At 37.5% G+C, this 72,089-nt stretch overlaps 3 protein-coding genes and 1 long non-coding RNA gene across 8 annotated transcripts in view; all 4 read right to left on the bottom strand.

Annotated features, from left to right (window-relative positions):
* The window catches only part of LOC145804769 (uncharacterized), a 19,184-nt gene extending 2,082 nt beyond the window's left edge, over nt 1–17,102 (bottom strand). The window contains exon 1 of the long non-coding RNA XR_014347151.1: nt 16,549–17,102. This is a non-coding gene — a long non-coding RNA (uncharacterized LOC145804769). The remainder of the gene's footprint in view (nt 1–16,548) is intronic.
* A 7,684-nt stretch (nt 17,103–24,786) lies between these two features.
* Nucleotides 24,787–27,573, bottom strand: LOC114302330 (ETHYLENE INSENSITIVE 3-like 3 protein). 2 transcript variants are annotated; one of them, XM_028247345.2, is made up of 2 exons: nt 27,363–27,573; nt 24,787–26,761 (listed from the first exon to the last, which is right to left on the bottom strand). In XM_028247345.2, exons 1-2 carry the CDS (start codon nt 27,395–27,397, stop codon nt 25,012–25,014), a joined length of 1,785 nt encoding a protein of 594 aa, XP_028103146.2. In that variant the 5' UTR covers nt 27,398–27,573; the 3' UTR covers nt 24,787–25,011. The 2 variants fall into 2 exon arrangements, with proteins under 2 accessions (XP_028103146.2, XP_028103145.2); XM_028247344.2 differs by having other exon boundaries at nt 24,787–26,825; nt 27,363–27,543.
* Nucleotides 27,574–28,872: 1,299 nt separating this feature from the next.
* Nucleotides 28,873–33,036, bottom strand: LOC114302327 (FT-interacting protein 3). 3 transcript variants are annotated; one of them, XM_028247338.2, is made up of 3 exons: nt 32,862–33,036; nt 32,301–32,371; nt 28,873–31,473 (listed from the first exon to the last, which is right to left on the bottom strand). In XM_028247338.2, exon 3 carries the CDS (start codon nt 31,382–31,384, stop codon nt 29,075–29,077), a length of 2,310 nt encoding a protein of 769 aa, XP_028103139.1. In that variant the 5' UTR covers nt 31,385–31,473; nt 32,301–32,371; nt 32,862–33,036; the 3' UTR covers nt 28,873–29,074. The 3 variants fall into 3 exon arrangements, with proteins under 3 accessions (XP_028103139.1, XP_028103140.1, XP_028103141.1); XM_028247339.2 differs by lacking the exon at nt 32,862–33,036 and adding an exon at nt 32,522–32,859; XM_028247340.2 differs by lacking the exon at nt 32,862–33,036 and adding an exon at nt 32,625–32,825.
* A 17,287-nt stretch (nt 33,037–50,323) lies between these two features.
* TOP6B (topoisomerase 6 subunit B) lies at nt 50,324–57,896 on the bottom strand. 2 transcript variants are annotated; one of them, XM_028247342.2, is made up of 19 exons: nt 57,526–57,896; nt 57,372–57,424; nt 56,552–56,649; nt 56,285–56,390; nt 55,496–55,633; nt 55,257–55,308; nt 55,001–55,065; nt 54,680–54,786; nt 54,432–54,534; nt 54,164–54,249; nt 53,870–54,066; nt 53,229–53,344; nt 53,002–53,087; nt 52,814–52,886; nt 51,902–51,993; nt 51,624–51,762; nt 51,456–51,550; nt 51,183–51,357; nt 50,324–50,723 (listed from the first exon to the last, which is right to left on the bottom strand). In XM_028247342.2, exons 1-19 carry the CDS (start codon nt 57,605–57,607, stop codon nt 50,577–50,579), a joined length of 2,010 nt encoding a protein of 669 aa, XP_028103143.2. In that variant the 5' UTR covers nt 57,608–57,896; the 3' UTR covers nt 50,324–50,576. The 2 variants fall into 2 exon arrangements, with proteins under 2 accessions (XP_028103143.2, XP_028103144.2); XM_028247343.2 differs by having other exon boundaries at nt 56,552–56,645; nt 57,526–57,719.
* Between the last annotated feature and the right edge of the window lie 14,193 nt (nt 57,897–72,089).

Here is a 72,089-nt window from a genome sequence, read left to right as displayed (position 1 = left end):
AACAGAATACCAAGGTCACATCCCCCGTCAAGCCGACAACACCATTCTCAATGGAGTTGGATAGGTTTGAGGCCCCAAAAAGGTTCCATATGCCGAGGTTCCAGATTTATGACGGTAAGTCCGACCCGAAGTTTCATGTCGATTTATATCTGAATTCAATGGCTTTGTATACCGGGAATGAACAGTTGTTGTGCAAGGTGTTCCCCTCATCCTTTGGGAAAATCACATCAAATTGGTTTCACAAGTTGCTGAAAGGAATTATGAAGAGTTGGGAAGGCCTGACTGAGATGTTTGTGGCCAGGTTTGTGACAAACAAGTTGCACCCACTAAGGGTAAACTCCCTGATGGCTCAAAAAATTAGTGAGGGTGAAAGCCTTAGGGCTTATGCCAAAAGGTATTATGAGGTGTTTAACCAAATACCAGGATGCAACCAGAAGTTGGCGGTCGTTTCTTTAAAGAATGACCTGGAGGATGAATGCCCACTTCGAAAGTCATTGGCAAAAACTCTACCAAAAATTATAGAGGAGCTCATGGCACGGATTAAGAAATATGCCAGAGCAGAAAAGGATACACCGGGACGAAGGCGCCGAAGCAAGAGAAAAGAAATGGCTTGCCGAAGCGAGGCCGACATAATATTGGTTTTAACAGGCAAGAAACAGGGTTGAGGGCCGCCCAGACAGTCACCATAGTGTTCCAGATCCCGATTTATAATGTTCTAGAAAGGATCAGGAACCAGCCGTATTATAAAATGCTGGAGAAGGTTCCTGGTGAGTTCATGGGAAGGAGCCTTGGGAAGTACTACGCTTACCACAATGAGGATGGACACCTGACTCAGGGGTGCAGAGCCTTGAATATGCACTTGGAAAATCTGGTCAGACAGGGTCACTTGAGAGACCTAGCAGACGAGACCAAAACAAGAGAAAAGCATGCAAGGCTTCCCCTGGCACCAGCGGCACCGGTACCACCACCGCCACAACCACACCAAGTAGAACCTCGAGTGATCAACGTGGTTCATTCGAAGGTTAATGAGAATGATATGCGATGAGAGACCCAAAAGGTGAGGCACTTACAGCATGTGTATCAAGTCCAGTAAAAGAGGCCAAGGACAAACAAGTGCCAGGGACCCATGGTGTCCTTTACTAAGGCAGGCCTAGACATGGTGTAGCATCCATAAAACGATGCTCTGGTAGTGACCCTCAAGATTGAAGAATGCCAGGTAAGGCGCTAACTGATTGACTAAGGCAGCTCTTGTGACATCATATATGTCAGATGTTACAAAGAGCTTGGCCTTAATCGAGATGATTTGGAGTAGTCCGACAGCCGAATGGTTGGGTTCAATGGAATGCTAACATGGCCTCTGGGAGTAATAAATTTGGGGGTGTAGGCAAGCACCAGGAATGTTAACACAGAATTTACCGTAATTGATACCCTCTCCCCTTACAATGCTATATTGGGAAGACCGTGGCTGCACACAATGAGGGTTGTTCCCTCAACGCTGCACTAGTTGTTATGATTTCCAACTGAATAGAGGATTGAAGAAGTCAGAGAGGATCAAGTGCTGGCAAAGAATTGCACCATGGCAGCAATGAGGCAGAAAAAGTGGAAATCGAAGATGAGGACATGAAAGTCCTAGATGATGTTGGCAAAGAACTAGCCGAGAAGAGCGAGGAAGCCTTGAAAAAGATTCTAGTCCAAGAAGGAGGTGAAGAGCCCTTCTTCCTTCTCAGCTTAGGCTTGGCCGAGGAAGAGGAAAGGGAGTTAGAGGCTTTCTTACGGGCCAACATAGAAGTATTTTCCTGGACACTATATGAGAGCAAGGCATTGACCCTGAGGTCACATGCCATATGCTCAATGTAGACAGGTCGCCTAAACCTATCATCCAGCGAGCAAGGAGGCCGACATTAGTGCATGTTGAGGAAGTTGAGGAGAAAGTGGACAAGCTTTTAGAAGCCAGGCATTCGGGAAGTGAACTACCCATCCTGACTGTCCAACATAATTGTTGTAAAAAAAGAAGAACGGCAAGTGGAGGATCTGCGTGGACTTCACCAACCTGAATAAGGCTTGTCCCAAAGACAACTTCCCTCTGCCTAAAATTGATCGGCTGGTGGATACCACTTCAGGGCATGAGAGGATGAGCTTTCTAGATGCTTACAGGGGATACCACCTGATAGCGATGTATCCCCCTGACGAAGAGAAGACTGCTTTCATCACCCCAAAAAAGTTATACTGCTACAGAGTGATGCCTTTCGAGTTGAAGAATGCAGGAGCAACCTATCAAAGGCTAGTGACCAAGATGTTCAAACATCTGATTGGGAAGACAATTGAGGTGTACATTGAAGACCAAAGAGCATGGGAATCACTTGGCCGACTTACAGGCAGTTTTTGATATCCTAAAAGGATATCGGCTTCAGCTCAATGCCTCTAAATGTGCATTTGGAGTCGGATCCGGTAAGTTTTGGGGGTACTTGGTCACCAGAAGGAGCATCGAGGTATGCCCAGATCAGATAAGGCCATACTTGATTTAAAGAGCCCAACATCAGCAAAACAAGTGCAGATGTTGACTGGAAGGGCTGCAGCCCTGAACAGGTTTATAAGCTAAAGTTCCAACAAGTGTAAACCATTTTTTAATTTGTTAAAGAAGGCCATAGATTTCTTGTGGGCAGAGGAGTACAAAGTCGCCTTGGCCGACTTGAAAAAATACCTGACAACTACTCCAGTTTTGTCAAACCCAACACCTAGAGAAGAACTATTCTTATACTTGGCTGTTTTAGAACACGCAGTGAGTGCAGTGGTAATCAGAGAAGATAATGGAGAACAAAGGGCAGTATACTATGTGAGTAAAACCCTAGTAAGTGCAGAGACCAGGTACTTACCCCTGGAGGAATTTACATTAGCCCTGGTGATGGCTTCGAAAAAACTGAATCACTATTTCCAAGCCCACAAGATTGGTACTGACTGAGCATCCTTTGAAGTCCTTATTGTAGCAAGGAGACCTAACAAGAAGGGTAGCCAGATGGACAGTAGTGTTGGGCCAATATGACTTGGAGTTTAGGCCCAGAACAGCAATTAAGGGCCAGGTTCTGGCTAACTTTTTGGCCGAGTTCACCCCTGATGCCATCCCGTGTTGGACTTCGGTGAGCCACTGCTTGGGATGCCCAGGGGAGCAGGAAGAAACCTAACCGGGGCCCAAGAACCCAACTCTAGCAAAACAGAAGAAAGAAGAGAAACCAAAGCCCTGCGATATCTACATTAGTTACTCCTTCTACCTGTTTATTGATGAAAGTTCAAACCGTCAGAGAGTTAGAGCAGGAGTAATATTAGTATCGCCGAATGGGCGAATGATAGAGCAATCTATTTGTTTGGGATTCAATACCTCAAATAATGAAGTAAAGTATGAGGCACTGATTGTAGGGTTAAAATTGGCAGCAGCAATGGAGACCGATGAAGTGGTAGTCTTTTGTGACTTCTAACTTATTGTGAAGCAGGTAATAAGCGAGTATGTAGCCCAAGATGAATGAATGATAGCCTATGTTAAAAAGGTTGTCAAATTGCTTTCCTTGTTCCAAGATTTCCGGCTACAGCAAGTTGGCCGAGATAACAATAGTCACGCCGACACCTTGGCCAACCTAGCTAGTGCAATAAAGTCGGGGCAGCCAAGAACAATCATAATTGATTACTTGACAGGACCAAGTGTGGAACCTCTAATAACAGAATATAAGGCAATATGTGTGAAGATGGGTCCAAATTGGATGGATGCAATAGTGATGTTCCTTAAGGATAGTAAGCTGCCGGATGACCAAAAAGAGGCACACAAGACCAGATTGAAGTCGGCCAGGTTCAGCCTAACTGCAGATGGCCATCTCTATAGGAGATCCTTCACTGGACCCCTTTTGAAATGCGTGCATCCCTTCCAGGTTGAAGACTTTCTGTATGAGATTCATGAAGAAGTCTGTAGAAGCCATGCTGGGGGCAAATCACTTGCTCATAGGGCCATCACTTAGGGGTACTGGTGGCCCTACATGCAGAAGGATGTTGAAGCCTACGTTAGAAAGTGCGAGAAGTGTCAAAGGTTTACACCTTTGATACATTAACCAGCAGAAGATTTGAACCTAGTATCCAGCCTTTGGCCATTTGCCCAGTAGGGCATGGATTTCGTTGGACAACTGCCCCAAGCAACTGGGCAAAGGAAGTTTCTGCTGGTAGCAACTGACCACTTTACAAAGTGGGTAGAGGTTGAACCCCTTACGAAGATTCGAGATATTGATGTAAAGAACTTCATATGAAAGAACATCATCACCAGGTTTGGGATCCTAAGGGCAATAATAACAGATAATGGTACACAGTTTGATAGTAAACTAATCAAAAGCTTCTGTGCAAAGTACAGAATTTAAAACTACTACTCCACTCCAAGTTTCCTTCAGAGCAATGGCCAGGCATAAGCATCCAATAAGACTATCTTGGATGGGATCAAGAAGAGGCTGGAAGCAGTAAAAAGAAAGTGGGTGGAAGAGCTGCCCAATGTGCTCTGGGAATATCAGACTACGCCGAGAAAATCAACTAGGGAGTCTCTTTTTGCCATGGCTTATGGCACTGAAACAATTGTCCCACTGGAAGTCAGCATCCCTGGAATTATAACCCAGGGAGTAGAGAATGAGACTAACGAGGCATTCCTGGCCTAAGATCTAGACCTACTAGAGGAGAGAAGAGAAAGAGCAGCAATTCGGCTGGGGGCATACCAGCAGTAGCTTGCTAGGTCTTACAACAAGAAGGTCAACCCCAAGAGAGTTCAAAGTTAGGGACCTTGTCCTAAGGAAAGTTGTCAGCAACAAAAAGGATTCTAAAGAGGGCAAGCTTGGCCCAAAATCGGAGAGGCCTTATAGAATCATCTCAGCTACTGGCAATGGGACATATTGGCTTGAAGACGCTAATGGCAAGGAGTTGCCAAAACCCTGGAACGCTTGCAATTTGAAATTTTTTTATCATTAATTTTTTGTTTCTCGAAGTTTATGTCATAATTTTATTAGCCGAAGTAATAATAAAATGCTAGTTTGATTTTTGTGAATTCAACATTTGTGCAATAGGACTGACCAGTCCTATGATGATGTTTCTAAATGAGACATGATGACTAACTTAGACTTATTATATGATAGAGTTGAATTATACTTGCATATAATAGAGTTGAACTAAGTTGGCGATATTTCTGAATGAAATATGACGAATAACTTAGACTTATTATATGGAAGAGTTGAATTATACTTGCATATAATAAAGTTAAACTAAATTGGCGATGGTTCTAAATGAAACATGACTTAGACTTATTATATGGCAAAGTTGAATTACACTTGCATATGATAGAGTTGAATTAACTTAGACTTGCCACGGTGGCAGAGTCGAACTAAGTCCAAACTGGTTGGATTGACAGAGATATTGAGGTAGAGGACCTCGACTAAAAACTGTTGGATTCAGACTGGGGCAAAAGTCAAAGATGCATGCTTAATGTGAACATAAGTGATACTTAGGTTCACATTAGGGGGGCAGGGAGCAGGAATGATAAATAAACTTGAGAGCTTGGCACTTTGTCATGACCCAAACCCGCCCCCATGGATTAAGGTCATAACCGGCAAGTAATCGAGAGATTACCTACGGCCTCAAACCATATTAGATATATTTCAACAGAGTTAAGGGGCCAAAACGGAAGCAAACTTAAAACTTTTGTTCATAGAGTTATGCTTACATGACACATCATAACATTTCACATATATTCATTAATAACCCACATCAAAGGGAGTTAACATATAAGCTTTACACAACAGGATCATTCAAGGCATAGTCAACCAAACCAAAAGCTTATGCACAAAGGTGATCCAAAGTTTTCGCCAACATAGCAAAAATATAACAAAAGATCAAAAGGGCGAAAACAAGTCTCGTGCGTGAGACGTATGGGCTGACTCCTCAAAACTTTGACTGTTTCTCACATACTTCACTGGGGCTGGGTTTGGACATCTCTTGGCTCACCTACAGACACATGAATAAGAGTGAGCGAAACCCCAGTGAATAATATCAAATAAAGAAGATACATGAATGAAATTTGAAATAGATGCATCGGACAGCCCTGGGCCTAATTCATGTCTCTATCTAGTGTATAAAACGACTACAAATCCAAACGTATCGAACGGCCTCGAGCCCAATTCATTCATATCAAACGGCCTTTGGCCCATTCATTCATATCAAACAGCCTTTGGCCCAATCACTCATGTCTGACGGCCTTTGGCCCAATCATTCATGTCAAATGGCCTTTGGCCCAATCATTCATATCCAACGGCTTTTGGCCCAATCATTCATATCCAACGGCCTTTGGCCTAATCATTCATGTCCAACAGCCTTTGGCCCAATCATTTATGTTCGACGGCCTTTGGCCCATTCGTTCATGTCAAACAGCCTTTGGCCTAATCATTTGGCATAACGAATAATTGTCCATAACTCAAATTAACAGACTTATGAAATTCAAATAAAAGTGAGTAATTGGACAAATAGCATACTTCAAAATATCTTTACTAAGATATTACTCACAGTGTTCTGCCGGTGGATTCGTCCTTGTGCTCGACCCTACATAATACATAACATTTATCGGGTCACAAACGATTCAATCCATTCTCAACTCATGCATTCCTCTTAGGCCTCTTTCTTATCCTCTTAGGCCATTTACAATGCTCAATGTATGCCTAAGAGTGCTTAGGAGTAAAAGAGAATGGAAACAAAACATAAAATCGTCTTTACAAAATTTCTGAAACAGGGTTCCCCGCTCGAGCGAACCCCTTTGGTCTGCAAAAGTGCTGGTTGCCTTATTTTTACGCTCGGGCGTAACCTTGGACCCTTGAGCTGAGAGTCGAAACATGTGACTGATGCTCGAGCGTGATTCTCTCCGCTCGAGCGGACAATAATGTCTGCAAAAGTTCTGAGAGCTAGAAATTCACGCTCGAGCGGCGATTTCCCCACTCGAGTGGACAGGTCGAATTTTGGGTATTCCAGAACTCTTATTAAACTTCAAACTCAACCTCAAAGGCTCCAAAACTCATATTTTTGATGCAAAAGCATGGAAGGACATCATATAGCACAAGGACATAATTAATTTGGAACCAATTGACTAAAGTCATGGTTCATTTCTCAAATCACTTCAAATTCTTCTTATTGGTTCAAAAACTCAAATAATCAAGCTCCTTAATTACATGAATCTTGCTCCTTAATTACATGAATCTTGCATGCATGTCAAATGCTAACTTAATTCCATTTCACATGGCACAAGTGGTGTTCAAAATCATGAAGCTACACAAAAGTCTTCATGCATGGAAAGTTTGGTGCTCAATTCTTCATATTCAACATGCTTCATGCTTGAGTGTGTAAAACTATAATAATTCTATACATGCAGGTGCATATTGACTTCAAACTCATCAAATTCACCACAATTCACATTCTTGATTACAATATGACTTGAATTCATAAAATTATTATAGTTTTAATCATGAATCTACTCACCTAGGAGCCCCAATTCTTCCAAAATATAGTTAATTCTTGAGTTAAACTCCAAGATCTTCAAGCTTCTTGAGCAACTCTCCAACTTGAGCTCCCTATCTCTCTCTAACCGGCACACTCTCTCTCTCTCTAGAGTGTAATCTCAACAAAGATGAGTTCAAAAGAGAGGAATTGAGTGTACATAAGCCTATTTATAGGCTTGGCTAATTAAATTGATTAAGGCTAAGTAATTGAGCTTAATTTAATCGTTCTGAGTCTAATTATTTTGACTCGAATTAATTTCTAATTAATTTTCACCATAGGCTTTAAAAATTATGCCAATCACAATAATATAGTCAATTTCAGTTTCTGTGGCCGATATGACTTTCAATTTTCAATTTATAACAGTAAGTTGAATAGATTTTCCTACGGTGAACAGATAGAAATTCAAAACCATATATAATCATATATATGGCACTCAAAATTATATTAAACACATAATCACAATCATAATTACGGTCAATTAGCATAATACGGAACAGGGTTATTACACACTTGTTGAAATTTTCAAAAAAATTTACAAATTAGAATGGGCTTGACACTTATTGAAATTTCAGAATAATTTACAAGTTGAAGTTAGCCGAGGTAATGGGAAAAGATGTGTCTGAGGTACATATTACTCGAGATGACCAACCAGGTTGTCAAGCTTGGAATGGTTTGAAGGGTGAAGTCTTGATAGAAGATAACAAGTGGAAGTAAAGAAGCAATACTTAACTGAATAAATTTAAGAAACAACACTTGTAAAAATATTTCGAAATATTTTTAAGTGTTAGCCGAGGTATTTCAATTGTTGGCTGAGACAAACAGTCAAGGTTTATATCCGAGGTACTCTACTCCGAAGTGATTACACAGTTAAGGTGTACTTGGAAGAAATCGCAATAATATTCTAAATGTGGAAACGTGCAAGAAATGGAAAGCAAAAAATTAAGAGGACATTCAAAAGAAAGGAAGGCATGCATTCAAAGAAAACTTGTTCATTTACAAAGACAAAAGAAGGCACGTCGGCCAATGAAAACCAACATTGTTCAAAACAAGACAGAAGATTACATTGTTTATGACAGTTCAAAATAACAAGTAAAGGAAAAAATTCTGAATGCTAGGATCATTGGGGATTCTCTATAGACTGCCCTGCCTCGCCGATTGATGGTATCTCAACCTCGGCACACAGCTAAGTAGTCTTCTCGGCTGCCTTTTCAGCCTGGATCTCAATATCGATCTTAAGAAGAGTCTCGTCAAGGCTCTTCTCGGCAATCTCAACCTCAGCTTCAGAAGTGGTCTTGGGAACCTCGTCATCGTCATCCTAGGTCAAGTCCAGGACTTAATCATTTAGAGTTGGGGACTTGGCCCTAGCAGCTTCAACCTTTTGAGCAACATCGACAACTGTGTCCTTGTCGGCCTCAACTTCTTCTTCCTCCTCAGCCTCATCCTCGAATTGGCTTGGAGTGGATGGAAATGGAAGAGTAAGTCGGCTAGCATCGCAGAGAGGCGAGTTGTTGGGGATGGCCAATTCCTTCAATGCAGACATCCATCCAAGGGTGAAACCCTTGTTGCATGCCTTGTTGACTTGTTTCTTACATGCATCAAGGACGTCGGCCACCCCTTCGGCGTACGCCTTCTCGTCGGCCGCCTTTATTTCGGCCGCTTTGGTGGCAAGTGCCATTTGGAGCTCAGTTTAGGCTTGAGACTCCTTCTCTTTAGCTTCTTTTACCTCAGCCTTGGCAACCTTGGCGACATTTTCAATGGCTTCGGTGTGATCCTCGGCTTTGCTTTGGGCCAGTTGGCAACTTTCGCCTGGTCCTGCAAGCCTCGAATGCGAGCCTCGGCCTTCTTTAGTGAAGACAGGAACTTGGTTGCCTTCTTTGTCTTGTTGGTCAATTTTTTCTTAAACTCCTCGACTTTGACTGCGAATGAGTGGCCCTGCTGGATAGCCTGCAAGAATGGAAAGAAAATTCGTTAAGTATAAGAACCAGAGCTGAAATTAAACAAAAAGTTACAAGTGCTGAAATTTACCAAAACGCAGTACTGCATCATCAATGCATAGTTTTCATACTCAGAGAGCTCAGCCATCCGATTGATGTCGGTCGGAAGGAGAACGGTGGTGGAAAGGGCGGCACCAACTTTCACACTATCGAGCGCACTGTCCCCAGCTAGAAGAGGTCGGTCTTTGACCTTGACAAATGGGGTCCAGGGCTTGTCAGCAAGAAAAACACTGGGCTCAGAAGCGTTCTCGGACCTCGGCTTCTTGGATCACAGCTGATCAAACGTCTCTGCCTCGGCAGGCCTCTTTTCAGCGGCAATAAAGCTCTTCTATATTTCAGCCAATTTAGAAATTGGCACTGCATCTTCTGACTCAACTTCTATGGCTGCACTTTGGCCTTAGCCTTTTTTACCCTCTTTGCCTTAGGCTTTGGTTGGGATTGGGATGGGGAAAAAGAATGAATCGATACCACGCCAGGGATGTCGGCTAGCAGGTTGTCGGGAACAATTTTTGCTCTTTGACCTTGACAAATGGGGTCCAGGGCTTGTCGGCAAGAAAAACACTGGGCTCAGAAGCGTTCTCGGACCTCGGCTTCTTGGATCACAGCTGATCAAACGTCTCTGCCTCGGCAGGCCTCTTTTCAGCGGCAATAAAGCTCTTCTCTATTTCAGCCAATTTAGAAATTGGCACTGCATCTTCTGACTCAACTTCTATGGCTGCACTTTGGCCTTAGCCTTTTTTACCCTCTTTGCCTTAGGCTTTGGTTGGGATTGGGATGGGGAAAAAGAATGAACCGATACCACGCCAGGGATGTCGGCTAGCAGGTTGTCGGGAACAATTTTTGCGCGATCCATTTCGTCGGCAATAACGACAATGGTAACTCTGGGACCAAAATGAATGGCTGGCAAGGCAATTGGAGGGTCGGTCTCTGAGAAGTCAAGACCTCAGCGTCTTCTACTTCTAGTTCTGCTGGCAGGGACGTTTGGTACAGCTCGATGTCGACGTCGGCGTCGACGTCAGTGTCGACGTCGGCACTGAGATGATGGGATTAGTTAAGCTAGAGTAGAAATAGATGGTTGCTCTACTGGGTCTGATGAAGAGGCCTAGTTTGGCCTTGGCAATGAAGCGACTGTTGGAGTTGTTACTGATGGGAAAGTCTTGCTTCGGCGAGGAACGTCAGGCAAAGTAGACTTGTAGGTCGGGATATAATTAAGCAGCAAAGGGGCTTTGTGCTTATAAATATTCAAACCTAGAAGCCTTTTTAGATCGGGGGCTACTGAAGAAAGTTTGTCAGAAATACTTTGCTGGCTGGGGAAGAGCTGCAAAAGAGACCAAGAAGAAAAATATTCAAAAACAGATATACGAGTTAACAAGTCCTAGCAGAAATAGGATTAAGAGGATGACTCAGTTCTTACCATTACCCTCTTTAAACACCGATCAGCGTAAAGGGAAGAGATGAAGATCATCATCAGGAACAAACTTCTAGTTGCCCGAGACGATCAGGTAATCATCTCCAGCACCCTTGTTAGAGTCTGGGAGGTCAGCCATGATTTTGTAGGCAGTGGATTTGGGCTTAAGGTAATAAATGTAGCATTTTTCAGACTTTAGGCCACACATGGTATAACAAAATTGGATGTCGGCTAATATTATCCTAGCTTTTTCTCGTCAAGCTAGGGCGATTATACCATTGATAACCCTATAGGAATTGATGGCTAGCTGTATAGGGTTGAGTTTGTAGTAGTGGAGGACTTCCCTAAAGATAATGTCTAAAGGAAACCGAAGTCCACACTCAATGAATGCAACAACGGAGAAGGGCATGGAGTCTCTATCAGGCATGATAGAGTCCTCCTCCCCAGCTAACCTAATCTAAACGTCAGCTAGAATAAAGAACTCTCTCCTAAAGTACTCAAGTTTTTCTGGGGAGTCTACCTTCTACCTAAACATACCCATGGTGTCGGCTTAAATTAAGACTGGTGCAAGATTTCAGAAAAGAATGATTGGTATCGGTTTAAAAATCTCGGCTAAACCCTAAACAGGCACTAAAGCTAGGGTTTTTGCAGATCTAAGGGGAATTTGTCTAAATTTTTCCTAAGTATTTGATTTCTGGGCAAATCCCAAACCTAATAACTAAGCACGAAAACAGGCTTGCAAGGATAAGATCTGGAAATAAGCAAGAAAAACAAAAAGAAGATCTGGTTATCATTGAGTCATTTCTGGTTTCTTGAATCTTCGTTGTGCTTTGAACCTCATGCTTGTCTGTGATTTGGGCTGTTCAATTTATCCTTGTGTCTACACACACTGTTTATGATTCTGAATCAAGAAGGCAACAGGAATTCAAGAAACACTGAGTAGGTGTGTGCAGATGTGCAAAAGTCAAGAGCAGTGACAAATTGTTAAAGCGTCAAATTTATGAACACAACGTACGTGTGTGCAAGAACCATAAACAGTGTGTATAGACACAAGGATAAATTGAACAGCCCAAATCACAGACAAGCATGAGGTTCAAAGCACAACGAAGATTCAAGAAACCAGAAATGACTCAATGATAACCACAATATGAGAATAGACGAAAAACAAAAAAACATATTCAATGGCGACATATGGGGCATGTAAACAGACACAATGAAAAACCATATGGCTAAAAACAGTACAAGTTATTCAAAAGTATGAACAGAGGTACGAATAGAAATCAGGGACTTACCGATTAGAGCCGAAGAAGATGACACTAGAGTGAGGTACGTCGGAATCAGATGACTCAAACGATCAGAGTCGAATGATGAAAGATGTGTCGGCGGAGACGGAAGAGGTAGTTGCAAAACTTCAAAGGTATGAAAATGGCGGTTTGGGAAATCTTTAGAGAGAGAAACTCTAAAAGTCAAAGGAAATCGATTTTGCAAAGATGAAGAGACGAAGAGAAAGAGAGAGAGAGAGAGAGAGAGAGAAGAAAAAGTTTTGTCAAAACAGAAAAGGCAGCAAAATGAAATGAATAGGCCTTAGATGACGTGCCTGTCAGGCGGCGTGAGACAGACCAACATGGCTTAATGACGTGTGACCGGTACGAGCCAGTAGGGGCATGACACGTGGAGGAAACGGTTGAAGAAACTGTGCGTGACAACTCATGCACATTTAGAACTCTTGAAATTCTTGAAGTAATAAGGCGAGGACCTCGGCTACAGGAGCAATCCTGACTGAGATGCTTAAAAAATAGGGTTCTTGGTTCTTGATCCTTGATGGAAGTGGATAGTTGAGTCCTGGGTACATGACGCCAACGAGAAATGATCTCGGTCGGGGAGAAGGAATGAAATTTTAGCTGATGTTCTATATGAAGAAGCAATGTAGGTTCCATCACCTCAGGTTGCCGAGGTAATAGAACCTAGGGGGCAAATGTGGGGAAGTATTTTATGGATAACAGCACGTGGCTAAGGTGACGCCAAAGTGTCAGCCGAAGTGCCGCATGGCCTAGTCATGTTGCCAAGATGATCTCTGCTAGGCCGAGGTAATCTGTGGAGATACCGGAATCCGAGATAAACAGATAAGGGAAAAAAGTCCTAGAACAAGGGAGGGCCTTATTTTGGATAAAGATAAGGCTCAATAAGAGTTTATCTCAATCAAAATGAAGGTCTAGGATGAGCATTGAGCCTGAGTCCACTGTAGTGGGACTTTTGATGGGACCAGGTCACTGTTGGTTATAAAAGTAAGGCGCCCTCGTGGGTCAAAGGGATGTTTTTTCTTGTGAGTTAAACATTATTTGCTATCTGTGAAAGATATTTGAGTACTGACTTAATCGTCGGAGTGCCCCCAGGTGAACGAACCACCGTCGAATTCCTACTTTCTTATTACAATTTGTTTGGACTTAATCTATTCTACCGGTGCTCTCCAACTGAGTTTCCTGTTTGGTTGTGTAGTCAAAAATCAACACCCACATCAACCTTGCTAACCTTCCGCTTCGTACATGGACGGCCTCTTCGACGAGCAACCAAAGGATTGAGTACCTTGCGAGTTCTGCTTGTTTTAGTATTGAGACTAGTTAAACTTTTCGGTGAAGTTTGGAAAGGTGGTACAATACTAGTAGAAGGTGGTATAGTACTAGTACATGGCACATTACTCGCAGTACCCGATTCAATTGTTCGATCCTTGATTTCCCTCAACCCAAGTTGAATCACTTTGTGTTTACCATTATCATTGGTGGCAAGTTCTAGGATCTCATCCAACGTCTTATGATAGGTATCATGCAACTTTGTATTTATAGCAACCCCAAAGTTAGTATATGTTGTTGGAATGCATGTATATCCTCTTTCCAATCTTTTCTCCGTCGCAAAACAATGTATTTATTTGGTACCTCATATATGGACCTCTCAATGAGCACACTAAGTGAATGGGCACACATAATACCTCTAAACTCAAACAACCGACACATACATTGGAGCTCACATTCAGTTGAATTACAATACACAATAAATTCCACTTTCTTCGTACCGTCACCTAGAAGAATAGCCTCCCTCACATGATAGGTACAAATTGATCCCTTCTCTTTCATAAGATTCGGACAACAGTACACTAGACGCTTCATTTCGACTTGAACTTCTTTAAATTTTGAATTTGTGTACGCTACACGAAATTGCTTCTCAAGATGATACACCGTTAAGCAATCATACAATTGGTTACGAGATTTAAAATCTGCTTTTGTCTCCTTCTCCACCTTACTTCTCAAGGCATTGTCATATTGCTCAACAAATTGCTTTAAGGTAGTCTTCGAGTTCACATATCTATCAAAAAATACATTCATGCTCTCACTTCTACCGGTAGTTGACATGCCAGCCCAAAATATGTCTTTAACATAGGCATGAATCCTCCTATGTCGCTCACGGTATAATACCCTCAACCACTCATTTTCATTCAGATTGAATTTTGCAACCATTGCAAGCCAATATTCCTCAAATTCATCTTTTGTAAATGAATCACAAACTGCATTTTGCAAAGCAACCTTAATGGATTCATATTGCGAATATCCTCTTAGTTTCTTCAAAATTTTCTTCATTACATGCCATAAGCACCAACGACGTCGAGCCTGTGGGAAAACAATTTCTATGGCATTTTACATAACTCTACACTAGTCAGTTATTATAACTTTTGGGAGAGCATCTGACATGCAACTTAACCATTTTTTGAATAGCCAAACAAATGTCTCAATGTTCTCATTAGATAACAACCCACAACCAAACAAAATTGAGTGTCCATGATGATTAACTCCTACAAACGGAACAAACGACATATCATATATGTTTGTCAAATGAGACAACATTGCCAAATGCTTTATAAGCAGCCCTACTCCTTGCATCTGCCCAAAACAAGTTTTGCAGGCGACCATCTTCATCAAGGTCAATTGCCAAATAGAAGTTTAAATTTTGTTGTTGCATTTTATAGAAATAAAGTGTAACTGATTTGGCATCTCTTATCCCAAGTCTCAATCTTCTAGTATTCCCAATATAATTCCTTGCATCTCATTCATCAACCGTCAATATCTCATATCCCCCCTGCTTCAACAACTATGGAATTAGAATTCCTCCTCACCTCAATCCCTGCTGCATCGTTCACTTCTAGTCTCCTCTTCACCGGAGTAAGAATCCTCTTATTCATTGCAAAATGTCGTGAGTTAGTAGGAATCAAATCATGAGTGTGCTCAAGCACAACTATGGTTAACTTATATTTTCCATCATTTTGTAGACTGGCTCTTACCCTTGCTTTACAATCAATTTTTGATAACAAAGATGGTTCTAAGGGATTTACTTCTGATCTTTTTGTTTGGATCCGCGCCCGAGTACATTCAATTCCAAAGTACTTTACTTCCCCATCACTTGTTAGATTTTGTGATTTAAAAGTTATAGCAAATCCACAGTGTTTCGCATTTTTTGCATGAAATGTGTACACTTCTTGTTTTGAGGTAAAATGCATCCCCTTCTTAGATTCTTCAACTTCCTCACTCTCGTTAAATGAAAGATTATTATCCTGTTCTTTAACTTCCTCACTCCCATTAAATAAATTATTATTTGAATCAATATTCATTGTAGCTTCAAAGTTAAATAGAATACTGTTAAATACTGTTAAAATGATTAAAATGTTAACATATTGCGAAAATGATTAAAATTGCTATTATACTATTAAGGTATCTGTGGAATGATTAACTTGATCAAATTTTGCTCACACAATGAATCTGAGCAAATGCATGTGAATCTTAGACAATGAATCTCAGACCATGCACGTGAAACAATAAATAAATTCATTTTTTTTTAATAATAGTAGACAATGAATTTGAAATAAATCCTCAAGTAACAGAGCAATGGAAGAGCAGCCATGACAGCCACAAATAAATTCAATATACTAATTTTTTAATCGGGGGTACGTCTGATTAAATTGATCAAATTTTGCTCTGACAAAAATGCTATTATGCATGTGAAACAATAAATAAATCCAATTTTTTTTTAAAAAAAAAATAATAATAGACAATGAATTTGAAAAAAAATCCTCAACTAATAGAGCAATGGAAGAGCAGCCATGGCAGCCATAAATAAATCCAATCTGCTAATTTTTTGGGGGTACTTCTGATTAAATTAATCAAATTTTGCTCAGACAAAAATGTTATTATGCATGTGAAACAATAAATAAATCCAATTTATTTATTTATTTATTTATTAATAATAATAGACAATGAATCGAATCGGAAAAAAAAAAAAAAAAAAAAAAAAAAAAAAAATCTTCAACTAATAGTGCAATGGAAGAGCAGCCATGGCAGCCACAAATAAATCCAATCCACTAATTTTTGGGGGGTACCTCTTATTTTCATAATCATCTTAACAATATTGTTATTTTCACAATCATCTTAACAATAATCTTATGATAGAGCAATGGAAGAGCAATCATGGCAGCCATAATCATCTTAACTAGCAGCCATGGCATCCACAATGACAAAGTAGATTACAGAGCAATGTTTGAAGGGGAAATACCTTATTCACAACTCAAGCACAACTCCGATTGCTCTGCGGCACACAAACTTCCTCCTTTTCCACTCCGATGAAACAGCAGCAGTGGCGGCACAGCCTAGACGGTGCTTCTCTCTCTCTACTCTGTTCTTTTCTTCTTCTTCTTCTTTTTCTTTTTTTTATTTTTTTTTTGGAAACGAAATGCAAGGTGGGTGTTTCTGTATACACAACTACAGCAGCACCAAGTTGAGTAAAACATACTTTGAAGCTGTTTGAGCCAAAGACTTTCGAGCTATGTAACAAAATCAAAAATTAAAATAATTTATTAAAATAGTCAACTTTACGAACATGGCGAATATATGAAAAGATTATAATTTAAGATGATATCATTGTGCCACACCACCTTACGCCCGCCCTCGTGTTGTTCCAGTGCCATCCATCCTAACCCATTCATTTCCCTTTTCTAGTCACCTTACTCTTTTCCAATTTTAAAAAATTATATATAACATTTCTCTATCTTTAATTTGACCATTAACTATTTTGTATTATTCTTATGTTTTAACCATTTGTATTTATTTTTCCAATCTCTTTTGTCAAATTTTAAATTAAAAAAACAATCATATAATAAGATTTCCTTTCACCTTAACAAAAATTTTAGGGTGAATTACACTAACAGTCCCTATAGTTTGGGACTCATATCACTTTGAACCCTAATTTTTTAATTGGGATACATTTGACCCTGAATTTTGAATTTTGTTTCAAATAAGGACAATTGAAAATACAATTGCTTAATTTCAAGAGCAAAATCATCAATTTGATAAATATAAACTAATTTGGCAAAAATAAATGTCAAAAAAATATTTTTTAATTTTTAAAAATTATTTCTACCCACCAAAGTAAAATTATATAAAATTAATAAATTATTTAGACATTTATTTTATTTTTTTTACCAAATTAATTTTTATTATGTGTTTAAATGATGATCATGTAATGGGTGGTTGTTAAGATTTTAATATATGATCAATTTATTTAATATATGAAATATTTTTAGTTTTGAATTTTTTGATTTAATAGATTAGTTTAATAATCAAAGTTATCGTCATATTTGACTTTTAAAAAAATAGAAACTAATTAATGCAAATTAAAACAACTACCCATTACCTGATTACACATAATAAAAATTAATTTAGTAAATAAATAAATATCTAAAAGATTTATCAATTTTATATAATTTTATCTTTAATGAGTAAAAATAATTTTTAAAAATTCAAAAATATTGACATTTATTTTTGTTAAATTAATTTATATTTTATCAAATTGATAATTTTTCCCTTGAAATTAAACAATGGTATCTTCAATTGTCCTTATTTAGAACAAGTTTCAAAATTAAGAATCAAATGTAACACAACTAAAAAATTAGAAATTAAAATAACACAAAATCTAAACTATAAAGACTGTTACTATAATTCGCCCAAAATTTTAACTACAAACTATAAAGGCCGTTACTATAATTTGCTCAAAATTCCAACTACAAAGATAGTGTAGCAAAGAAAGTAATAGTTGGGAAAGTTTGAATTAATAGACAGGCGGTGAGTAATCCATTTTAGTGCACCAGTCTTCGTTTCGCATAAATTAAAATAAAATATTTTGTTTAAAATAATCATAAAAAAACAAAATAAACATTTTAGTCAAATAAAATAAATTATCACATCTAAATTATAATCATTTTATTTTTTTTCTCATAAAAGTCAAAAAACCTAAAAAACTTATTCTAAACGAGATTTTTTAACCACAGGTTAAAATAATAAAAAAAAATTTTAAAAACCAACCCGCATCCCAAACGAACCCTAAGCGTTATTGGTTGACTTTCAGTTTATTAATGCCTTGTTTGAAAAGTTAGCTATTTAACTATTTTAGCCATAGTTGTTTTTGAGAAGATAGTTGATTTTTTTTGTAATTAATTTGATAATTGTAAAAGAAAAAGTGAAACGATTATGAGTTGTTTAAGATTTGATATATAAGTACACTTTTTGGCTAAAAAAATAGAGGAAAAAAAATGTTTAGAATAATTTTTTGACTTTTTATAAAAAGATGTGTAATAAAATATTATAGTAAAATCAAAATGACTTTTTGACTTTTTATGAAAAGATGTGTAATAAAATATAGTAAAATTATGTTTGTTTTGATGATAGTTGTTAGTGTAAGAATTGTTCAATTATTTTTATATAAAATAATAAAACAAATAAAAAAAATATAAAAAATTAAACATTAATGTTTAAAAAAAAAATTCCAATATGTAAAAAATAAAAAAATTTCCAATCCCCTCACTATTTTTCTAATACCACCTCCACCTCCTCCATCCCAATCCCCCTTCCAACCTCCATCTTAATCCCCTCCTCCATCCTAATCCCTTCCGCAACTCTACAAACAAACACAACACTAAATAATCTCACCTTCATCGTAATCTCCTCTCATCTAGTACACCCCAAAACAAACAGGCCTAAGTAAAAACACCTTAAACAAGCTGAAAAATTTTGAGCAAGGGGATTCGGGAAATATGTGATTTTGACTTTTGCCTTCTAATTATCAACTTTTCAACTTCTACTAAGCTCGAAAAAACAGAAAGAAACACCAATGTATAATTATCTATTTACATTGCCCAAGCCCAACAATATTTTCAATCAAACAGGTTACTTTTGCACAGGTACCATGCAGACATTTCTGGAGACACTTGTGAGATTCAAATTTGAAAGGGTCTTCAAGGAATTTGTTAGATTTGCATAAAAGAAAGAAAAGGAAGAGAACTGTATATTATTCACACTCATAAACCTATTAGGGTTACACATGCTTATAATAAAAGACTAAAGGAACAAAAGACATAACTATCCTTAACTACCCTTATACAATAATACTTAACACTCCCCCTCAAGTTGGTGCAAAGATATCTCTCATGCCCAACTTGCAGCAAATAGGATGGAAAACTTTACTACTAAGACCCTTAGTAAAGACATCAGCCAATTGATTTGCAGACTTCACAAAAGGCATACATATGAAACCCTTATTCAATTTCTCCTTGATGAAATGTCTGTCAATCTCAATATGCTTGGTTCTATCATGCTGAACAGGATTGTGAGCAATACTAATGGCAGCTTTGTTGTCACAGTACAGTGTCAATGGTTCACTACAAACAAACCCAATATCATTCAACAAGGACTGGAGCCACATCAATTCACATGTACCATGCGCCATAGCCCTGTATTCTGCCTCTGCACTAGATCTGGACACCACTGTTTGTTTCTTACTACGCCATGTCACTAAATTTCCCCCCACAAATGCACAATAACCGGAGGTAGATCGCCTGTCATCTATAGAACCAACCCAATCAGCATCTGTGAATGCCTCCAACCTCAAGTGACCATGATTGGAAAATAAAATCCCTTTTCCAGGAGCAGATTTAAGATACCTCAAAATACGATACACTGCATCCAAATGAGGGGCACGAGGCTCATGCATAAATTGACTCACTATCCCAACCGCATAGGCAATATCTGGACGAGTGTGGGATAAATATATAAGTCTTCCAACAAGTCGCTGGTACCTTTCCTTCTCCACAAGATCACCAACACCACTACAAAGATGGTGATTAGCCTCAATTGGAGAATCAGCAGGTCGGCAGCCTAACATGCCAGTTTCCTCAAGAAGATCTAGAATATACTTTCGCTGAGAAAGAAAGATGCCTTTGTCAGATCTGGCAACTTCAATCCCAAGAAAGTACCGCAATGAACCAAGGTCTTTGATCTCAAATTCCTTGGCCAACAGCATCTTAAGATGTGTCACTTCTTCCTCATCATTACCTGTCACAACTATGTCATCCACATACACTATAAGCACAGTTACCTTATTTGCGTGACGTTTGACAAACATTGTGTGATCTGCATTGCTTTGCTTATACCCGAACCTCAACATAGCCTTTAGGAATCTGTCAAACCAAGCCCGAGGAGATTGTTTTAAACCATATAACGCCTTTTTCAACCTACAAACTTTCCCAACTGTAGACTGAGATGAGAATCCTGGTGGTATATCCATATATACCTCCTCCTCCAAATCACCATGGAGAAATGCATTCTTCACGTCTAACTGCTGTAAAGGCCATCCCAAATTAGCTGCACATGAGAGAATAGCTCGAATGGAATTCATCTTCGCCACAGGAGCAAAGGTTTCTTGGTAATCAATTCCATATGTCTGAGTAAATCCCTTGGCCACTAACCGTGCTTTGTACCGTTCAATTGTTCCATCTGCTTTCTGCTTGATGGTGAACACCCATTTACACCCTACAGGCTTTTTTCCACTAGGAAGAGAAACCAACTCCCAAGTGTTATTCTTGCTTAGAGCTTGCATCTCTTCTACCATAGCTACTTTCCACTTAGGATCATTGATAGCTTCTGTCCAACCCTGGGGAATACATGCAGAAGACAAAGACGAAACAAAAGCACGATATGTAGAAGACAATGAATCGTATGACACAAATTTAGAAATGGGGTGTTGAGTACATGCCCTAACCCCCTTTCTAAGAGCAATAGGAAGACTCGAATCATTGACAACAGGACTCTCAACTACAGGTAGAGGGATAGACTGAGATGCATTACCTGGAACTGGCATGAGGGATGATGATGGGTTTGGTGGCACAAGAGATGCTTGCTCTTTCGGACGTCGAGAATAAGTCTTAAAATCAGCCCTGTCCAAACGACCACTAATGTCAGGCTCCACATCAAGAGAACTATTAGGCTCCCCCTCACCACAAATAATAGTCCGCTGACTAGGAAGGAAAAAAGACAACTCGTGTTGATAGGCCATCTCCTCATCCGCAATCTCATCCATACCACTACTCTCCCCCGGAGGAGATGGCGGAGGAGAAGGAAAGAAGGACACAGCTTCACGGAAAGTGACATCCATACTGACATACACTTTGCGAGTGTGAGGATCATAACATTTGTAACCCTTCTGAGTAGCAGAATAACCAATAAAGACACAACGCACAGCCTTAGGATCGAGTTTCCCACGAGTACGAGGTTGCAAATGAACAAAACAGACACACCCAAACACCCGAGGAGGAAGAGACGAGGTGGGATATGCGACAGGAAGCAGTTGAAGAGGAATCTGGAATTGGAGGACACTGGAAGGCATACGGTTGATAAGGTAAGCAGCGGTAAGAACAGCATCACCCCAAAAAGACTTAGGGACATTCATGGTAAACAAGAGAGAGCGAGCAACTTCAAGAAGATGGCCATTCTTGCGTTCGGCAACCCCATTCTGTTGAGGAGTACCAACACAACTAGTCTGATAAAGAATGCCATGCTCCTCTAAGTATGCCCGAAAAACTCCATCAACATACTCAGTCCCATTATCACTACGAAGAATTTTGATTTGAGCATTAAAAAGATTGGTCACCATTTTATGAAAAGTTTGGAAACAAGAAAAAACTTCACTCTTAGTTCGAAGCAAGTAAATCCAAGTCACACGGGAAAAACAATCAATAAAAGTAACAAACCATCGATACCCAGAAGTAGAAACCACAGGGGAAGGGCCCCACACATCAGTATGAATAAGCATAAAAGGAAAAGTACTTCTTTTATTAATTGAAGGGTAACAAGTACGTTTATGCTTTGCAAGTTCACAAGCATCACAACCAAAAATACTCCTAGGACAATCACGAACTAAAGAAGGAAAAAGTTTCTCTAAAACATTAAAGGAAGGATGACCCAAACGGCGATGCCACTGATGAAGGAGAGAAAGAGAGGAGCCAATAGTGCACTTGAGAGCTTGAGATGGGACGACAGGAGGAACGGCATCCAGAAAGTACAGCCCACCTTGTGCTCTACCATTGCCAATCGTTTTCCCCGTAGCCAGGTCCTGAAAGACACAATGAGTAGGAAAAAATGTCACTGAGCAATTTAGAGAAGTAGTAAGACTACTAACAGAAAGCAGATTAGTGGAAAAAGTAGGAACATGAAGCACAGAGGAAAGAGAAAGCAAAGATGAACAATGAACTGAACCCTTGCCAGAGACAGAGGATAAAGTGCCATCAGCCACTCGAACCTTGTCTCGGCCGGAACAAGGAGAATAAGAATAGAAAAGACTAGAGGCACCTGTCATGTGATCGGTGGCACCGGAATCAATAATCCAAGAAGGCGATGATAAGGTACTAAGAGCACTAGCAGGAATACCTGTGTTGGCAAAATTGGAAGAAGCAGAAGTAGAAGAAACTGTGGTAGAAGGAGAGTCAAGTCGAGCCATCAAACGTCTGAGAGTGTGTAACTCATCCTGGGAAAGAGTGTTGGGCTCAGAAGGACTCACAGCAATCTCGGACACATGTGCTTGGGGTCGAGCTGTACTACCACGACCTCGACCCCGAGTACGGCGACCATTCAGTTTCCAACAATGCTCTCGATCATGTCTGTCTTTCCCACAATAATCACACTTCAAGCGATCTCGATCAACCAGTGTACCCTGACTCCCAGACTGAACTGGACTAGGCCGAGGAGCCCGAGGAGGAGGAGCAACAGCTAAAGCAGAACGATCCTGAATAGAGGAATGTACCATAGCACTACGGCGACTCTCCTCTTGCTGGACAAGGGCATAAGCCTCGCGTAGGGTGGGAAAAGGTGAACGACCCAACACCTGGACGCGAATCTGATCATACTCCAAGTTCAAGCCAGCAAGGAAGTCATACACACGCTCTTTCTCAACGGTTTGTTGAAACAACGTGGCATCCTGAGAACAAACAGCCTGGAAGCTTTGGTAATAGTCTAGTTCCTGCCACAAACTACTCAACTCAGCATAGTAGACTGCGAGTGATCTATCTTTCTGATCTAAGCTCCGAAGCTTCTTCCTCAACTCATACGCCTGTGCATCATTACCTTGTTGGGAGTACATTTGGGCTGCAGCTATCCAAATCTTATGAGCAGTATCTAATAAAAGGAAACTCCGACTAATAGTGGGCTGCATAGAGTTGATGAGCCAAGTCATAACAAGAGCATTTTCAGAAATCCATTGAGTATGGAGTGAGGCATCACCATCCGGTAGGGGAAGAGAACCAGTAATGTAGCTAGTCAAACGGCGAGCAGCAATAGCAAGACCACATGAGCGGGACCAAATCAAATAGTTGGAACCATCCAATTTAACAGGACTAATTTGAAGAGAGGGATTGTCGGTAAGAGTCATAACACGACGGAGGCCACCCTCATCACTAATTGTATCCTTAGTCTCACCCTCAGCCATTGAAAATTAAATGCCCACAATAGGAAAAAAGCAAATACCAGTCGAAAAACAGCAAAAACCAACAGAGGCAATCCACCAACTCAACTTAGGGACAATAGTTACCTCTAGAGACAAAAACAGAGCCGAAACAGGGGCTGGAGAGACCAAAACCAGTCAGAAACTGAGAGAAAACGTGCTGAAACTGAGAAAAATTGACAAAAATAGAGTGAAAGCTTGCCAAATCATCAAAACCAGTCCTCCCAACCCTAGATCAGTCCCAGTCGGCTCCCAAGGTAGAGGGAGGAAGGGAAAAAACAGCCAAAAACAGGCCGCAGCAGGGGCTTCCAAAAAAAATCAATCGTTTTTTCCAAAAATCAACAAAAATTGGAAAAACACTCAAAAACTCATCAAAAAATTAAAATTAAAATAAAAATCTAGGGTGAAAACCCATCAAATTTCGACCATAAAGGATTTTTTTTTTTTTTTTTCGATTTTTTTTTTTTTTTTCCTGATTTTTTCTGTGTACAAGGAAGAACGAAAGAAACAAGAAAAAGAAATGAATCTTCAAGAAGGAAGATGATGCTCTGATACCATGTTAGATTTGCATAAAAGAAAGAAAAGGAAGAGAACTGTATATTATTCACACTCATAAACCTATTAGGGTTACACATACTTATAATAAAAGACTAAAGGAACAAAAGACATAACTATCCTTAACTACCCTTATACAATAATACTTAACAGAATTCAGTTTCTAAATGTTTAATCTAGTTATGTAGCTATCTGTATTAGCTTGCCTCAGCTAAGGAATGTCGCATACAATAGTATGTTTTCAATGCTTTCCTAACATTAGTATAATATGGACTGTCATGAGACATGCTTCAACTTGCTTGGAATGAATAACATAGCACAATCAAAGCAAACAAAGGTTCAGAATCAAAACCTATTTGACAATCGAATTCCAGAAATAAATATATAGTTTCTTTCTGCAACATATATAACCAATAGACAAACAGAAGACATGAAAAATTGTTATTAATTTCAAGCTTGGTCAAGGAAAAAAGAACAAGACACTATAACCATGCTGTTTTTGCCAATCAAACAAATTTGACTTATTTACACCACCAGACAATTTTTTTTGAACCTATTCATTACATCTGCACTACATTGAGGGATCGGAGTATTAAAGGAAGGTGTTACTGTAAAATGTCGCTCACAAAATCTGACAATCTACGCTCCAAAGCAATCGAGCATCCAATCATCTTTAAGCAAATAGTCTATATCACTGGTATCTAATGAACCTGAGTCATTGATTCCAAGATGAAATAGGCTGTCAAATCCTCCATAATCTAGCGACAGGCTATTGATTGGAGATCCAAAGTGATTTGCAAGAGGTTTATCTTGATCATTCTGAAAGGTGTCTTTCAAATACTGGTGCATATCTCCTTCAAAAATAGCATTTTCATTTTCATGCAGTGGTGGTACATTGACTCCAGAATCCTCTGGTCTAACCCACGGTTCACTAAATCCCATCTGGGTCTGCTGTCCAACACTACTGGACCCAAATTCCAGTGATAGACTATGAAAATCATGAGTAGGGCCATGATGCATCCGAGAATCTTTTGATCTTTGATCTTGATGCAACCCAGAATTTCGACCATTAAGCAACCTGGTATTTTGAATTTCAATGTGCAATCTAGGGTCCTGAAGACCTTTCTCCACAGGCCTCATAGTTTCAGTTGTATCATTTTTGTGTCGGCCGCCACACATAGGGGAAGGTACATCAGTTTGGTTTATATCAGGCAGCGTGTTTCGCGGTTCATGATGTAGATGCTCACTAGAAGATGGTGCAGCCTGTTGAGCAGCTGAACTTGATCGCACACGTCGTCTTTTTCTTCTAGGTTGCTCCTCTAGTCTCTCATTATCCTTGAAATGATGGGGTGTAGTATTTTGAGGTTGACTAGATGGTTCCACTTCCACTGGTTGATCTCTCAAGTCATCTTTAGATGAAACAGAACTCACACCATCATCAATGCCATCAACATCATAGTCACTGTTACTACTGACAGAAGGTTTCTTCTTTTCTCCATGGCCACTTGAAGGTGGCTCAGACATGCCAGATGCCCCATTGTCACTGCTAGGCAGCTGGAAGAGGGATTCCTCTCGACTCAAAACCCCCAACCAAATTGAGCTCTCCTTAGCAGTCATCTTATCCTGTAAGCACTTTGATTTCCGGACTAGCCTCCTGATCTTTGCAACATCAGGTGACATGTGCTTTATCACAGCAGTTAAAACTCCAACTTTCCACAACTTCTTCAAATCATGAGGCTTCTTATACAGAGGACTCTGACCTTTGGGTAGCCCCAATTTCACCCACCATTCTTCGCTCCCTGTTGGCCACCAAGGCGGAGGAATACCTTTCTCTAAGGGGTACTTCCTCTGAGGTGGATTACAATGTTGCATCAACGAAGACAAGAGAGACCCTAACGTTGCATCTTGCAACTCTTGAAGAATGTTTTGGGAGTTTCTCTTTTGAAAACCATCTTCCTTTTCCTTTGTAAGACACTCCGCTTCATATTTTGCTATGGCAGCTGGCCCATTCTTATCAAACTTCACCTTCTCCTTCCACCAAGCCCTTATATTATCTGATGCACCACTCACCGGCTTACCCTTCTCGGGAATTATCCCATACACAAATCCTCGGGCTTTGCACACTTCCATAAGCTTCAGCATGTACTTCAATATCCCATCATGAGCTCTTGCCATTTTCTTCCGCCGAGCATGATCTAGTCGCATCTTCTTGGGCTCCTGCTTCTCTGCAGCTTGTAGGGCTGCAAGCTTTTGTCTTTCCTTGATCCTCCTAAGTTTGATATGGTCCTTCCACATTCGCTTCTCCAAATCTTCTGCTTTGATCTCTTCATCACTGACATCTTTCTCTGCTATATTCTCACACCTTATCTCATCCATTTCTACATCCGAACTGTCACCCAACCCATTGGCATGAATCATAAAATGGTCCATTCAAATCAAAGTGTAATAGAAAACTGAAGTGAGAAAAGAAAAGAAATGATCGTGGTCCATTGTCATCTAGGTGAGAAAAGAAAATAAAAAATTGTGTTTTCTCATTATCATGTTTGGATGAGTAAAAAAAACAAGACATAAACTAATATAAACAGTACCCTTATCTGGCCTTAGATTGAAACAAAGGTTAACCAACATGTTGCACAATAACAAAACACTCTAATTGGGTATCAAAGCAAACCTACCAATCAATTCCAATACTTTGAATAGATATTACAAACATAAACTAATACATCAAAAAAAAAATTTAAAAAAAAAAACCTACTTTCAAATCTTTGGCAATCTAACAAACTAATCATAAAGTGGGTTTCATATAAAATAAATAAATTAACAAAACCAAATCATCAATTCTGTAGAATTACAACAATCATCGTAAATACAGTTCTTCAGACATACATCGAGAATTTAGAGAAAACAAATTGAAAAAATCGAGAAGACAGAAAAAAGAGAGACCCAAGAAAATTGAAGGTTATCGGTGGGCGAAGAATTTGAATCGTTACCTGATATCAGCTGCAATCTCTTCAAACGCACCCATCAATTTCGATCGGCACCTGAAAACCCTAATTTTTTTAAAGAAACAAAAACTAAGAAATCTATCAGAGAAAATAAGGATTTGGGGGGAGAAAAAAACACCTAGTTGAGCTCGATTCTAATCGGACAAGAAAGCACCTCAGCGTTTTTTATTTGTTAATTATCAATATCAGCTTGGGCGGTCGTTTGGACTGAATTTCATTTTTTCTTTTTCTTTTTTTCCAACTTCTTAGTTTTTTAAAAAATAAAAAAAACAAATTACAAACACAGGAATTTTACTTAAAATACGGATTACTTGACATTATAAATATTCATTGTCAAAATTTTTTATTTAATAAAATTAATAAATAAATAAATAAAAATTTTAATTACTCTTTTATATAATAATAAAATTACAATTGAAGTATGTACCTAATAATATTCAAAATTATTAATTAATTTTATAATTTATTAATAAAAATGTCATTTGTTATGTCATTAGAAACTTAAAAAGATAAGATGTAATTTTTAAAACCACATGAAACAATTCGTATTTTAAATAAATCTCAATATTTGTATTTATAATTCACCCAAAAATTAATAATATGTTTGAGAAATTGCTAAAATAAAAAAAAAATTAGTGAAAAAATTGATGTAATATTTAATTTTAATTTTTTTTTTTTTTACCGATTGCAAGCTAGCTTTTGGATTTTGGATTTTTTAATTTTTTTTAACAATGTTACATCCACCGAATTTGATGTCATTCCAATTGTCCGAATTTGTTCATGTGAGTCATCCGAATAACAAGGTGACAATCGTGGTAGATGGGAGCCAGTCATCCGAACAATCATTCAAACTAGCACAAATTTAAGTGATTCAGCGACAATATATTTGGTGAATAAATCATTTCACTAACAAAAAATGACCTTTTTTTTTATAAGAATTCCCAAACAGTTTCTATCTATTTTTTAGTATTTTTTATTTTATGTAAAATCGTAGTCATAATCATGGCTGTTGATTTTTAATATTTTTAAGAGTATAATTCTTGTAATTTTGAGTTAATTGTCATTATAGATATGTGTGTGTTTTTTAACATATGAAATCAAACTTCACTAGAATTATGGAGAGTCAAAAATTAGCTTATCAAAATTTCTGGAATATTGTTCAACTAATCCATTCCACAATGGATGGGATTTCATACTAAATATTATGATGATATTTCAACTTGTGAACCTTAAATTAAAAGTCCTGTTTAATTTGCAAATAAAATTGAGCTTGATATTTATTTCATTAAATGTATTTTAGTAATTTTGTACTGAAAGTAAAGAGCTTTAAAATAAATAAAACAGGTCGTTTTGTTTCAATTTAAACGAAATGGAATGGTTTCGGTTCCATTCTGTTTTTTGGTAAGCAAAAACTCCACAGTTTGTGATCTAATCTAAGCTACACAGGTTTAAAATCTAACGAAAATAATTTAATCTGATGATCTTAGTCTTCATGGATCTACAAATCAACATACATTTATTTCAATAATTAAAGCAGAATTCAAATATAAACAACATTGAACATAAACAGAAAGTTTATCAGCATACAGGAGAAGAAAAATTACACATTCTTTAAGCTTCTTGTTCCCCTCAAAAAAAAAGGAAAAAATAATAATAATAATAATAGTAATTCATATGGAAGAATCGGCGAATCGTGCCTATAACAATGAGTCATTCCTTGCAGGCAATCTTCGAAAGAAATTGAGAGGCAACGATGGAAGCTTGTGTCGAAACCTTGGATGCCTCAGCATGTAAAATCCCAACACAAGTGCCACGGCTTGAAAAGGCGTAACGTAAAGCACGAAAGCCATAACCAAACATAATGTGACAAACAAAGCTGAGGCTCTCGGGTCTCTCCAACTAATAAGAGATTGAAGCCTCTCCCCTTGAGTCGCCAAGTCCCCGACCACGGTCTGAATCCTCCCTCCTATACTCCTCAGCCGATCATACCTCATCCGAACCACGTCACTTCCTTTACTAGTCGGAAAGCTATCAAATTCTTCGTCTAATTCATCAGGACCGATTGCATCAGCGTGGGATAGTCGGATATCCATGTGAGGAGGGTGACGTGGCTTCCACCGGTATTGCCAAATCCCAATGAAGAACAAGTAGAGGAAAATAGTGGGGAGAATCAGTTCCGGGTAAAGGACCAGAATGACGAAAAGGACATGAATTAGAATGGTTGTGAGAGGGTTTTTCCAGTGGCAAATTTGATCAAACCATTTTCCAACCGCGATCAAACCGCTTAGAACATTCATGATTCGGAAAAAATTAGCTTTGCTCCTCCTCACACTCCATATATGAATACCCATATCGAGCATATACTCGACAACCTCCTTTTTAAGTGGCGGCTCAGCCCTGTTCAGCCTCATCGACACTAGTTGTGTTGCTTGGTGCCTTAAATTATCGGTCTGGCTTATAGACAAGGGATGAACATAGTGCATTTTGGGCAACAATGGTTGTGTATATTTGTGCAACATGTTGACAAAAGACGTGCACGAAAACCTCACTGCTAGCTGAACCTCGCCTGTTTTCTTCACCCCGGAAGTTTGAAGGACAATGAGAGGGTACGAGTGTGTGTAAACACGGTCAGTTTCGAGTGTCGACAGTCGAATCCTGACCTTCCCGATTTTTGTATCTTTTCCACCCCCTTGCCAATGACCGTTGTCAAACACGCCTATTGTGATTACAGTGCACGGATCATAAACCTCCCAACTGTACTGCTCATTCCATTTTGGAGCAGTGCTGCCAATGATTGTCCTTGTTCGCACCCATTTAGGCCCGTACTTGGCCACACAATACGCATCTGTGGTTCCTAAACCATCCCTCGACTTCATTGGCGACAAACCGGTGGCACTTATGATACCCAATTCCAATAGCCCTATGCTGGACTTCCACAACTGCTTTGAGGTAGGCCTGACATCACTACTGTATTGAGTTGATTCATCAAGCACGTGGTACCCGCCTTCTAAACAGATCCGCAAATGAATCTTACTTGCAAATTTAGTCTCTTTCTTCTCTCCCTCGACAATATGGTGTTTCTCAAGATTATGCCACCGTGGTGGCACTGCCTTGTTGTCGAACCTCCTTGGAATATTGGACAATGGAATCACACACCTCCCCAAAATCTCATCTTTGTTGGACCCAACTCTATCTTCCACATTTATAACCAAAGGTTCCTCAAATGGCTCGGCAGTTACAAACACCAAATCCTCATTCCACATCGGATTAACTGTCTTCGAGTGAATTTTAGTCCTCCCTACTTGGTTTCCGAGAGTAACCCTAACCGAAACTTCAGGCAGCCTAGCCTTGTCACTTGGTAGCAAATCTTGACATTCAATCACATTAACCCTAACATACCAAAGCTTAGGGGCTAAGTATACCTTCCCTCGGATATTCGTAACCCCTTCGCGACTAACAGTTGCTGCATCTGAATGCCATGCATCAGGAAACGCCTCATCCGCTTGAGTCCCCTTCCAAACCGCTAGCATAATCTCCCCTGATTTTATCTTATCCCCCTTTCTATCCTCAAGTCTATACCACTGTGGCGCCAATGGGCTATCCGGTGGCACACGTTTAGGGACTTCAGAGAGATCAAATTGAATTTTTCCTATGAAATCATCCAACACCACATCTTTATCTTTCACCACGACTTCCAGGAAAGAGGCTTGCAACCGGTCCTGGGAGAAAGCGAAGACGTGGTTCCATTCGGGGTTGGACTTTTTCTCAAAATGCCGGGTGACTCCTTTGTAGTTACCCACCTTTACTTCAACATATGGATCACAACCCCCGGTCACATCTTTCGCAGGTAATTCTTTTGCTTTGACAACCCGAACATAAAGGTAATCCATTTGCTCGACAAGGTCATACGCGCACGTTAGCTTGTCTCCTCCAGTGACCCCTGCCCCGGCTATTTTGGGGGCGGTCTGCTTTATTGCAAACTCTCCTGGTACCGGAGGTCGCTGCATTTTCTTTTTCTTCTTGTTTTCACTGAGGAAACTGAAGTGAATGAAAAAGTGGGGACTTTTGTTGTACAACACTCACAAGAAGTCACAATCTGCGAAAAGAACACAGATTCAGAAACATAAATATTGATTTAAAATGTAACATTTGAAAAAAATTGTGATTTTGTTTTCATTTCATGGTTTTTTTAAGGTATTTTCGATACAAATTTGACACAATACAATTCTATCAAATTGGAAATGTTCTCTAAGATTTATATACTGATTGGGGCTGAATTTAGCAACAAAAACAAAAGCAAAAACAGAGTTCAGATAAGAGATTCAAAACAAGAACATGGATTTAAAAACCAACATTGAGCTCCAAAAAACCTCTGAAAATGAAAATTTGTGCTTTTGTTTTCATTCCATGATTGAGGTCTTTTTGATCCAATTGCCAACAAAAATTTAATTCTTTCAATTGTAATTGCAGGGCTAAATTTCTCAGAGCAACAAAGTTGATAAGCAAAAGCAAAAGCAAAACAGAGTTCAGAACTATGAATTCCATTTCCATTTCCAATATGAGTTTTTTTTTTTTACCCAAAACATATGTATTTTTGTTGTTGCACTAATTAGAGTAAAAGAGAGCACAATTTCTTCTTCTTTTCTATTTTTATTTTTTTTACACTAACCACTATCATTCGGTACATCTTACCAAATATGTGTAATCACTCACAAATCATGCGTATCAGCTATTCTTTTTTTGTTTTCTTCTTTCATCAAAGAAAAAAATTTATTTGGCAAATTGTTTCGGAAATCTGTTTTCATGAATTTTTTTAAAAAAACAACTCACACGAAAACAAAAAAAACTGAAATAAAATTGGAAATAGGCCAATGATTCCAAGAAATAAACGACATGAGCAGAGATCAAAGAGGAAGTAAGAACCTCATGAATTTGTAGCAGAGAAATATTAGGCACCTCTCTGAAAGCTTTGCATCACAATGAATGAAAAAACCCTGCAAATCCAAAACCAAATCAAAATAATTGAGTGTCAAGCAAGAAAACCAACCAATTCAACATTTCTTTGTTTGGTTGGTGAGAAAACAGAGGCAGAAAGGAAGAAAAGGAAATTTAAAAAATAATAGGGTTAGGTACTGTGTTGGTACATTTTAGGAAGTGCTTTTTCTTTCTTTCTCAAGAAGCATATTTGATTGCAATGTTTGCACCTAAAAAGTACTTTCAAAAAATTTATATTGTTTGAAACTATACCCAAGTAACAGTTTTCTTTCAGTTTCCACACATGTTCTCAGCACCCAAACAGCTGGGGAAAGAACAGAAACGATAAAAAAAAAAAATTAAAAAAAATCATGGGTTTCTCATAGTGTACTTTGTGGGATTGAACGAGCACTTATATAGACAAGAAAATGTAAATATCAAAGTTTGGGAGTGTACTAAACTGAAGAGTGGCAAGGGTTGGCAAGAACTTTAAGGCATTTTTCTACTTACATGCACTGAAGACACTGGTGTTTAGATACAGAGAATGTTTGAGAGAGAGAGAGAGAGAGAATGAAGGTGATGAACCAAAAATCCTCATGAGACTTGCAGTGGGGGGTAGTTACCAGTCAATTCGTCTGTTTGTACAGAATTCAATCACACATAATCAGTTATAACTCTCTGGTGTGATCTAATTTTGTGACCATTTAATTTTTTTTGTTTATTAGTTTCATATCATTTATTGATTCAGTTTTATTAAGTAATTTAAAAATAAATAACTTAATGTATTTTGCTATTCATTATTTGACTGGAGCACTATATAAGAAATGTCACCCAGTGCCGCCCCTCGGCACGGGGCAAGAAGGCCCATGGCCTACACCCCTTGAAATAGATTCAAAACAAGAGCTTCTTCTATTATGATTTAATGTAATATATTAGGTATGTTTTAAGTTAAAAAAAATAGAGAAGGTCCAAACTAATTTAAAATAAATTGATCCATTAAAAAATTAAAAGGGCCATTTAAAAAAATTAATATTGTTATCTATTGAAAATAGATCCAAAAAAAAAGATCTCCTCCTATTATAGTTTATTGTAATATATTAGGTATATTTTAAATCTAAAAAAAAATTAAAGAAGACTCAAACTAACTTAAAATAAATTGACTCATTAAAAAATTGAAAGACCCATTTAAAATAATTAGTATTGTTATCCATTGAAAATGATTTTGCAAAAAAACTAGATTATGCAAGTATGATTGATTTATTTGCTTCTAAAAATGCAAGAAGAGCGAGGATCAAGTGACACTTATTAATTATTGTAAAGTAATACTAAGTTTTTTTTGTAATTTTGGCACAAATCTTTTGTCTTTTATCTTATTTTTTTTTTCCATTTTTTTCATTCAATGAAAAAAAAAATGTGAAGAGCCCAAAAAATTTATTAGTTGATTATTGGCTTTGGGGCCCGAAAATCTCACAGCCGACCCTGATGTGAGCAAGGATCCTCTAGAGTTTTTTTTTCCTAAAGTTTCCTATAGTGGTGCATTGTGTGGTTGAGATTTAATGACAAGTTACATCAATTTTTCAGCATTAAATCTCAACCACACAATACACCACTTTAGGAAACTTTAGGAAAAAAACACTCTAGAAGATCCTTGGTGCCCTGATGTCCCCTACTATCTTGGGAGAATTTAGCTTTTTTTGGTGGAGAATTCTATTATACACATCTCCATATCATATGCATTTTTAATTATGCTATTTTATTCTTTAGTTATGAGTAATTTTTTTTAATTATGATATTATTTTGAGATATTTAATTATAATTTTTTTGTATTTGGTTATAATTTTTTTTTTTTAATTATGACTCAAAAAATATAAATTTATATAATTTTCTTCTATAATTATAAGGTGCATATACATACTAGTTATTAACTGGATTAGCTTAGTTATCCACCCTGTATATTTTTATTTCGTTGAGGATCCTCTCTATGACCAATTAACAAATAAAAAATAAAAAAATTATCATATTATAATTATTAAAGAAAATTCTAATATACATCCCTTTATAAAGGATGTACTATATGCACCTATATCATTTTCTTTTTTAGTTATAATTATTATTTTTATTTAGTTAAGATATTATTTTAATTATCACCCATAAATTCTTTAGTTATGTCTTATATTGAGTTTACTTATGATATTTTTTTAAAAAAATTATGACTTAAAAAATTAAAATTATTCTATTTTTATAACTAAAGTGCATACGAGTGTTTCCCAATTATTAATACTGACCCACTTTATTTTATTTTATTTTTTGGATATGAATAATCTAATACTATTCAACCAATTTAATTTTGGAATAATTTTTAAAAAATTCGACAATTCTAACAGAATAAAGTTTGAATTTTTAATTTTATCAATTTAAAATCATAATCTTTTAATTTATTTTTAATCTAAACTATTTGTTTATTTCCGTGAAGTAAAATTGATGAAAAAAATATATTTTAATCATTAAATAGTTTGGCATGTGGGTTTGGGTGAGGTTGGGACTATTTTAGTCACAAAAAGATAAAATAAACTTTTTAGTTTAATAAGACAAAATAACACATGTAAACTATAATCATTTAATTTTTTTTTCACAAAAGTCAAAAAAATCAAAGAGTCTATCACAAACGAGACTTTTTAGCCCGAGGTTAAAATAGTCAAAAAACTAAAAAGTCAATTCACATCCCAAACGAAACCTAAATGTACATAAAATATCTAAAATATTTTTTTTATTGAGTTTAATTTTCATTGATCTTACTTAATGAAAATAGAAAATAATTTAAACTAAAAAAATTAAAGTATTTAAATTTAAATTAATAAAATTAAAATTTTATTTTATTATAAGAATCCAATTCTAAATCTTTTTAAATAATTTTTTATATGACTAACTTATTTAGCGAGTTGTACAATATATGAACCCATTAAATCATCTAACTTTTACTTTGTAAAATTTTATTTTTTATTGAGATCCCAAATCCGAGAGTAAAAAGGCTTTCACTTTTTCACAGTGCTTGAACGCGTTAAACGTTTTGTTTGGCAATTATATCTTTTAATTAAAAAATTAAAGATTATTATAAATTATTATCTTATTTTTTATATTTTTTTTACATATTTTTTCATAAAATTTTTAAAGAATATTAAATTAGTTTATTCCCAGAGTTTTTTTTTTAAATATTTTTTTAAAAAAAAAATTTAGAGAATTGACCCACTTTTCAAATTATTTGAGAAACTAACCTACTTTTTAAAATCGCATTTTGAAAATATAATTTTAAATTGAAATTATGTAATTTCATATTAAAATCGCATGTTGAAAGTGCAATTTGTGATGATATGGACTTCACTTTTTGAAATTACATTTTCAACATACAATTTCTAGATGAAATTGCATATTGAAAATGTAATTTCAATTTCAAAATTGCATTTTCAAAATGCGATTTCAAAAAGAAAGTTAATTTCCCAAATAATTTGAAAAATTGATCAATTTTCTAAATTGTTTTTTTTTTAGAATATAAAAAAAAAAAAAAAAAAAAAAAAAAAAAAAAAAACTCCTTGGTCAGAGGCCTAAGGCTCCACGTGAAATGTGAGTCGACTTTTTAAATTTTTATTTTTTAGTTTTTTGACTATTTAGTTTGGGATTAAAAAGTCTTATTTGAATTAGATTTTTTGACTTTTTAACTTTTATAAAAAAAAAAATAATTATAATTATAATTTAAATATAATATTTTATTTTATTAATTTTTAATTTAATTTATTTTTTATAACTATTTCAGCCTCCACTCTCATTTTAACTGATACCAAGGGTTAACTTTTACTTTGTAAATATTTTATATTTTGTTGAGATCCAAATCCAAGGTAGGATGAGAATTAATTTATTTTGTAATTTAGTTAATTTATATTTTAAAATATAAATATAATTTTGATAATAGTTAGAAATTTGTAAATTCTCCGTAAAAGTATTTGTCATATATATATTTTTTTATTTCTTTTAACATGCAACTTAAGGCCTCGTTTGGGAACAGGTTAATTTAGTAAATTTTTGGCTATTTAGCTAAAAAAGTAGGTAAAAAAAACTTATATGTTTGGAATGACTTTTTGGCTAATTACGAAAAGATATGCAAAAGGTAGAGAGAAAAGAGAATCTTTGACTTTTTGGTATGAATTGTTGACTTTTTGGTTAAAAATGTAACTTTTTAACTTTTTGACTAAAAAGATAAGTCCCCAAACGGGGCCTAAGTATAGTTGTCAATTTAATATTAAAAAATAACTATTGGCACTCTTATATTTTATAAATGCACTCAATATTTTATCTTTACTTAAAACAACACACAACATATTTTTAATACATACTCAATGATAAAAAGTTTTTTGAAAAAGATAAAAAGAATAAAAGAGTTATGAATTTATTAGTGATGAATGTTTTAAAATAAGTGAAAAGTGTTCTGCATTCTTCAATTTTTCTTTTTTAATCTTTTCATCTTTTTTTTTCTTTGTCGTCGTCGTGGTCATAAAGACACTTGTTAATATAACCCTAACAAAATTATAATTTTAAAATAAGCCAATGACAATAATGCATCATCCTTGGAACTAAATTTTTATTAAATATTTGAAAATTGATCCTGTAAGAATTTTTCCTAAATATGGCTTAATGTGACTTATGCATAATTATACTAGATTCATCTCATTAAGTAAAATACATGTACATCAATTAGATGGTGACTAATTATTGATGAATGCACCTATATATACAATGTATAGAAGACTAATGCTAATGCACATTGAATGTGATGAATTCATTATGAATGAATCTTAGAGATGCACATTGAATGTGATGGATTCATTATGAATGAATCTTAGAGATGCACATTGTATCTATTATGAATATGTAAGATACATTAGTCTTATCTAATGAATTCATTAAATATAAAAGATACATTATGTATCATAAGTGTATAAGATACATTAATCTATTTAATGAAGTTCATTGAATGAATGGTTGGAAGAATATTAGTATAAATAGTGTAAGGTCCCAAACCATACTCTCCATCAAAAACCTTAAGTTGTCACCACATGAAGGCTCCCATCGCCTAGAGAGAGAAGTGGTTTGAAGATCTTAGACAAGTCAATAACTTAAAGATCAAGATCTTCCATTCAAGATTTGTCTTTCTTAAAAGAGGATTTCATACTATCATGGATCAAGGTATGTATTCACTTATTTTGTATATTAGAAATTCATATAGTTTTCATGTATGGAATTGAACCCTTAATGGTTTTTAGTTTATGTTCCGCAAAAGATCTTCCATTCAAGATTTCTCTTTCTTAAAAGAGGATTTCATACTATCATGGATCAAGGTATGTATTCACTTATTTTGTATATTAGAAATTCATATAATTTTCATATATGGAATTGAATCCTTAATGATTTTTAGTTTATGATCCGCAAAGTTTTCTATCAGATCCTACTCAGCCTTTCTCTAGTCCAGGATGAAAATTGTTCTGTATAATATTCTCATATTAAATATTCATGTCATGTTTCATTTTTAAATTTACAAACAGATTTGTATTATAAAAAATAAAAATAAAAATCACTTTTTGCTTTTTATCTTCTTTTTTTTTTTGGGGGGGGGGGAATTATACATTTGTGGTCCATTTTTAAAAAATTAAAAAAAAATCAGATCAATGATAAAGTTTAACACTTTAATTGTTAAAGTTCATAAATTTTACCACAAATTTGATTCTTTTAAATTTACATTAAAATGTTATTTCTCCTTTTTTTCACAAATTCAAGATTCAAAACCTAAATGAATTAATTGCATTTTCGGAATCTACAACTTTATAAAATGCTTTTTATTTTAATTAATTATGTTCCTTAAAAAAATAAAAATAAAAATAAAAACCTTATCCTAACAAAAAGAAAAAAAAATTAAAGAAGAGAGAAAAATATATAAACTAAGGGAGTGACTTGAGTCCATATACCATCTTTTTTTTTTTTTTTTTTTTTGTACCTGAGTCCATGAACCATCATAGACAAAAGCAAATTACCAAACCAATAACTACCACCCACTCTATGCGTCATACACATAACCACTATACATATGGTTGAAATAATATTGAAGAAATATCGCATTAGTAGAGTTTTGAGAAAATAATTATAAATCAGTAAAAAAAAATTATAAATATTAATAATTATAATTATAATTTTTTCACAAATTTTTTTATTCTTGCATCTATTAGGATGTAATTACGCCAATAATATATCTGCAGTATCATAAATACAGATGAAATTTACATAATAAATTATGAATGTGATTAAAAAAACTCATTATAAGAGATTTATTTGTACACTTAGGCTTTGTTTGAGAATATACTTTTTTAGTAATTTTTTAACTTTTTAGCTAAAATATGAGGTAAAAAAAACTAGTATATTTGAGATAACTTTTTGATTTTTTACGAAAATATGTACAAAAAATAGAAAGAAAATAAAATATTTGACTTTTTAGTATAAATTGTTAGCTTTTTGATTTTTTTTAGTATTTTTTAATTTTTAAGTTAAAAAGTGATATTGTCGAACGAAGCCCTAGACTTATTCAATCAAAATACATGTCTTGGATTTTTTTTTTTAAATTACTAAAATTGGTTTCCTTTAAATCATATTTCTCAAATACAAGTTACTTTTTTGAATTTGCTTTTCAACTTCATATCCTTTGTCAAAGTCAGGTTCTTCATTTTTTTTTATTTTTTGTAAAATTTTTTACAGGCAGGTAGGGTCGAGTTGTTCAGATTATACAAATAGATGAATAAGTTGACTTACAATTAAAACTTACTTAGTTATTTTGGAAAAATGATTAAAAGTTAATTATTAATTTTTTTTTGATTTTTTTTGAAATTACGTATAAAAAATGTGAAAGATGATATGATTTAAAATAAATTAAAAGCTAGAACATAACTTTTAACCATTTTTATGAAATAGCCCTTACAAATTAACTCAACTTACATTGTTTATACCAAATCTCTCCTTAACTCTTTTTCGGATGAATAATCTCTCCTTAACTTTAAGCCATTAACCAAAATCCACATCCTTCATTTTAATGGAATATATTTTTAAAATTTTGTTATTTTGTATATTGATTTGTAAAAAATAATTTGAATAACATCACACATTTAATTAATTTATGGGTTTTGTATTAAAATGAATTATAATTTTTGACATCGGTGGGCCTACCACCTAGAGCCCAATTCACAGCTCAAGTACTAAAGCTCAACACCCTTGAGGACCCAATGTTGAACCAAGAACCAATGGTATCTAAGCACGTGTCAAGCAGGGAACCAGTCACGTAAGCAGACAAAGATCCTGCAGAGTTATTGCACCACACATCAGCCATTAATGAGGCTCCCACAGCATTAAATGCGATAACCCCTTCACGTCGAAACAGGTAGCATCACCGTAAACAATACAAGCTAGAGTATAGACTTTCGGCTAACACGACAGATCGGAGTGAACAATGAAATGATGGACAAAGGATATAAGGAGGCTTCCAAGACACATCAAAAGGTTAAGTTCTCTATTCTTGTTCTTTCTTCCTCTCTACATCGTCAATCTCCTAACTTGATCGTCGGAGGGTTTACTGGGGGACTTCCGTTCCCGTTAGGCATTTTTGTAGGTACACCAGTAAGTGCAGTGACCGGTGAAAGGCGTAGAAAGCGTGGGTCTGCCCGACTCATACCCACTTGGATCAGACGGGCATCATATCAGCAGAAAATGAGAACACATTATAACCGCAAAGTCCGATCGAGAGAGTTCGCAGTGGGAGACCCAGTCTTACGCGAAGCAACCCTTGCCACTAAAAATCCGACTGAGGGCAAGCTAGTAGCCAAATGGGAAGGACCTTATGTTGTCAAGAGCAGACCCCACCCAGGTACTTACCGTCTCCAAGATGTAGAAAGTAGAAACCTTCCCCATCCATGGAATGCCAAGCACTTGAAGCGTTATTTCCAGTAAATGGCATCTCCTATTTTTGTATCATTCAATTGTTATATTTTTTTTTTTTTTTGCTAATCTGCGCAATTGTTCATTTTTACCCTTCCTATACACGGTGTAAATTTGTGATCGACAGATTGTGCTTTAATGACAACAATTTCACATCTTCATTTATCTGTGTTGCGTCGTCAATGACAAGTTTTGGACAAAGCCTTAGCCCGACTGAGCCCTTCGAGCCTCAGCCAAATTGAGCATGAAGAGCTCAACTAGACTGAGATAACTAAAGCCTCAGCCTGATTGAGTCCTCCAAGCCTCAGCCAGACTGAGCACGAAGAGCTCAGCTAGACTGAGTTAAGCCAGGCCTCAGCCAGACTGAGCATGAAGAGCTCAGCCAAACTGGGTTAACCAAAGCCTTAGCCCGACTAAGCCCTCCAAGCCTTAGCCAAACTGAGCATGAAAAGCTCAGCCAGATTGAGTTAAGCTAGGCCTCAGCCAGACTGAGCATGAAGAGCTCAGCCAGACTGAGTTAACCAAAGCCGCAGCCCGACTGAGCCCTCCAAGCCTCAACCAGACTGAGTATGAAGAGCTCAGCTAGACTAAGACAACTAAAGCCTTAACCCGACTGAGCCCTCCGAGCCTCAACCAGACTGAGCACGAAGAGCTCAGCCAGACAGTCAACACTAATCTCACCCAGACAAAGCATGCAGTTAAAACTAGTCTCAACCAAACTTAGTTAAATCTCAATTTGTTTTTACCATTCATACAAATTAGCTTACTTATCCATTTTTACCACTTATACAAGTTAGGTTACTTATCCAATTCATTCATATACTTTCTTGATAACTTTACCATTCAAAAACAACAACAATAACAGAACTGGTACTTTTATTAACAATTTGCACAATTATACACTTCATTACAGAAAACTACATTTACTTCATTACAAAAACAAACAAACAAGCAAACAAAACACCCTGCCCATAATCCCCTTTTCTTGACGCAAGATCTTCATCTTCTATCCCCTCGTCCAAGGGAGTCTGGGTAACATCATCTTCTTCTACTTTCACCAGATTGAAGTCCATATCTAGGAACAGCTCTTGCGCCTTATACTTAAAGCTCATCCAGCTGCTATCCCAGTACTGGCTCATCTCACGCTTGTAGAAGTCTGACCGCTGAAAGTTTTGGATCACTTCTTCTTCGCTCCTACCTCCAGCGGGCACTCCCGACGGCCCAGCACCCCATTTCCCCTCCTTAGCCAAACTCCTGGCGACCGCCGCGTCAATGGCCATCTGGAATTCAACAGACCCTTTAAATTGCTCCACAGCCGCTACACATAGGTCGAGGTACGCCGCCCTCTCAAGGGCCATTTTGGCCCTCTATTCTTTTAACGTCTTCTCCAACTCCGCAATGCGCCCATCTACTTCTTCCTTGTCTTTAAGCGCTTGGTCGCGTAAATCTTCGTTGTTGGCAAGGGCCTCTTCCAACCTTTCCTTGGCAGTGGTACAGGCTTCTTGGACTTCGCCTATCTTCCTCTACTCACCCACTAACTCAAACTCCAGCGACACTGCCTTACGGCGCACCACTTCAAGCTCTGATTTGGTCATGGCGAGCTCGGAGGCAGCACGTTCCGCCAAGTAGCTCTGCACCACTGCCAGTACTTCCATCTTCTTCGCCCTTTGAACATAATCCAGGCCTTTTTCACAGGCACTCCACGCGGCTTTTCTCCAGCCTGCCGTCTTGACCCTTAGGTTTTGCAGCTGTGTTTTCACCCCTTCTAGCTGGGCCTTTAGCGACTCTGCCTCCACCTCCGCGCGCACCGCCTTATTCAGCAGGGCCGCCGCCAAGGTCGTAGTCTCCATCTGCGCTGAGCAGAACCCTCTCGGGAGGTCGGCCTCTATAAATCGCGCCATCAACCGCACGGCCGCATCCTCCACTACCCCTAGGAGACGATTGGCGGCAACCTTGGTTTCCCCACCTTCTTCCACCGATCGACCAGCCACCGCGCGCACATGATACGTGGCAATCTTCAACGCGGCGCTCATCTCCGATTAACTCATTCCCCTTTTCCTTTCCCCAGGACTTGGGGACGCTTCTGGCACAGGCTCTATCTTGGGCGCTTGCTCTCCCAACATCACGCCTTCTGCCAACGGCTTTGGCTCAGCTGCGCTACTCACCCCTTGGGCACTTGGGCCCATGGCCTCCCCCATCCTTATCTTCTCCACCTCTACTTCTGAGGTTGCCTCTGCCACTCCTTCCTTCACCTTCTTCAAAACTGACCTCTCTTCACCCTCCTCTACTACCGCTCTTCTCTTCTTCTTATTCTTCTTCATCAACACCGCCTTCGCCTCTTTTTTGCTGATCTCCTTCAGCGAATCCATTAGAGGTGGCAACGATGCAAAATCAATCAGATCCTTATCGCACAGAGGCTTAGGGTGTGGTTGGACTCGTTCCCTTATGACCAGCTTCGGCGCTCTGCCTAACTGCGCCTCTTTACACTTGTCCGCCTTGGCAAATGTCCTTTTATCCTCCGCCTCTTACATCTTCTTTCTCGTCTCCAACTCTTCGGGCGCAGGATCCCCTTCGATCGGCGATGGCCCCAAGCTTAAGGCAAAACAAGCTTCACGGCTAGACAAGGTCATCCCACTTCACCCCCTCCTTATCCCTCCACTCGTTCACCCGTTTAACCTTATCCTCCGCATCTGCCTCCAATATTGGCTCCACCGACTTAATGGGAATCTTCCACATTGTGCGCACCCCCCTCCAGCCATTTGTAGACACATAAAACCACATTGGTCTCCACCCCTTCACCGACGATGGCAAACCCGCCACTAATCCTCTACCTACCACCTCCTGCAGGGTCACTCATGTTTCTTGTTGACCAGAGGCCTTGTAGGAAGAAAAGAACTTGTCCACCGCCATCGCCACCCCACCGGTCGCTTGTGGCCATGCGATCGCGCAGGCCAGTAGTATTTTCCATGCGTTAGGCATAAGCTGACCTGGCGCCACCTCTAACCGGTTCAACACGTCCACCCCAATTTGTGGGAGCGGCAACCTCATACCCCCCGCAACGCCTTCTTGTACAGCGTGAACTCTATCCGACGCGTATCCGACGTTCTCTCCTTGGCCTTCTGCAACTTCAACTCTATCTCCGCAGGAATTTGGTACTTTTTACACACCTTCTCCAACTCCTCTGCTATAAACGTCAATTTGTCAGCCTTAGTGTGCCAGTGGTCAGGTCCCACTTGGCTAATCGGCCTCGTGGACACGATCATTGTGGACAGACGTGGTCACATTGTTTGCTCCGCTGTTCTTTCCTCCCACCTCTCCATCATATATTGCTCCGCCAAATCCACCGCGTCTTCTTCACCCGGCGCTTCTAACCTCATGGCTGACGCTTCATCTCGAGCCATCTCTTTTATGTTTCTGTATATTGCTTTAGACGTAGGCGCGAGGAAGTTCGCGAACTGTTGGAGAGGAGTGTCACACAAAACAAATGAGGTCAGGTCTGGGATATGTTGGTTTTTGCAATGAGGTATGTAAAACGAATAACTTTAAATGCCCACGGTTTGCCTATTTGCCATAGGATCAAGGTTAAAATTCGCCAGTTTCAAATTTTCAAAAATTTTACAACCCCCGCCTTTTACACGTCCAATCTTAGTCCTAACCTTTCGCTTCTTACTAACGTATTACCTCCATCACTATTGGTTTAGATCTTATCACGCGTACAACCATGATTTCCCCCCTTTCTTCTTTTCCGTCTATTCCACTTCACATCATCATGTGCCTCATCACTCCTCGAGCCCCGTGTGTCGCCACCACCTCTCACTTGACCCTCCTTTTTGAGGTTGGCTCTCCTCTTGGTCGGTTTTCTTGCTCGACCTCCCTTTCGCGGTCGGCCCACCTTTCGGTCAGTCACCGTATTCGACCCTCTTTCCTGGTCGACTCTCCTTTTGGTCGGTCTTCTCGCTTGACCCCCTTTCGTGGTCAACCCATCTCTCGGTCGGTCTTCTCGCTCGACCCCTTTTCGCGGTTGGCCCATCTCTCGATCGGTCTCTGCGCTTGACCCCTCTTCACGGTCGGCCCATCTCTTGGTAGGTCTCCGCGCTCGACCCCCCTTCGCGGTCGACTCTCTTCTTGGTCGGTCCTCACGCTCGGCCCCACACACTCCCTATCTCTTTTCTTATTCCCTTTGTTGGACTAAAGCTGCACTTGGGAATGGGGGACTACTAACATCGGTGGACCCACAAAAGGTTTTGGCCCACCACCTAGAGCCCAATTCACTGCTCAAGTACTAAAGCCCAACACCCTTGAGGACCCAATGTTAAACTAAGAACCAATGGTATCTAAACACTTGTCAAGCAGGGAACCAACCACGTAAGCAGGCAAAGATTCTGTAGAGTTATTGCACCACACATCAACCATTAATAAGGCTTCCACAGCATTAAATGCGACAACCCCTTCACGTCGAAACAGGCAGTCTCACCGTGAACAATGCAAGCTAGAGTATAGTGTTTCGGCTAACACAACAAGTCGGAGTGGACAAGGAAATGATGGACAAAGGATATAAGGAGGCTTCCAAGACACATCAAAATCTATTCTTATTCTCTCTCCCTCTCTACATCATCAATCTCCTAACTTGATCGTCGGAGGGTCCGTTGGGGGACTTCTGTTCCCTGTTGGGCATTTTTGCAAGTACACCAGTAACCTCAGCGACCGATGAAAGGTGTAGAAAGCGTGGGTTTGCCCGACTCCCCCCCCCCACTTAGATCAGCAACATCATCAATTTTCACCCATTATGTAGTTGTATGTAATAGTAGAGCGTTTGTTGGGCTGCGGTTCAGCTTATGTAGTAGGCTTTAGTTATTAGTTGTTAGGTTTTAATCAACAACATACTTAGGCTTTATTTGAAAAGTTGGTTATTTTAATAGTTTATTTTTGACTATTTTAGTAAATTAAAATTTTTGTATTTGAGAAGATGGTTGAATTTTTTTATAGTTGGATGTAATGTTTGTGAGAGAAAGTGAAATGATTATAGATTTGATGTGATATTTTGTCTTATTAGCTATCTTAATTTATTTTGTTTTCTTGTAAATTTTAACCCAAAAAAAAGCTAAAATCCAACTTGCCAAATAGGGCCTTATTGCAAAATGAGAAGAAATTGCTATTTAGGGTAGATTTTTTAAAAATTACTATTACAAAAGTGAAAAGTTTTATAATTTTAATTATTGATATTTATAATTTTTACAATTTTTTTGTTTATATTTTTTCTAACCTGATGTATAATTCTCCCTAAAAATAAAGAAATCCATAACATATTAATAAATTCTCAATCTATCAAGAATATTTCAATTTTAACATATATATATATATATATATATATTGGTTTGGGAATAGATTATTTTAATAACATTTTGACTTTGTCTGATAATTTTTTAACTTTTTATTAAAAAAATACAAAAAATTTGAGAAAAAATAAAATTTTTTAATTTTTTTTGTATGATTGTTTGACTTTTTAATTTTCTTTTTGGGATGTTCCAAATTAAGCCATAAATATATGAATATTGCTATATAAGTATAAAAATTAGACTCACAAGTTTAATGATGTGATAATTAATTAGAATATCTAAAACAACACATTCTCTCATATCTTCTCTAATCAATAATTAATTATAGGGCAATGATTGGTGGCCACAAATTCTATGGCTCAAATGGCCCGAAAATGTCAAAACAGTCGTTTTGGCATTTTCGGGCCATTTGAGCCACAGAATTTGTGGTCACCAAACATTTTCCTTAATTATATCATTTATATATCATTAGATTAAAAAAAGTAGGTTTATATTATTTTCCAAATGTATTATGAAAATTCAATCAAACAGGCCGTAAAGCCTAGAGTTTTTTTTTTTTTAAAATATTTTTTTTTAAAAAAACAACTTAGAAAATTGATTCACTTTTCAAATTATTTGGGAAGTTAACCTACTTTTTAAGATCGTATTTTGAAAATATAATTTTAAATTAAAATTACATTTTCAACATGTAATTTCATTTTAAAATTGTACATTGAAAATGCAATTTATAATGACATGAATTTCATTTTTTGAAATTATATTTTTAACATGCGATTTCAAGATAAAATTATACGCTGTAAATGTAATTTTAATTTCAAAATTACATTTTTAAAATATAATTTTAAAAAATAAATTATTTTTTTAAATAATTTGAAAAGTGAGTCAATTGTCTAAATTATTATTTTTTAAATATTAAAAAAAAAAAAACTCGAAAAGCCTAGCTCTCTCATAGCTGGCCCCCACTAAGTGACGCGTGTCGTCTCTAAGCTGAATACTGAAGCCCTAGCTCTCGCCATTGAACATGGAAACACCCAACACCAAATTAATGCACTACGTTTGCCCACAAGTTACTCTAAAGCCTGGAATATTTTTTTTAAATAATTTTTTAGTTAAAATATAGCGTAAAAAAATAGTATATTTGAAATTTTTTTTAATTTTTTACGAAAATATGTACAAAATGTAAAGAGAAAATAAATTTTTTTTGACTTTTTAGTATAAGTTGTTAGTTTTTTTATTTTTTTAGTGACTTTTTAATTTTTAGGCTAAAAAGTGATGTTACCAAGTAAGGCATAAGTCTTCGTTCGGAAAGGGCTAAAATAGCCTGACTTTTTAGTTTTTTCGGCTATTTTAGTCTGATTTTTTTAGTTTTGTTTGGTTTTTGTTTTGTTTTTTTTTTTTTTGTTTTGTGAAAGAAAAAATATAGTGATTATGATTTAAATGTGACATTTTATTTTATTGGATTATGTAGCAAATTTTGTCTTTTGTGTTTTTTTAGTCAAAAAGCCAAAACCAAACGTAGCTTAAGAAAAATGCGGCAGACCCCCAACAAAACCCACCGCAGTGACCCCCAGTGCCACGTGGCACTGGGTGATTGGAAGGAAAGAAAAAAAAAAAAAAAAAAAAGGAAACTGGCCAATGAAAATGAGCTGGGTGCTGGGGGTGCCCCCAACTGGGGGTCCCTAGCAGCTCTGCGTAGCTTAAATAAAGTATATTTCCTTTCATGATAATATTAAGAATACAAAATTTTCTACTAAGGGTTGGTTTGGAATGTTCTAAAAAAGTGCACTTTTTGACTTATTAACTTATATAGGTTGGGTTTGGTTTGAGTTTGATGTGATGTGTTAGAGAGATAATGTAATTTAAATAAGATGATGTGACTTAAATAAGATAGTGACTTTTTAACTTTTTATATTATTTAATATACCCCAAACTAAATCTAAATAAATGACTAAATATCTCATGTAAATATAGAGTCCACACTATTATAACCCCACGCCTGGATGTGACATTCACACTTATGAACCCCACGCTATTTAATCATTCATTTAATAAAATTTTTAAAGCTTATAACATTTTCTTTTCTACAACCTTCTTCATCCGACTAGAGGTCTAGTTTGGTTTGCCGTTGACTGGGGGAAGCATGCTGTGAGGTCTACTTAGAATTTGTTCCAAACTTATTTTGATAATTCAAATTATTTATATTGTAAAATTTGTTAAACATATTATTTATAAAAAAAATTAAGTTAAATTTATTTTAATGATTGGAATAGTTCATTTTGAGCTCTTTGGGAAGATGGCTAAAAGCCAAATGACTTTTAATCTATTTTGAATCATATTATTTTTCTATTTTTTTACACTATTTTTTAAAAAAATTAAAAAATTAACTTTTAATTAACTTTTCAAAACAACCCTTTATATTTGTAAAACACGTTAGTCCTATCAAAAATTAAATTATTTAGATATCAATAATTATTAGATCAAAATCCAAACAACCGATTAACTTAATTTTTTATATCAATAATATACTCGACAAATTCTGCATGATATGACTGTGCCCAAGGTGGGCCGAACTGGGTTTCTCCAGTCTTGAGATTAGTTTATTTTTTTTAGTTCAAAATATTTCCCTGTGGTAGTTGAGCTGGGTAATTGCTTGACTTCCAATTATGCGTTGAATGCTAATTGTCTAATTTGTTATAATTTTTTTTCATATTTCTAATTAATCTTCTATCGATTGATATAAAAATAATAAAAAATTAACTTTCAATTTTTATACAAAATGATAATTTATAAATAATAATATGGTAATTATGATTTTAAAAATTAAAAATGATTTATGTCACTAAATTTGCCATCTCTTCGATAAATACTATTATTTTTCAAATATAATCATATATATATATATATATATATTAATTATTTTTATTAGACAAATACACAAACTGACCATTCTATTTCATTGAAATTGCTCTAAGGAGACTAAAAAACAATCATTCTATTTCATTCCAGTAAATCAAATACTATTTAAGAAGTTAGGATTTGACTCTTGGTACTCGTGAATTTCTTTCCATTTAAACATCTAATTCAAAATAATTTTCACAATATTTACAATTTATAATTGATCCTCTACCAATCGAAAGGAAAAAAGAATAATAAGCAAAGTGTGGTTAGACTAAGCCACTTCTTTTACAGTGGAGTGAGTGTGTTTGTTAGTGAAAAAATAATTAAACTCATAGAAGAACAGCTGTTGAGAGAGCAACTGTGGAGACAACTAATTTCATTTTCTCTGAAAGACTTTGAAACGGTCCACGCTCTCAATAAAATCATTGGGCTTGTTATTAATATTGTGTGCCTTTCATGGGCCCAATTCCAACTACTAGACTCAATTGGTAACGTGTTAAGACTCTCTCTCTCTCTCTCTCTCTCATCAATAGTTTTCAGCTTCTGGTGAGAAAATTTTTTTTGCAAAAAAACTCGTATGTATGGATGTCCCAATCCACCTTCAAAAAACGGTTGAGAAAATAATGAGAAAGAATTGGTGTTAGGTGAGGTTGGTTTCACAAAGTGAATCAATCTTATTCCTATCAACTTGCTATCTTATCTTCCATAGCTTGGGGACAAATTTTTTTTTTTAAAAAAAAAGGTTCTTATGAACCCATCAAGGTAACCCCAGCAGTTTAAAGTTGTCGCTGAAACCAACCGTAAACCAAGAGATCTTGACTTGCTTGATCCCTCTGTGGCTTCTAGGTGATTAATTTACTCTCTATGTCCAGATTTGGTAGGTTGGAATTGTATTGGGCATATGATTCAGCTATCATACTTACAGTTATTTTTTTTATCAACCGGTAAGAGACTATTTACAATAAAAAAAAATACATCCCGACAATTACAGCCCAACAACTATAGAAGCCCAACCAGCCTAAAAAGAATCCCTGCTTAATGAGGAAGAAGCAATTTGCCCAACAGACTTTGAATTTGCTAAAGTTTGATATCTCAACTTTATAAGTGAAATTGTCATATTATGAGACTAGGATGTAATAATGTCAATTTCATATGACAAGCTAAAAAGAATAGGCATACAAAATATTGAGCTGATCAGACATAAGTAAAAGCCCCATAAGAGAGAAGAACTGAATAATAACAACAAAGAGTCCTACAATAGGAACGAAATCATCAATCCTTGCATTTTAGCAAGGATTATCTCCCGGATCTTCTAGATACAAGTGTACAAGAGTAACCAACTGAGCTAGCTCAATTAGTTCATATTTATGGCTCAACAATGATAAAATTAGAGCTGTAAAAGGCTCAATCGGGCAGAGTAATATATCGTTCAAACTTGATTTAAAATCTTAACGAATTTCTAAATGTGTTTAAACTTGACTTGTTTATCTTTTGAACGTATCTCAAATGAACTTGAAACGAACCAATTAAAAGCCAAGCTAGTGCACTTTGATTTTTTATAGTAAGTTATTTAAGCTTAGGTTAAAAAATTAAGGAACTTTAAGAGGCTCAAGTTTGACTTGTTTACAACCAAACTCATCTCAAATGAGCTTTTAAGTTGACCTTGGGTTAAACTTCAATTCAAGTCCCACAACCCTTCCTCAAATACAAAACCACCAGTTGAAAATGAACCGACACAAATTGGATTACATAACCAATGTTTTAACAAGGATAAGATAACAAACATAATCTCTCCTATTTATAATTGTATGTTTTCCTCCTAAAAAAAAAAAATTGTATGTTATACAATGACCTTTAAGTGTTCTTTAGTTGATGCAGGGAAGACTTTAAAATACAATCATAAAAATAGACAGTATGAAAGCAATTCTTTATTTCTTTCTACAGTAAGTTAGAGACACCTGAGAAATTCTTATTGAAACAGCCTGAAGACAAAGACGGGACTATGGAGATCAATGAATTGTTTTCCAGCTTCCAGTGACTGTATATATATAGGTTCTCTGGGTTCCTCCTTCACTCCACTTTGCGTCGCATATTCCATCGCCATTTCATAGTCTACCTGCAAATGTACATTCAAAATGGAAGCAAATATTAAATGCCTGAATTTTCACTTCACCTTAATATTATACAAGTTACGGCCGCAAAGAGAGTCAAACACATGGTTGCTAGAATCATGCAATTCACGATTTATTGTGATTCATTTATGTTTGCATAATGTATGAAATGGCATCATCTATTTATTGCATCAGACCAAGTTCACAGGCTGTTCTAGAAGAAGTTGGGGCACATTCCATAAAACACTTTATTTTGTTCTAGTGCACATGCTGATATTCATTCAATGGAACTATCAAGGAACAAAAATAATCAAGAATCACTGTCGCACTTGTTTCATACCCAATTCATCCAGAGCTCTTCCACACACTAGTCTCCCTAGAAAACTCATTCTAAACTTTTAATCAGAAGTGACATCAAGTTTTAAGTATTAAGCAAAGATGCACATATTAACAGGAAAGTTCACCTGTTCAACATGTTGAGCAAGCTTTTCTGCCAGTGTGTTTTTTGTTATTAAACGAGCTGACACTTTCTTTAGTAAATCAGCATCCTCATCCTGATAACATTTCTTCTTTGATGCATGCGAGAGTGCCATTTCTTTCAAGACATCATATATCGCACCTGTGGCATCTGGAATGTACCTGCCAACACAGACATTTGATTTGTGTCTCTGTAACAGAACAAGAATATCGCTTTTAAAGCTCATTGATATACAAGACAATAGGGTTATTGGATTTACTTGCTCAAATTTCGTTTTCTCTCTTGCTGCTCACGAGCCTGAATTTTCCTCACTATTTTGGCTTTTAGCTGGATGCAGCACTGCTGAATAGAAGTCTAGAGAAATACACTATTGAGTTGGCAACTATTTTCATTACTGAAACCCATAGTTTAATTGACAAATACTCACCTTCACAGCAGATGCTATCTCACTTATATCATCTCCAATATATTCCTTTCCAGTCCCTTTAAAGGGGATTTTTGTGCTTACAATGCTCACAAAGACACCAATCTTATCTTGAGTCTGGTTGATCTTGTAACTATTCCAACTGAAAGAATGTGCTTCAATTAGATTTCTGGTTATTGAAATAAGTTCTTTTCTTGAAAACAAAAAATTTTAAACAAAATCAGAAAGTGCTATGAAAAATCCCAACCTCGCCCAGTCCCCCAAATACACACACATCTTACTTGATTCTCTTCAGTGCAGTCCTGGCGACAACATCAGCACCTTGCTCAAATAGAAGGGGAATTCGGTTTGCAAATCGGAAAATATTCAAACCCTAAATTTAAGCAGCCACAATATGATTCAATTAATTTTGAGTCACTAGAAAAAAATAATTGAAGAAAATGGGGAATCAATACCAGCTTTCTACAGCCCTCAAAAGTCAAAACTAGTCAAGCAATACGGCATGCTTTCAACAACAAATTTCCTATTTTGGATCAGTCATCCCCAAAACCTGTATGTGGCTCTTCTAAATGTGTTAAGTCTTTGGGTCAAACACTAGTAACTCAAAACTTGACAAAAGTATGAGATGTGTGTCCGACATATCTAGTTGATCATTTACACAGTAAGAATGTCTAGTAATTGAGTTTACAATAAGTCAATACAAAAAACTCTCATATCATGTCATGCATAAAATGCTCTACAATACATTGTAAACATCATTTTGCCCTAGAAGATAAAAAGTGAAAAAAAAAGGAGCAAAACTTAGCAATATGAATATTTAGAATGTGTGTGAATGCAGATGAGTAAATTCAACTATTCCACATTTACAATGTCCAAGGACAGTGTACATGCCATATGTGACATGGCCCTCTCGTGAAAAGCAAGGGACTCCAAAAACATAAAAAACCATACTTCACACATACGTACACTAATGTCTCTAAGCAAAAGTCCACTGGGCAATATAACAGCCCCCCCAAAAAAGCAGAGATTGTTAATTTCCCTTTCCCTTTCCGTTCACTAATTTATAGTGCAGAGGATTTGTTTGAAAAATCATGAAAGAATGAAACATACAAAAAAAGTTGTTCTGGGCCCAAACTTGTTATGTGTTTATGTGGACTACGTACTACGTAGCTAGAAAACAAAAAAGTACTTACTTGCTTAACATCTTTTCCACCCACACTGACCCCAGCTTCTACAATAAATGGGTGACCTTCAAAAACTTGAGCACTGCACAAAAAAATAGTGCAACTTAGAAACAAAAATGTTCAGTTGTACTTGCATAGAATCCACCTACAACCCCATCTAAATGTTAGATCCAGCCAACTTTCATAGCAGATACAACCTTCCTGAATAAGTTGCAACCATATCTGGGTGCAGCTCCTTTATAATTCCAAGACGAAGATTGTATTCCCCAGCAGGACTAAGACACTACAACAACAAAAAAGTTTATTATTTTTTGCAGAGCTATACCTTTTAAAATTCAAGGAATAAATAATAGAGGAACAAAATGGATTGCTATTGAAAACACAATTATACAGAACAAAATAATGAACACAAAGGGCAGCTTACATCACCACTAGGGTCATCAAACTTTGCTTGACGGAACAATTGATGGATGCGAACAATTTGCTGAGAGTTTAGTGATTTAACAGGCATTTTGGGGCTAAAATCTGGCCCCATTTCACCTAAAACATTAGAACAGCATTTTGGAAGGAATTAATGGATGCAGGTTGTAGTGATAGAAGTAATGGACTGCACAAATTTAACAACATTTAATAAAAAACAACATTAAAAAATATTAACAATATCATTAACCATCCCGATATCCAGAACACAGCCATATAAATGCTTCTGTAAAAACTAGATGACATTATTGACTACTCATTGCCCATGCCAACCATATCATAATATTTTTGCTGTTCAACTTCCATCTTTGCGAATTTCTTTCAATTGAAGAGGAAATTTTCTTCTCTCTCTCGGGGGGGGGGGGGGGGGGGGGGGCGGCCTACAATACCCAATCCAGCTGACAGATGCACACATCTGAGTCTAGTTCATGAATTCAATAGTTCAATGTGAAATTCACAAATAATTCGTGAATTTGTAAACTTTAAATAACAAATAATGTTACTCAGCAAAACAGATAGGTCTAAAATTCATTTCCTTTCCAGCAAGCCCCCAACTTACAGATAACAATCAGTCACAATCCTTACCAATTAAACGTTCAGCATAAGGTTTCCCTATATTTACAAATTCATGCTGAAGAAACTGTAAAAGGTTCTGCTTTGAAGTTTCTGCAATAAGGCGTTTAATGAGAAGCAAATCAACAGCTGATGGATGGTACTTTGTCTCAGGAGGAACTGGAGGCATTATATCTGTCCTCCTTGCAAATCTTACAGTGACATTCTTACTTCAAAGAGGGAAAAAAGAATAAAAAGCTCCAATCAGGTTACAAGTAAAATAATTACATGATGTGAGAGAAAGACAGAGAGAGACAGAGAGCATACTCCGATGTATCTGACACAAATTTAAAAAGAAATTGGGCATAGGGTGTGATGACAGCCATTTGACGCATATAGTGCAAGATTTTAGACTGCAAAGTGCAAACACAAAATAAAGGAGTTAGTAGTCAAGAAAGAAATGCAATGTTATCCCTACATGTCCATCAAACACGATTCCAAAACACATCACATAAATGTTTTGCTCTGTTATTTATGTGCACGGCTAAAAGTACAACGGAATCACATGACATGGGCCAAATTGAGTACTACATACACGGTAAGTTGTCCAATTCCCCTCAATAACAACTTGGATTTCAGCTCCATGCCATCGTTCCTTGTTGTCCCGTTTTTCATGCAAGTAAATGTGAGGAATGTTCCTAATGATTGAAAGAAGCTCCATTTATAAACTATAAAGAAAGAAACGAAAAGTACAACAAAATTAAACCGGAGACTTACAACTATGCATATTCACAATGTAACAATAGTCATAGGTTTATAAGTTATGCCTTATATAAATCATACCGATGAATGTCTATATCAAGCCTGCAGAATGAACTATAATTTTGGCCCTTCATTGATGATGAGATCTCAATAGGAAGCCCAGTACTCATCTTGGACCAAATTAATGCCTACGTAAGGACAAAGGTCAAATTGTTAACCATATTATATTATAAGCATAAGAATATGGTTGACCAAATTCCCATTCATATTTTATCACGATTATCAAACAAAGAACCATAGGAACTAAAATATACAAATAAAGCCTAATGGAGGGGCACAAATATATATTCTCACAATAAGACCTGAAGCTGCATAAATTGATTAAATGATATCAAACATTACCATCTTTGCACCAAGTCCAAACTTTCCGCGTGTCTGCTTCAAGCCATATTTTGTCCCGGACAAAACTACACAAATATAAATATTCTCACAATAAGTCAATATTACAATATCATTATAGAGTTGAAACATATTAATCCTAGCAATTATCAATGTAATATAAACACATTGAATGTCCATGATCAAACAAATATTCCAGTCCATGTGCCAACAATAAATTGTATCAAATGGAAACGGTATCTTGCAAGTAGTATCAAACCTCGTCCAAACATATTGGGAATATCATCATGTGGCATTCCTCTTCCATTGTCCTACATTAAAAGCAAAGCATAGTAAATAGAGTCAACCTACAGAGAATATTTCACACTTCACACTTTTTTTGTGTTCAATTAAATCAAAATTAGCTGAGTAGAGTAAGAAAAAATATTAGAATGCTCCCTTATATTTGAGAGAGCAAGGTAGTAGAGGGGTGAATTTTTAAATGGAAATAAATCACACCTTACAAGTCACCCTGTAAAATGAGGCCTCACCTCGACCCCTAATGGCCTTTGGAGCTGCTGGGTCTTTTACTTTCTTCCCAAGAGAAGCATTCTTTGCCTGAATTTCTAGATTACGAGCTTCCTTTGCAAGTCGTTTCTAAAAGCAAAAAGAGATAAAAATTTAATAAATTTACACAACTTGCAAAAACCATATTTATCAGAGCTAGAAAAAGTTTGTAATCTTGATTGCTCACATCAGTTCACTCTTTTCAAGCCCAAGTACTCAATGGTTGAACATCTGTAATTACCAGACAGTCATTGTTCAAGGAATTTCGGGCCCCAGTTTCACAAACCACCTACAATAGTGAAGGGACATACTAGATTGATCTTTTTCCGGCTTGTTTGAGGATTTAACTTTATAAGATTATTACTTCCAAATTTTTAGGCAACAAGTCATTTATTATTTACTAATTTTAATATTAGTTTTATTTTTTGAGGTTCTTGCACCCTTCCCAAGATAGCTTACCAATTGAACCAATTGATTGACCCACTTAACCCATGAACAAGGGACTTCATATTCAATCTGTGGGCTAAGCTTTAGGACATCTCATGAGGAAAAAAACATTATCCGGAAAGTAAATACGGAAAATATTTGAACTGAAACAACTAGACAAACCAAATCATGTGACAACCAAGCTAGACAGACAGCTTACCAGAACCTGAACTCGATTTTAAGCAATCACAAACTTTGATCAACCTTCATATAATTATGCCACACAACAGGAATTTACATCACAAGCAAACAAACCTCACGAGCCTTGGCCGTCTCAAAATCATCATATAATTCCTCATCAATGCGTTCACGATCAACAAGACCAATCATGGAATTAAACTTGCTTCTTACAATCTCTTCACTGATGTATCAAGAATAGCAATATATCTTTAGTATTGTATAATAGGAGCAAGCTATTATGTATCTATGCACATTTGCTAATCTAACAACTAACGACTAACATTTGCCGATCAAAAATGTATCTATGCACATTTCTGAGTATCCATAAGTGTGAGAACTTACATTGTTATTTCTACTACGGGAAGCTCAGAGATCGTCTCTGCTGAATCCAGAGCATTTTCAACAAGTTCTCTCACAGTTGTGTAAAGGCTTTTTCCTGGCTGAAATCAATAATATATATATATATATATATAAAGCTCCAAGAATTAACAATTTATCAAAACATGTATGTACCCATGGTTGTTAGAACTGTAAGATTCACGATTTGATGCGAGTTTCAAAAAAACACAATTCAAATCATGTTGTTGAATTGGAAATTAAGTGAAACGATTCGTTGGGATTCACTACAATTCATTGCAATTCAATTCTATTCTATTTTTGTTTACATAATGCATGAAACAAAGTCATTTTCGCCCAACCTATGAAGATACATAAAAGAGATTATTAGTTATATTGATATATGTGATTTTATATGTACATACATACATATAAATATATAATTTAATCATATTAATAATTTAATTTATTTTAAACCCTGTATGTATTTTTATATGTACATAAATATATAGAATTATATATTATATTAAAAAAAATGAATTCGCAATTCGATTCGGGATTTGACAACAATATATGTCTATATGGAATAACAAAATTTTGCAACTTCAGGAACAAAAATGATTTCAGAAACTGTTGTCAATTTCCAATTCATATCAGAATGTTTTCAACAAATCCAGAACTATAAACATTTAAAATCAACAAAATTGAGTAGGAATGAATTAAGTTATCATTAACACTACAAAGTTCACAAACTTCAAATCAAAGCTCACAACATCGAAATTAGAATAAGTAGAAATTAATTACACAAGATCGGTTTCATACTCACATTGTCAAACCCAGCTATGTTCTTGTTCTCTGCAAAGAACTCAGCCGGAGATTCTACATCACAGCACCAAAACACAAAACCATCAGAATTCAAAGTTCACACAGTTTTATATATATATATAGAGAGAGAGAGAGAGAGAGAGAGAGAGAGAGACTCTGCTTGAGAACGCTATCTTTGGGTTTTCGAGGGGTCTTGGATTTGCCTTTCTTGGTTTCGATTGGACTTTCACTCTCCATTGTCGACCTGAAGAAGAAGCTAGGGTTTGTATTTTCGAAGACTGAGAAGAAATCACAGAGAGAAAACTAGGGCTTGGAACTGGAAGGCAAGGCTATGGTGTTTCATCTACATAGTAGAGTCGGTGTTCATGCAGACCTGTTTATATCGTCGTTGGTGCGGCCTTATACATATAATCATCCAATCGTACGCACACGGTTTTCTTCTTGAAAGTAAAATCTATCAAACGGTTTATATTAGTGACAGACTTGAAGTAGGGCAACATTTGCGATTCAGCCGAACATTTCGACTGGAAAATTGGTCTACAGAGATTTCCCGCCAACATGTTGAGTACGGTTTGGGCTAATAGCCCAGGCCCAGGCTCCCCGCACGATCTATGGGCTTTACAAGTATACTACCGGTTTTAAAGTTTGGCCCAATCTGTTTAGTTTTTTTTTTTTTTTTTTGTCTTTCATGAAAAATTTCCATTTGTATTACTTTTTTTTTTTTATTTATATTTTTATATTTTTTTTTTATCTCGTGTAGATGCACTTAAAAAATAATATTTTTTTATAAATAAATCTAAAAAATTACTAAATACAAAAATGTACTATTTTTATTTTTTTTGTGTTTTTGTATTTAGTAAATTTTAAAAAAATATTCACAAATACTTTTCTTTTTAAGTACATCTAAATGGAACATTGGATTGGCAGTGTCCTGCCAAATAACAAGTATACATGATCCCAAAAATAAGAATAATATAGACAATGACAAAATATCATTGGTTATAATAATGTAGTGTTACATGTATGATAATTTGTAATATTTTAGAGCCCGATATACACCATAAATTCGGCAAACACCACATGATTGTGTGTTCAATCAATCATATTTTATTATTTTTTTCATATGTTTTTATTTTTTGTGGCCATGTAAGTACACCTTCATTACTATTATACGGGCACTTTGTCACCTTAGAATTCCTGAAAAATCATATAATTACTTGTGCACACAAAAATAAGGATAAATTATACTAACGATCTCTATAGTTTGAGATTTATATTATTTTGGTTCTTAACTTTTCAATTATGAAATATTTGACTTTAAATTTTGAATCTTGTTTCAAATAAGGACAATTAAAGATATTATTACTTAATTTCAAGGACAAAATCATCAATTTGATAAAATATAAACTAAAAAACATATTTTTGAACTTTTAAAAATTATTTCTACCCACTAAAGATAAAATTAAGTAAAATTGATAAATCATTTAGACATTTAATTATTTATTTACTTTACTAAGTTAATTTTTAATATGTTTTTGGATGATGATCATGTAATAGGTGGTTATTTTTATTTTCATTAAATTAGTTTCTATTTTTCTAAAAGTCAAATATGGTGATAATTTCGATATCATTATTAAACCAATCTATTAAATCAAAAAATTCAAAACTAAAAATATTTCATATATTAAATATATCGATTACACATTAAAATCCTAACAACCACTCATTACATGATTATTGTACGAGTAAGAAATAATGTTCTCGTATAATCCTGTTGATCAAGTCTGCGCTCCTCCAAACGTCGTCGTTTTACTCCCTGAAAACACAAACGTGAGCTAGCCGGCGGGTGTGTGCCGGATACCTCTCCGATACCTAAGTCAGCAAAATAGACAAATAGACAAAAGCTCCGTGTATTCGAGAATCAAAGTTGTGTTATCTTTACATAGGTTATGTTGTGAGCTTTTATAGGTTCCGCATAGCACAATCCTAGTAGGACTCTTATTCCTCCAAGTAGAGTCCTCCTAGGAATCACACTCTTGAAAGATAATGTTTATCCTTCAACACCCCCTTCACTGCTTAAACCAAGTGAGATGGTTTTACCACGGTTGGATGACAGGATGACCGAGCTAACACTTACCCTTTGACATACCCAATTCGGTGATTCTGTACGCAGTGCCTCGCTCAGTTCCTGTCCAAGTACACCTCGATTCTAGTTGTTCGAACCGAGCTAACTGCAGTAATCCCTCATTGGGCTAACCAAGATGAGGTCTATCACGTAAGGCCCAAGCTCCTCAATCCGTAGCTCGGTCCGAACTTCGCCTGGGTCAAGCTTGCTAACTCTAAGACCAGGCTACGTCAAACCTTACCCCGGTCCATTGTGCGGCCCAACTTACAAAGAAGCCCTTAACTCGGCCCAATTATAAATTACCCTCTCAATTGCCCCTTAATTCCACCTGCATAGCATGATTGGGATTACTTGTCACCAGCCGAGCTAAAAACTTTAGCCTTTCAACCTAGCCAAAACGCCGTCGGGCTACCGAACAGTTCGGTCAAAAAAATGTTTTTTTAGTTTCTGCAAAACTGAATCACTTTCTATTCCACGGACACGTGGCTGACCCCCATTGGTCAAGCATAGCTGTCCCAGGCGTCTTCGTACTTCGCGTATTTTGAACAATCCCGTCTTTTCCATATGCCTTAAACAAAAAAACCCTATGTTTTGAATCCACCAGTTCTACTATTCATCATTTTCTCTCTCTCTCGCAGCCTCTATTTTTCCAAACACAGTGCCTGTGAAGCTCTTCCTTGCGATCTCGATCTTCATCCTCTTGTCTTCAAACTGTAAGTAACTCAACCCCACTTCCTTTTTGTTTGTTTAGTTTCTGTAGTATGTAGCATACTATTCACATGTTTCTCAAAACACACTACTTTGGTTTTCATTTTTCTAGGAAAAAACCATGTAATAGAACCTCTGTATTCATGAATAATCTGAAGAATGATGCGTTTGATCCAAAATAGAATTCCAACCGAGCTAGGAACCTGTTTGTACTTAAGATGTGCACCTAGCCGAACTAGATTAAGTTCCAATAGAACTTACCTTCTGTTTCATTTAGCCGCACTAAGGGACTGTATTAGGTGTGTGCATTACCGAACTAGAAAGCCTTAACCAATGATAGGGCTATCACTTGGAACCAAACCAGCTCTCTGATTTAGTCAAAACTGAACCAAGAATGCCACACCCTAAGCTTCAACCGGGCTAGGAATCTCTCGTTCCACTTAACCGAGCTGAAATCCTTCGTCTCAACCGAGCTAAGAACAGATTGTATAGTACGTAGCCATGCTATGACTCCATTTATTTTGCCTTTGTTTCTTTTAACACGGTCCAATGATCTGTGCTTAACACTTTTCCTTTTCACTTTGCAGACTGACTAGGTTGGCCAGGCACACCTTTGCATGCTCAACCGAGATACTGAAGGTCATCTCAACACCGAGCTAAATTATACATAATTTAAGTCCACATGGGGAAGTATAGATTCTTAGTAAACTCTCCAGGGGCTATGGCCGAGTTCCGAAGGGACTACAACATCCCTGATGATGTTCACCTTAGTTTAGCCGAACTAAACACCACTCCCTGGGGTAAACCAGGCTTCGTTCCCTTCACCCTCCTTTCTATTGTAGAAAACGGACTCCGATTCCCTGTACAGCCTCTTCTTTATGAATTCCTCAGGCAAACAAGACTTTGCCCTACCCAACTTAGCACTAATTCATACAGAATAATAAACGGCATCGCCGAGCTAAATCTCCGACTTGGCCTTAACCTCGGTTTAGCCAAACTATTCCACCAATACTCCCTTGGCCAGAATGAAGATGGCTGGGTATATTACCTAAGAATAAGTCGTCGCTGAGAAAAGATAATAAAGAACACCCCAGACAAAGATGTAAATGACGACGATTTTTTCTGGGTTTCTGGTAACTTTGAGGACCAGGAAGCCCAAATACCAGGAGACCGCATCAATTGGAACAAAGGAGTAACCGGTATAATTACCTCGGCCTAGTTTTCTGCTTTCTTTACTCTGTCTATAAGTTTGGCACCGTACTAATCGTTAGCTTTTTTCCTTATGCAGATTTGGACCATCTAAAGTCGCAGTATAGTTATCCCAACCTAGACGCACTCTGCGCCGCACTAAGATATCGCGACCGAGGTTGGGCCGAGCTACTCAACTTTAAGCCGACATATAGATACAGTAGTAGAAGGAAGACCAGGGTAACAGATTTTCTTCTAGAACCCTCTCCTGAACCTGATCCAACCCTTCCACAAATCAACCTTATCCCATTGATTGCAGAATAAGAAATGGCCAAAAAGAGAGCAGTAAGAGCCCTCATCACTAAAACAAATCAACCCGAGGAACCACTAGCCGACCAGACACAAAAGGCCGTGGTAGCCCTTCTAACCGCTCAGCCGTCCTTATCTCGGCCAAGCCAGCGTGCTCGGACTTCCACCACCGAGCCCCGCCTTGTCGACGAGGATGAATCCGTGCTTCCCCAAACCACGCCACCGAGCCCACAGCTTGAGCGTTCTGACCGGGCTAACTCCTCTGAGTGGGCCCCGAAGTTATCATACCGGAACCGAGCCATTCGAGACACCGATTCAGTGGTGGCAGACAAAGACCACACGCTCACCTTCAACCTGGCTAAGAGCGTGTGCTTGCCCCCTGACATAGAACACCATGATCATCTCACCGAGCTGAAAGCCATCCGCTCGGCCACCAAATCGATAGTGTTGTTGAGTATTTTTTCGTTGTTTCCCAATTTTGGACATCTGTTCGCTCGGTTTTCACTCAAAATTGCTTACTGCCTTTTTACAGGCCATGCAGAAAAACCATATTGCACACAAGCGTGTGCTGGAGCTGCGCAAGATGACAGGGCTGGCCGTGGCTGAGGCCGATAGCAAGACAACTGAGCTAAACGAAGCCAAACAAAAAATGGCCGAGCTTTAATCAGAAGTCGGCCAACTCACCGGGCTAGTAGATTCGGCAGAGGCGGACAAACAAAAGGCCTTGACCGAGCTGAAGGACCGTTATCTGCTCGAGCTTGCTAAAGTCGAGAAGAAGAGGAACGCCAAGATAACGGAGCTTGAGAAGAAGATGGAGGACGCGGAAGACCGCAGTTACAAAGAAGGTAAAGCCACCTATATCCTACAGTGCGAAGCTGCTAAGGATATATTCTTCAAATGTGGGTGGAAAGCAGCGGTCTTGAAGCTCGGTCAAGGGAATGAGACCGAGGTTTTCCAGAATCCCCCTCCTCACTATATCCCGAGCTATATGGCGGAGTATGCTAACGTCATTCAACAAAAATTTCTTCAAGTTGAGGAAGAAGAAGAAACATCAGAGCCCAACAATGCCCTGGTCATCGTCAATGATCCCGCTGTTCAGTCAGCTCGGGTGGAGCCTCCGGTGGAAGACTTGGTTGAAAATGTGACCGAGCTACCTACTGAAACCGGGCTTCGAGTTGATCTGGATGCGAATCTTGACGACCTTTTTGCTTGATCCCGTATTTTCTTCTTTTTACTTCTTTGGAAAGAATGTGTAACCGGGCTGAAGCCCTATCTTTTGTACCTTTGGTCTGAATTTTCAATGAAATATTCTTTTGTTCAACTGTTTGTTCGGTTAACTCTATGCTTGCGCTTCTTTTCTTACCATGAATGCATGAAGTATAACATTTTCTGGCCAAGATACCTATCTCGGTCTTGACCTTGTATTCTGTTTTGGCCATACCTACCAACCTCTTCAGCCTAAATCCTTATCTCGGCTGAAGAGTACTTAAAGTTGGCTATTCCAGCCAACCACTCTTCAGCCTAGATCCTTATCTCGGCTGAAGAGTACTAAAAGTTGGTTATTCCAGCCAACCACTCTTCAGCCTAGATCCTTATCTCGGCTGAAGAATATTAAAAGTTGGTTATTTCAGCCAACCACTCTTTAGCCTAGATCCTTATCTTGGCTGAAAAGTATTAAAAGTTGGTTATTCCAGCCAACCACTCTTTAGCCTAGATCCTTATCTCGGCTGAAGAGTACTAAAAGTTGGTTATTCCAGCCAACCACTCTTTAGCCTAGATCCTTATCTCAGCTGAAGAGTACTAAGTGTTGGTTTTTCCAGCCAACCTCTTTAGCTTAGATCCTGATCTCGGCTAAAGAGAGCTCAAAGTTGGTTATTCCTGCCAAACTAGAGTGAAGTGTTTGGTTTAATCCTGCCAAACTTCCTGCAGCCCAGATCCTTATCTCAGCTTAGGAAAAGTAAGTGTTGATTTTTCCAGCCAACCTTTTCAGCTTAGATCCTGATCTGGGTTAAAGAGAGCTCAAAGCTGGTTATTCCTGCCAACTTAGAGTAAAGTGTTTGGTTATTCTGGCCAAACTTCCTACAGCCCAGATCCTTATCTCGGCTTAGGAGAAGTAAGTGTTGGTTTTTCCGGCCAACCTCTTCAGTCTAGATCCTGATTTCGGTTAAAGAGAGCTTAAAGTTGGTTATTCCTGCCAATTTAGAGTAAAGTGTTTGGTTATTCCGGCTAAACTTCCTGCAACCCAGATCCTTATCTCGGTTTAGGAGAAGTAAGTGTTGGTTTTTCTAGCCAACCTCTTCAGTCTAGGTCCTAATCTCGGCTGAAGAGAGCTCAAAGTTGATTATTCCGGCCAACTCTGATTTCAGAGCCCCTAGCTCACTAAACTACTTTTACAAAAGAAAACGATTTATGCTGAAAAGGAAACTACTTGTTTTATTGAAAAAAGAAAAACTACAAGTATGTTTAAAGAAAAGCTAAAAATAAAATAGTTTGAAATTGGCAGTGTTCCATGGCCTGGGAATGACCTTGTTGTCTCTATCTTCCAAGTGGTATGGCCCTTTGCCTGCTAATCTAACCACTTTGTAAGGTCCTTCCCAATTAGGCCCTAACTTGCCATCTTCGAGTACCAGGGTGTTTCCTATTACTTTGCGCAGCACCCAATCTCCAATCTTGAATTGCCTCGGATGTACTGTCTTGTTATATTTTCTGGATAACTCTTGCTGGTATGAGGCGATGTGAACCAGTACGCTTTCTCTTATTTCTTCTGCAAGGTCGAGCTCCAATGCTATGGCTTCTCCATTTAAGTTTGGGTCAAAATTTTCACTTCTAATAGTGGGGAGGCCAACTTCCAGTGGGATTACTGCTTTCATACCATAGGCCAAGGAGAAAGGTGTTTCTCCAGTAGACCGCCGAGGTGTGGCATGGTAAGCCCATAAAACACGCGGGAGCTCCTCAGCCCACTTGCCTTTTGCTTTCTCCAGCCTTTTCTTCAATCCATCTAAGACAACTTTGTTTGATGCTTCCGCCTGGCCATTTGCTTGGCGGTATGCTGGTGTAGAATTGTAGAATTCTATCGTGTACTCCTCACAAAAGCCTCTAAAAGTTTTGCCATCGAACCAAGTGCCGTTGTCTGATATTAAAGCCTTGGGTATGCTGAATCGGGTGATGATATTCTGCCAGACGAACTTCTTCACATCTTTCTCTTTTATTGAGGTGAGTGCTTCTGCTTCCACCCATTTTGTAAAGTAGTCTGTTGCTGCAAGAAAGAACTTTCTGTTGCCGGGCGCCGTTGGAAGTGGCCCCACTATGTCCAAGCCCCACATTGCGAAGAGTCATGGGCTAGTTAATGGTAGAAGCTCTCTAGCTGGTTGATGTATTTGGTGTGCGAACTTTTGACATTTCTCGTACTTCTTGACATACTTCTCTGAATCTGCTTGCATGTATGGCCACCAATATTCTTGCGAAATTGCTCTGTAAACCAATGATCTTCCTCTTTGGTGGCTTCCACATACACCTTCGTGTATCTCGAACAAAAATGCTTCGACCTTGCTGGGATGAATACATTTCAGGTAAGGTCCTGTGAAAGATTTTTTGTACAAGGCCATTGATGAAGAGAGCCAAAATCGTTGTGACTTTGCTCTAATCTTGTTGGCTTCTTTCTTCTCTTCAGGTAAGATGCCGTCTTTTAAGAATACGATAATGGGATCCATCCATGAAAGGCCTAATTCGGCGCAACATACCTCAGTTACTTCGGGTTCTTCAATGCTTGGTCTTGGTAGGAAGTCGATCAGTAATGGATATGGGATGGATGTATCTGCCATCAAAGCAAAGCCTGCTAGTTCGTCTGCTCTACTATTTTTTTCCCGGCCGATCTGCTCTATCCACACTACTTCGAATTTCATGATTTCCCTTCTGACTAACTCTTGATACTTCGCCACCCTATCATCTTTTGCTTCATAGTTGCCTGAAATTTGGTTTACTACTAGCTGGGAGTCACTGTAAACCATTAGCTCGGTGGCCTGTATGAAGAGTGTTGATTTTAGGCCTACTAAGAGTGCTTCATACTCCGCCTCATTGTTTGATGTTGGAAAGCCAAGGTTCACTGCTTGTTCCACTACTAGGCCATCTGGTGAGATGAGAACTATGCCAAGTCCTGCACCGTGCCTATTGGATGCTCCATCCACGAAGAGTTTCCACATCTCTCCAACAAATAGCTTCCAACAAGTGGAGGGGTCGGATGATGTCTTAGGGTCGTGTGTGTTGCTTATGTTTTCTTCCAAGTCCCTGCCTGCTGCTGGGGTTTGCTCTTCACTGTCTATCTGCCCCAAGTTTTTACTTGTGGATGAATCCTCACTAGGAATGGCATGGTTTATTCCTTCTTTCTGATCCTCAAGCCTGTATGGTTTGCAATGTGGCGGGGTGTCTTGTATTAGGGGTTTGGCACTTCCTGCGGCACTTTCCGTCCCTATTTCGGTTGTACCAGTCAAGTCAACTGGGCATATGTGATGACTTCCTAGTGTGAACTTTGCTACAAAGTTTGCCAAAGCTTGGGCTTTTATTGCGGTTCTGGGATGAAACTTGATATCAAACTGTCCCAATTCCACTGCCCATTTCAAGATTCGCCCAGAAAAGTTCATCATCTCAAACAAAGCTTTTAGGGAAAAGGTTGTTAGAACGATTACAGTGTGGGCGTGGAAGTAATGCGACAGCTTCCTAGAGGCCATCATCAATGCTAAGGCCAGTTTTTCCAATGGTAAGTACCTAGTTTCTGCGCCCAGCAAGGTCTTGCTAACATAAAAGATGGGCAGGTGTTGGATTTCATCCGCTCTGACCAACACCGTGCTGACTGCGTGCTGTGAAACTGCCAAGTACAAAAAGAGTGCTTCTCCAGGTATTGAGGTTACTAGCAACGGTGGAGAAGACATGTACTCTTTCAGGCTTTCTAGGGCGCGGTCGCATTCTTCATCCCACTCAAACTTGGCCTTTAGTGCTTGGAAGAATGGTCGACATCTGTTTGACGACCGACTTATGAACCGGTTGAGCGCGGCTGTTAGGCCAGTGAGATACTGCACCCTCCTTGACTGTGTTTGTAATACCCCTGTTCTGTAGTATGCTAATTGGTCCTTAATACGAGTATGATGATGTGTTTAATATGATTTTATGTGCCATTTTGTAAATATATGTGATTTCGAAGTTCTATCTGTTCACCGTAGGAATATCTGTTTGAATAATCTGCTTTGGAAATTAAATCGGAGGCCTTATCGGCCACAAAACCCGAAATCGATTACGCCATTGTGATTGGCATAATTTTTAGAACCTACGGTGAAATTTAATTGGAAATTGATTCGGATCAAAATAATTAGATTCAAAATGATTAATTAGTGCCCCATTACCTTATTATTATTATTATAATGCCAATAGTGGGTTCTGTTGGGTAAGGGCACTACACCCTCTATTCTCCCTTCTTGGTTCATTTGACTGATTTGGGACTCAAATTAGAGGGGTCGGCTGTAGAGAGGGAGAGATGAGAGAATTGTGCAAATTGTAGCTTAAAGCTTGGAAACCTTGAAGATAATCCAAGAATTGTTATAGATTGTGAGAATCCAAGCTTCTGGGTGAGTAATTCTTGGATTATAGTTTGTAATTTTGTGTGTTCAAGCTAATTGGGTGAGCAAGAGTAAGATTAAAATGAAATTGGGTTGGTTTTGTTGAATTAAAGCTTGACATATGCATGCATGTAAGAAATTGTGTTGAAATAGCATGTATAAGCTTGAAATACATGATTCAAGTAGAGTTTTGGTTGAAACTCATGTTTTGATCACCATTTGTGTTGTCTAAGTTTGAGAATGTAGCTAATTCATCACATGCATGTACAATTTATGAAGATATGAGCTTGAATGTATAAATTTGTTATGTTAGAATGAGTTTGATGGGAGATTGGGGCATGCATGTGAATTAATTGTGAATTGAGCTCCATTGGGTTGAGATTTTGGGTTTACATCATATTAGTATACTTATATTTGAGAATTGAGCCATAACATACATGATTTGTTGGTTGAAAATCGAATTGGAGCTCAAGAACTCAATCTGGAAAACCCAGATTTTTGATGTCCGCTCGAGCGGGTTAAGTGTCGCTCGAGCGGGAAAATCGTGCTCCCAGCACTTTTTGCAGACATGGTTCCCACTCGAGCGGGGAAGTTGACGCTCGAGTGGAGAGCTATGTAGATAGGCCATCCGCTCGAGCGACAGAGTTAACGCCCGAGTGTGATTTTGATGTAACTAGTATTTTTGCAGGTCTTAAGTGTCCGCTCGAGCGGGGAAGTCCACGCTCGAGCGGGGACCTTATTTTCTGAAATTCTAAAATTGCATTCTGTGTACTGTTTTCCGTTCTCTTTCACTTGTAAGCACTCTTAGGCATGCATTGAACATTGTAAATGAGTTAACGAGATAAGAATAAAGCCTAAAGAGGAATATGTGAATTAAAGAACGGATTGAACTGTTAGTGACCCTTTTATGTTCATGAAATGTGTAGGGTCAAGCTCCAGGGCAAATCCACAAGCCGATCACTGTGAGTAATATCGATATTTGAAAGCTTAGCAATGTCCAACTGTTTATTCCCTTATAAGCTTTATGAGTTGCTAATTGGGATTGTGGATAAAAGTTTGACATGAACGAATGAATGGACCGAAGGTCATTTCGATATGAATAAATGGACCTAAGGTCGTTTTGACATGAATGAGTGGGTCGAAGGCCGTTTTGACACGAGTGTATGGGCTGAAGGCCATTTTGACGTAAACGAATGGACCAAAGGTCGTTTTGACAGAAATGAATGGACCGAAGGTCGTTTTGATAGAAATGTGTGGACCAAAGGTCGTTTGGACATGTATGAATGAACCTAAGGACGTTTAGAGATGAATGAGTGGGCCGAAGGCCGTTTTGACACGAATGTATGGGCCGAAGGCCGTTTTGACATGAATGGAAATCTGAATGGGCCAAAGGCCAGAACGTTTAGAACTACAGTCACTTGATTTGAATTTCGTATAATTATATATCTGCTAAATAGAAATATGAATTGGGCCCAAGGCCATTTGGAACATGTTGTTCTACATTGTTATGTAACTTTTGTATTTGATTTGATATTATTCACTGGGTTTTCGCTTACGCTCATTCATGTGTTTGTAGGTGAGCCAAGAGAAGTCCAGACCCAGCCTCAGTGAAGTCTGTATGGAACAACTAAGGTTTTGAGAGAGCCAGCCCTTGTGTCTCACGCACGAGACCCTTCTTCGCCCTTTTGTTATGTATTTACATTTTGTCAGGTTGGCGAAGTTTTGAATACGTCTGTATATAGTTTTCATGGGTTGACTTAGTTTGGATGATCCTATCTGTATAGAATCTTATGTCATTACACTTTCTGTTGTGAGTTATTAACATATGTACATATGGAATGTTATGGTGTGCATATAAGCACGGCTCTATGGACAAAGTTTTAAATTTGCTTCCGTTTGGCCCTTTTTACTCTGATGAGTCTTGTCTTATTTGGTTTGAGGCCGTAGGTAATCTCGTGATTACTGGCCGGTTATGGCCTTAACCCATAGGGACGGGTTCGGGTCGTGACAGTGTTGGGCCTCTCCAGATCTTGGATTGCTTTGATTTGAGTCGGATCTGCTTCAATACCTCGGTTGGTCACCAGAAAGCCTAGGAATTTGCCCGATCCTACGCCGAACGCACACTTGGATGCATTTAGACGCAACTTGTTCTTCTTTAGAATCTGGAACATCTCACATAGGTCCCTGAGATGGTCCTTCTCATCCTTGCTCTTGACCACCATGTTGTCTATGTAAGCCTCCATTGTTCTACCTAACAATGGCTCAAACATCTTGGTGACCATCCGTTGGAATGTTGCCCCTGCATTCTTTAGGCCAAAGGGCATGACCTTGTAACAATACAATCCTCTTGGCGTTATAAAGGATGTGACCTCTTAGTCTGATTTATATATAGCGATCTGATGGTAACCTCTGTACGCATCGAGGAAGCTAAGTCGATTGTGTCCTACCGTTAGGTCTACCAGTTGGTCTATCCGTGGTAGGGAAAAGTTGTCCTTTGGGCATGCCTTGTTGACTGTTTTGTAGTCCACGCAAACACGCCATTTGTCGTTCTTCTTTGGCACTACTACGTTATTGGAGATCCACTTGGGGTAGTGCACTTCTCTGATAGCTCCTGCCTCCAGCAAGTTTCCCACTTCTTCCGCCACTATCTCGACATGGTGAAATGCTGATGTCACGACCCAAACCCGCCCCTAAAAGTTTGGTCCATGACCGGCCTGTATATAGGCCTCAAAACAGAATTTTAGAATAATATTTAACCATATATGGGGCCTTAGGCGGAAACAATATCAATAAAAGATAACATCCATTGAGCTTGTGCATACATGATGGTTTAATTGGATTTAAGCATTTAAATACATTCCAAATATACCTATACAATCACAGATTTTATATAGATCTCACACACTCTTACATAAGACTTAATAATTTATAAAACTCCCAACAATAAATTATGGCCTCCATGTGGAGTCATACCCTAGGTGACTTGGCAGACAAGCGAACCTCAATACAACTCTAGTGTCAATCCCCGATGGCTCACCTACAGAAATATACATAAAACAGAATGAACAAGGCTCAGTGAATAATAGCAACTTAAGAAGGTTAATTGAATAAGCAAAACCTTGGATAAAATAAATAGACACATACCAACCATATACTGGTCTTATCCATAACTATATTTCAATACGGTCTCAGGTTCACATATAATACAGAACGGCCTTGGGCTCATATATAATACAGAACGGCTTTAAGTCCACAGATATGATACAGATTAGCTTTAAGCCTACAGATATGATATAGATCGGCTTTAAGCCCTAATGTGATACAGAACGACTTTAAACCCGCAGATCTTACAGAATGGCCTCTGGCCCACAGATAATACAGAACGGCCTCTGGCCTAACAAATACAAAACGGCCATAGGCCTAACAGGTACAGAACAACCATAGGCCCAGATGTCACAGATTAGCCATAGCCCAGTTCACATATGTATAGACTCAAGAGGTGTCTCGCATGGATTCTAGAGGTGACTCGCACTGCAGCATTTAGTTCCGTATAATACTTTGTTCCAAACCAGAAATCATTAGGTCTTAAAAACTGAACAATTCATATCATGTCATAGCATAAACAGAACGAATAAACAGAACAGAATACTCCAGATTCATCAGAATACCATTACACAATAATGCACATACATTTCCCCATGGTTTATTACAGACATAGTTGTCTTGTGAATAACAAAACATTAATAATAACTATTACCAAAAGGCACATGTATCACTACAGTACTATTGATAGTGACAGAACCATTCACATCATAATGGCCTCGGGCTCACTTCTATTAATAAGGACAGAATGACCTTTAGTTCATGTCAATGCCATTATTCAAACATATTTATTAATTTAATTAAAGTACAATATCAATGGAATAGGCCATTCACAAACAACAATACATAAATCATAATCATAGAAGTAAGTAAAACGTAACGTTACTCTACTATTACTCACAGTGATTGGCTCCCAGTAGTAATGGGACAATGTCCTTGTCTCGACCTATAAGTATAGTGCACAGCACATAATATGAAATTATACTCAATCCTTTGCTTATTCTCTTTGATCATTCAATCAATTAGCCATAGTGGTACCAAAGCTCATTATTCCTTAATAAGTTATAATCCATGTCTCAGAAAATAGAAGAAATCAATAGGAAATGGTTTAGGTGAAGAAATGGTACAAAATTGGTTGACAGAAAGTGAACAGTCGTCACTAATTTGGTCATAACTATTTTTTTATTTAGAATTTGGGAGTGAAACCACCACCATTGGAAACTAGACTTCCAGGGCTTGATTTTAGGCTCAAGAATCACTCAAAACGGAGTCTCGAGGCAAAAGATATGCTTATTCAAAGTTGGCTGGACAAAGCTGTCTCCCGCACGTGCGGGAAACAGAGCCGCACGTGCGGCCCTAGGCAGTTTGCAATCCGAAAATGGCTGAAAATTTGGGACTTCTCATTTTCAAAATCAAACCCTAATTACATGTAATTCAAGGCCCAAAACTCTTTAATACATGATAAATTTCACATCCTTAGCTTCTATTCCAATTTATATCTCCACAATACTACTCAATTTCTCAATCACAAGAACAAGATTATGAATTAGAACACAAAAACATAAAGTAACCATGGTTTGGGGTTTAAAACTCATTTACATGGGGGAACCCTCTTTAACCTCTTTAAGAACCATAAAACCCCTACAAGAAATTAAGTTGTAACATAAATTCATGTTATGGA

The sequence above is a fragment of the Camellia sinensis genome, chromosome 12 (genome assembly GCF_055761805.1).
Source record: "Camellia sinensis isolate YWXY chromosome 12, ASM5576180v1, whole genome shotgun sequence".
Lineage (NCBI taxonomy): Eukaryota > Viridiplantae > Streptophyta > Magnoliopsida > Ericales > Theaceae > Camellia > Camellia sinensis.
This window is presented reverse-complemented; position numbering and strand designations above follow the sequence as displayed.

Excerpts from the sequence above, each read along its gene's own strand:
- LOC114302330 (XM_028247344.2), bottom strand. The coding sequence starts at position 26,802 with ATGGACCATTTTATGATTCATGCCAATGGGTTGGGTGACAGTTCGGAT.
- LOC114302327 (XM_028247338.2), bottom strand. The coding sequence starts at position 31,384 with ATGCAGCGACCTCCGGTACCAGGAGAGTTTGCAATAAAGCAGACCGCC.
- TOP6B (XM_028247342.2), bottom strand. The coding sequence starts at position 57,607 with ATGGAGAGTGAAAGTCCAATCGAAACCAAGAAAGGCAAATCCAAGACC. Across the intron at positions 57,425-57,525 it reads AGATAGCGTTCTCAAGCAGA|AATCTCCGGCTGAGTTCTTT; the intron begins GTCTCTCTCTCT and ends GCTGTGATGTAG. Across the intron at positions 55,309-55,495 it reads TTTACAGGGTGACTTGTAAG|GACAATGGAAGAGGAATGCC; the intron begins GTGTGATTTATT and ends CTTTTAATGTAG.